General features: G+C 32.3%; 5 protein-coding genes, 1 long non-coding RNA gene, 1 other non-coding gene and 1 pseudogene across 12 annotated transcripts; all 8 read right to left on the bottom strand.

Moving 5' to 3' along the window:
- Positions 1-5,872: 5,872 nt before the first annotated feature.
- Positions 5,873-10,199, bottom strand: LOC144546138 (disease resistance protein RPP13-like). Its single transcript, XM_078294664.1, has 4 exons — positions 9,497-10,199; positions 9,186-9,212; positions 7,693-8,580; positions 5,873-7,251 (listed from the first exon to the last, which is right to left on the bottom strand). The coding sequence occupies exons 1-4, from the start codon at positions 10,153-10,155 to the stop codon at positions 6,048-6,050; spliced, it is 2,778 nt and encodes a 925-aa protein (XP_078150790.1). The 5' UTR covers positions 10,156-10,199; the 3' UTR covers positions 5,873-6,047.
- A 242-nt stretch (positions 10,200-10,441) lies between these two features.
- On the bottom strand, positions 10,442-15,570 carry LOC144546137 (uncharacterized). Its single transcript, XM_078294663.1, has 2 exons — positions 14,765-15,570; positions 10,442-10,487 (listed from the first exon to the last, which is right to left on the bottom strand). The coding sequence occupies exons 1-2, from the start codon at positions 15,568-15,570 to the stop codon at positions 10,442-10,444; spliced, it is 852 nt and encodes a 283-aa protein (XP_078150789.1).
- An 8,405-nt stretch (positions 15,571-23,975) lies between these two features.
- On the bottom strand, positions 23,976-34,049 carry LOC144546291 (uncharacterized). 5 transcript variants are annotated; one of them, XM_078294856.1, is made up of 9 exons: positions 33,908-34,049; positions 28,195-33,044; positions 27,706-27,958; positions 27,201-27,275; positions 26,824-26,921; positions 26,560-26,712; positions 24,511-24,608; positions 24,367-24,429; positions 23,976-24,231 (listed from the first exon to the last, which is right to left on the bottom strand). In XM_078294856.1, the coding sequence occupies exons 2-3, from the start codon at positions 33,036-33,038 to the stop codon at positions 27,925-27,927; spliced, it is 4,878 nt and encodes a 1,625-aa protein (XP_078150982.1). In that variant the 5' UTR covers positions 33,039-33,044; positions 33,908-34,049; the 3' UTR covers positions 23,976-24,231; positions 24,367-24,429; positions 24,511-24,608; positions 26,560-26,712; positions 26,824-26,921; positions 27,201-27,275; positions 27,706-27,924. The 5 variants fall into 5 exon arrangements, with proteins under 5 accessions (XP_078150982.1, XP_078150978.1, XP_078150981.1 ...); XM_078294852.1 differs by having other exon boundaries at positions 24,367-24,413; XM_078294855.1 differs by having other exon boundaries at positions 24,367-24,413; positions 26,560-26,700.
- Positions 34,050-34,214: 165 nt separating this feature from the next.
- TRNAS-UGA (transfer RNA serine (anticodon UGA)) lies at positions 34,215-34,296 on the bottom strand. Its single transcript has one exon. It is a non-coding gene; the product is annotated as a tRNA-Ser (tRNA).
- Positions 34,297-34,696: 400 nt separating this feature from the next.
- Positions 34,697-38,161, bottom strand: LOC144546536 (7-acetyl-epi-neemfruitin B aldo-keto reductase-like; annotated as a pseudogene). The gene is made up of 5 exons (XR_013508823.1): positions 37,719-38,161; positions 37,202-37,609; positions 36,404-36,647; positions 35,856-36,032; positions 34,697-35,150 (listed from the first exon to the last, which is right to left on the bottom strand). The product of XR_013508823.1 is annotated as a 7-acetyl-epi-neemfruitin B aldo-keto reductase-like (transcript).
- A 54-nt stretch (positions 38,162-38,215) lies between these two features.
- LOC144546537 (uncharacterized) lies at positions 38,216-41,652 on the bottom strand. The gene is made up of 6 exons (XM_078295084.1): positions 41,540-41,652; positions 40,936-41,191; positions 40,722-40,806; positions 40,398-40,452; positions 39,941-40,079; positions 38,216-39,312 (listed from the first exon to the last, which is right to left on the bottom strand). The coding sequence occupies exons 2-6, from the start codon at positions 41,116-41,118 to the stop codon at positions 39,202-39,204; spliced, it is 573 nt and encodes a 190-aa protein (XP_078151210.1). The 5' UTR covers positions 41,119-41,191; positions 41,540-41,652; the 3' UTR covers positions 38,216-39,201.
- Positions 41,653-44,804: 3,152 nt separating this feature from the next.
- LOC144546526 (WUSCHEL-related homeobox 4-like) lies at positions 44,805-46,082 on the bottom strand. The gene is made up of 3 exons (XM_078295074.1): positions 45,873-46,082; positions 45,255-45,536; positions 44,805-45,073 (listed from the first exon to the last, which is right to left on the bottom strand). Exons 1-3 carry the CDS (start codon positions 46,059-46,061, stop codon positions 44,927-44,929), a joined length of 618 nt encoding a protein of 205 aa, XP_078151200.1. The 5' UTR covers positions 46,062-46,082; the 3' UTR covers positions 44,805-44,926.
- Positions 46,083-62,468: 16,386 nt separating this feature from the next.
- Positions 62,469-64,270, bottom strand: LOC144546507 (uncharacterized). The gene is made up of 3 exons (XR_013508810.1): positions 64,195-64,270; positions 63,548-63,626; positions 62,469-62,652 (listed from the first exon to the last, which is right to left on the bottom strand). It is a non-coding gene; the product is annotated as an uncharacterized LOC144546507 (long non-coding RNA).
- Positions 64,271-72,089: the final 7,819 nt, after the last annotated feature.

Below are 72,089 nucleotides of genomic sequence, written 5' to 3'. Positions count from 1 at the left end.
ATAAAATATAAATATAAAATTTCTTAAATCAATTACTTTAAAAATAATTATGAATTATTCTAAAACAATAGATTAAAAAATAAAAGTTATCCTCCTCTTTTATTCCGGGCTTGGGACCGGCTATGTAAAATAACATAGGCAGAGTTCTAACTATTTTTTTGTTAGTAATTTTTCTTTAAAATGAATAATTTAAAAACTAATTAAAATGTTTACAAATTTATAATTTAAGAAATAACCATAAAGATTAAAATCTAACATATTTTTAAAACCTATGAAAAATAAATCCGAATTTGAAAAATAAAATCTAACCTATTCAAAACAAATCTAATTACTTCACATATTTTCAAAAATAAATCTAACATATTTTTAAAACCTATGAAAAATAAATCCGAATTTTAAAATAAAATCTAACCTATTAAAAACAAATCTAATTACTTCACATATTCACAAAAATAAATCTAACATCTTTTTTTAACCTATTAAAAATAAATCCGAATTTGAAAAATAAAATCTAACATATTCAAAACAAATCTAATTACTTCACATATTCACAAAAATAAATCTAACATATTTTTAAAACCTATGAAAAATAAATCCGAATTTGAAAAATAAAATCTAACCTATTCAAAACAAATCTAATTACTTCACATATTTTCAAAAATAAATCTAACATATTTTTTAAACCAATGAAAAATAAATCTGAATTTGAAAAAAAAAAAAATCTAACCTATTCAAAACAAATCTAATTACTTCACATATTTTCAAAAATAAATATAACATATTTTTAAAACCTATGAAAAATAAATCCGAATTTGAAAAAAAAAAATCTAACCTATTCAAAACAAATCTAATTACTTCACATATTTTCAAAAATAAATCTAACATATTTTTAAAACCTATGAAAAATAAATCCGAATTTGAAAAAAATAAAATATAACCTATTCAAAACAAATCTAATTAGTTCACATATTCACAAAAATAAATCTACATCTTTTTTTAACCTATTAAAAATAAATCCGATTTCAAAAATAAAATCTAACCTATTCAAAACAAATCTAATTACTTCACATATTCACAAAAATAAATCTAACATCTTTTTTAACCTATTAAAAATAAATCCGATTTCAAAAATAAAATCTAACCTATTAAAAACAAATATAATTACTTCACATATTCACAAAAATAAATCTAACATCTTTTTTTAACCTATTAAAAATAAATCCGAATTTGAAAAATAAAATCTAACCTATTAAAAACAAATCTAATTACTTCACATATTCACAAAAATAAATCTAACATATTTTTTAAACCTATGAAAAATAAATCCGATTTCAAAAATAAAATCTAACATCAAAACAAATCTAATTACTTTACATCTAACAAATCTAATATAAACTAAATAAATCTAAGATATTCAATAAATCTAACAAATCTAATTACTTAACAAATTTAACAAATCTAACATAAAAATATAAAATAAATCTAACAAATCTAAATATCTAATTACTTAACATCCAATAAATCTACATAAACTAAATTTACTCTACAAAAATAAATTAATCTAACATGAAATAAATGTAACATTTAAATCTCGCGGAAAAATCTTGCGGGAGGTGCCGAACTTCGTAATTCCGTTTGCGTATTTGAAGAAGGAATTAAATTTAGAACTATATATTATTTTTGAACAATAAATTTAAAATTTGAGAATAATAGAAATTTAGATTGAGAGAATGAGAATTGAGATGGAGATGTGAAAATGAAGGGAGGAAGAGGGGTATTTAAAGAAATTTTGATTGGAGGGATAAAATTAAAATTAAAATTTTTTAAAGAATAACAGAAAAAAAAAACCTTTACATCCCATCCGGTCGGTCCGGTCCGGTCCGGGTGGGTCCGGCCGGTCGGGTCCGGATGGGATGGAACCGGGTGGGAGGGAATTGTGGGTTTTTTAATTTTGAATTAAAGTATACGGGTACGCGGGTAAGGGTAGTCGGGTAGTCGGGTAGTCGGGTAGTCGGGTACAGGTATGGTCGGGTATTTGTCCAAAAATAGCGGTCCGGTCCGTCCTTTGCCCGTACCCGCCTACCCGCGTACCCGACCTATACCCGGGATCGGGTATCGGGTACCCCGGTATCGGATACTGTCACACCCCGGAACAGGGGGTCGCGCAGTTTTGTTTTAAAATGCGGTTTTGTTCATGCATGCGGAAGACGTATGCGGACGCATATGCGGATTTATATATATATATATTGTTATGTTTATGTGTGTGGGCCTAATTCTAGGAGTATGCGGGGGGTGGTAGGGGGGCGGTAGCCCCCTGCGAGCGTTGTCTGAGGTTACGAAGCACCGCTCAATAGAGCCCGGAAAATTTTATTTCGGAGAAGTCAAATTGCATAAAAATCCTTTAACCGACGGCCCAGATTAGTCAAATTATCATATGATTTGATTTAAAACAAGTTTGGTTCAAATCCGATTTAATTTGGCTAAGTTATACCCAAAACAATATTTTTCAGAACCTATTGCGGCCCGCAATAGGGCTGTTGCGGCCCGCAACCAGTTCCAAAATTTCCAGCCTCTGCAAATCGTCTCTGCCTCCATTCATTGCGGCCCGCAATGAATTTATTGCGGCCCTCAATGACCTGGTTGGTCTCTGCCTCCCTTCATTGCGGCCCGCAATAAATGTATTGCGGCCCGCAATGACCTGGTTGGGTTTTAATCTGCGAAATTCCCTCTGTCTACTCTCATTGCGGCCCGCAATAAGGGTACAGTTTTTTATTCCTTTGCCCATTTTCGTGAAATTTCACCCCGTTTTCAAACCCGATCAAATCCCCGTATAATTAAACAATTGTTCCCCATTTACTAGAAATTTTAATGACATTTAAACATGCAATTTCAACATTTAAGTCATAACAACAATTTAAAACATACCGTTAGGGTTTTATAACATAATACGGTTTGATAATAACCTATACATCAAAATAACCGACTACGGGTTCAACTACACATTCAAAATGGCATAAAGGGTTTGGCATAACCTATTAGCTCGGCCTAAACTCACGCGTCGAGCCCGAGTCCCACTTCACTCGCGTTTACCTGCACATATCAATTCAAAGGGAAAAAGTTTCCCGAGGGGAGGGGGTGAGAAAACCTGTCATCCGTTTTCTCAGTGCGGAATTTAAAGGGCTACTGGATTTGTGAGAAATCCATCACCAGAACTAAATACAATAGCAATAGGGTATCTATTTATTTATTCACCAATAATAATAAATGCACATGTACCGGGAATAGATTCAAACGGATTTCGATTCACATCTCATCAACATCAATCAACGAATTTCCAGAAAGATTTGGTTTCACAGATATAATATATGTAAGTCTGGTTATGAGGTACAGATATCAACTATCAATCACCTCCGGCTTAACAGTTCTATTTTCTGGTTTCAAGTCATACAATCTCATCAATTCATCACTTAAAATATACACGGGCATATTCCGCGAATATGCAACAGAATATCACTTTTCTCAAAAAGAAATCATTGACACTTTCACTGAATCACTGAACCACAGTTCTACCTAAAATTACACTGCACTTTCCTTACCCAACCGGTACTGGGTTCACTAGGGCCATTCTCCAGATGCGCATAAGGGTCCTGGATGAAAGTCTAGTAGCTAGCTAGACTTTCCACTATGATACACTGTTCACTTCACACAATCAATCCAAGTCATACTGTGGTTCCACTCACTTATTCAAAACGACAGATCAACAATCGATAAACCGTACCAACATGAGAATCATAACAGTTATACAATTCAATTACACTAATATCACAATTCATGCAATGCGGCAACAAATGCTTTCAATCAGAGATTCAACATGCTATGCACAGTTTATTTAAATCAAGCAATCAACATAAATATAATAATATGCACCGTTATTTAGTTCTACGAATAAACCCCAAAATAGATCCCGTGAACCCCCGCACCTGGTTACGTAGGGCACATAGAGGGTCCGCGATCTCGCGACTCGGTAAGCTCGTCAATCCCGCTAGCCGTGCTCGTTAGGATCTATACATAGATCAATTTATTAAATTCCGGCACTTTTACAATTTAGACCCTAATCAATTTTTTTGGGAAAATCTATAAATTGGAAATTTGGTTACACTTTGGAACACGAAATCAATCAATTTACACTATAGAAACAACAAAGGCACGGAATAATCAGTTTGGTACGATTCTACGGGTTTTCACCGAAACCCTAAAAACACGGAATCAAGAAATGAGAGAGAAATAGAAAGGGGAATTACCAATGGAACGGATGAATGTGCGAGGTTTGAGCTCCTCTTCCTAAATCTCCGTTTTCGGGCAATACGGTCACCGGGGGAGGTCTCTCTCACTCTCTCGTTGTCTTTCTCTCTTGGCGGAAACAAAAGAAAAGAGAGAAGATGGGGGCGCAGGAAAGGAAAGGAAGGAGGGGAAAGAGGAAGGAATGACAAGGGCCCCCACTTGTAAGTGGTATTTTTGCAAAATAAACCCTTCACTTGTTCGATATTGATTAAATGATTTATATAACACCTATTGCTCCTCTTTCTTAACACCATTAATCGTATAATTATTGTTCACCATCCACGTCACTAATTTTGTATATACGTATATATATATTATTCGATTTAACCACTTATTATTTTAATTAAATCTGAATTTTAAAAGTTCACAGTGTTACAGATACGGGCGGACAGGGTCGGGTATACCCGATTGGGGTTTTTTTAAACCTCTACGTGGGTTAGAGAAATTTCTCTAAAACACTAATTTATAATCTCACAAGTCACAACACCTGTTTAATGATAAGTTGTGACAACAATTATTTGTTTTGTCTTTTTGTTTTTTCGTAGTATTACTTGAAATAAATATTTTGATTATAATACTTATATTATATTATTTAATATAAGTGAATTATTTGAGTGAATTATTAATATGACTCGATTATCCGATTATTATTTGTTTTGTATTTGTATTAGTGAATTTTTTCATTCTGCATGCGTATTAGTTTAAAACATATTTAGTTTTGAATTTTGATATCTGTTTACTATTCATTTCTGCTCATTAAAAGACGGATATAGATATAGTATCAGTATTATGCCCTCCAAATCCGCTCCATTTAAACCCCCTAACTACTTATGACACCAGTACATGTATACGTATTTAACGGAGAGTAAAAACCCAGCCAAAACTACACGATTGGAATTGAGATGATGATTAATTATTTTGTCAATTATTTCAAATTTCAATCAAAACCCAGCACAAATTATTTGTAGTGTATTGTTTCTTTTTTCCAACTCTTAACTTCATATTATAAATACCGAATTGAAATTGCAGAGAGACACACTTCAGAAATTTCAAGAGTTTTTAATTAAAAAGAAATTTGAAGAGTTGTCGGGTCTAAACAGAAAAAATTGAATAGTGCAGACAATAAAAGAAATTAATAGGTGTGATATTAGTATTGAACTATTGATGGAACAGATAATATATTACACAAATGTGAGACATTAAAATGATAAATCCGATTTTAATTGTTTTAAGAAATAACATATGATTGTTCGAAGATTGATCCCGTTAATCAAAGACAGAAGAAAAAAAAAAAAGCCTGAAACCGTGAAACGTGATGCCACCTCCCACCGTTTTAAATCAGAAACAGAAGCGTGCGAAGAATGATTTATCCAGTTAAAATACCAAGATTTTGTTCAACCCGTCATTATTACCTTACCAAAAGAGATGCACATGAGGGCATGCTACTCCTTGAAACGAAAATAACATTACAAAATAATCAAAATTGAGAAAAAATTATTTAATATGAATTCCCATATTGGGCACAAACCTAAATGAAATGATTGATCTTGTAGGCCTTAATTAATTAGATAAACATAATGATTTACTTAATACAAAATGCAGAGAACAAAAGTAATTAAATAAATTCATCTAGAGATGGTGTGACACATAACATTCAATTATCCACACTCTAAATTAGAGAAATTTAATTTAGGACTGAATTCCACTTATTGTGCAAATCCTGCCCTTGAGCCTGAACCTTGAAATTGTGGCATGGCCTCCCACGTTAACTCGCGAAATGCGGTCAGGTGATGTATCTCGGGAAGTGCCAGCAACTTCTGGCAGCCGCATATCTTGAAGTAGTTTAGCTTCACCATAGATTCCTCCCTCATTTCCCAAACCTCAAGCTCAGCTAAATGAGACAGCTCCAAATTTTTCAGGTGGAGGAATTGTCCTGCCAGACATGTCAGCTTTTTCCCAAGATAAGAGAGCTTCAACAGTCGCAGCTTCCTTAGATGTTTCAGCTTCGCCAGTTCCGGCAGCGGGTCTGATGTAAGCATGGAACCGGCAAGTGTGAGTTTTATAAGGTGTGGCGGGAACAAGCTTGCTTTCAGGGAAAGCCTCAACGACCATGTGCCCTCCAAGTACAAGGACTGTAAATTGCGGCAAGTACTCATGTCCACGATCTCCTTTGGGATATTATCACCTTTTATCCCGAGGGAGACCAGGGACGGAAGATTTCTGAGTACGTTGGTCACAATATCCCATTGCATAGATGTGTTCTTGATCCCAAATCTTCGTAGGTTGGTCAATCCTGGCAATTCCATCCCCCATGTTTCTGAAACCAGTATCCACCGAAGGGTTTGGAGTTGTTCAAGTTCTGCCAAGGATGCTGGTCCACTCAATGGTTCGCTAAACTCTACATGCCTCAGTGTATCTATTTTCCATAACAAATTATGCATCTCCATTGAAGTGGTTTGCGATTTCACTGAAGTGCCTCGCAAATCCAAGATTTCAAGGTTCAATAAACAACCAAAGGAACGGGAATCTACGCGGACGTTTTTGCAATTCCTAATCCCTAGGTGTTTCAGGTTGATCAACCCATTGAGTCCACTTAGTTCTATGCCCTGCCCCACATCCTCAATTTGTAATACCTTGAGCAGCCTAAATTTAATAAAATTGGGGAGAAGCTCGCCGAAAAGGAGGAAAGAACGGGTATTGGGATTTATATCTTTTATGAGTTGAGAACTGCAAAACTGAAGTGAAACACGGCGTGTTGCCCTGTTCGGCTGATGTAAAACTCCTTTCGAGAAAACTGTGATAAAGTTGTCTTCTTTAGCTTCATGTACAGCCAAGTCACGAAGAAGATCATGAACTTTTAAGTTCTTCAAGGAACCATCTGTGTATCTGCTTGATACTTGAACCATACACCTACAATAATAACAGTACATAAAGAAATCAATACAAAATTTGTGTCAGTGTTTTTTTTTTTTTGCCCTTAAGATTTACCTCATCATTCATGACAAAGTCTTCTCATATTTTCCTTCTTTATTCTATTTTGTATACTATTATTTGCAACTAATAAGATTTTTTGGATGATTAATATTTGATCCACCTCACCACTTCAATATGAGGAAGAACTAATGATTAACTAAGATTGACAGTTCCTTCGAATGATATAAATAAAATATTGATCCGTAGTACGGACCCATCCATACTATGCATAGTACTATAGACTCACTCATTGTTCTTTACAGTTGAAAATTTTACGATTGAAATATTTTCTTTCTTTCCAATTGATGCCGAAAAGTGAGGAGTGATCAATTGGATGCTTTAAGAACAAATAAAGGTAAGAGAATATAATAGGACAACCTTTGAACAAGCTCATCCAAGCAATCCTCAGCAGTTTCCTCCATTGTTCTGCTCCCCGTGCATGGTATGAAACCTTCTGCAGTCCACAATCGGATCAGGTGTTTTGCAGAGATTTCGTGGCCTTCAGGGAAAGAAGAAAAATATATGAAACACGCTTTGAGATGGTGAGGCATGTCTTCATAGCTCATGGCCAGGACGTCCATGCAGTTCTTTCCTTCGTCTGAGTGCCAATCCATTCTATCCAACACTCTCTTCCATGCATGATAGGAATCATAGGATGGGTCTTTAGTTGAGAGGATACCGCCTACCACTATCAAAGCCAGAGGTAATCCCTTACATTTGTTCAATAGTGGCTTCACAACCTTCTCGAGGATAGAGGAGCAGATTTCATCAGGATTTTGAATTGGGAGAGCCTTTTTGAGGAGAAGAACTTGACTTTCATTCTCCTTTAAGAAGTCAAGTAGATAAGGTTCCATTAAAGGATCAGCCGATTTAGCAACATTGATAAATCGACTGGTCATCAGCACACGACTCCCCTTATTTTCATTAGGTAATGCTGTTTTGAGTTGATCCCACAAATCATTATTCCACACATCATCCATGACAATAAGATATCTTTTGCCGCTTAACAACCTTTTGAGCTTGGCAATGAGATGACATTCGTCTTGCTCCATTGGTTCAATGAGATGATCTTGCATGTTTGGTTCAATGAGATGACCCTCGTCTTGCACATTTGGTTCAGAAGAACTGAGGTTAATCATTTTTCTCAATATGTCAGATAAATTGGGCTTCTGTGAGATTGTCAGCCACATATGATTGCTGAATTCCCCCCTAGCACTGCATATATAAACAAGAAAAGTCATTAAATTTGGTTGCACCTGAGTTCTCCTTCACAGTGCACGGTCTTTTCTGTCCTTCATTCAAAGACTACCTTAATTTGATAGGTCAGCTACACAATTAATTGTTCATAAAATTGATGTAATAATCGAAACCCAATTTTTTCCCCATACAAGATGTAATATGTTTTTCCAGGAATTATAGCTGATATTTATGTTTTTATTTACGTCCGTGGACATTTGACTTATTGGGTAGGGTTTAGGGTTTTATTTGAAAGAAGGAAAAAGTAATCAGCACTTACATAAAAAATAAGTGAAAAATAAATATGAAATAAGGAAAGTACCAAAAGTGTGGCCCATTTTTTTTATTTGAGAAAAGTATCAAAAGTGCGGCCCATTCCTTTGGTCATATAGTTGATAAATTCACCTAATTGTGGTCCCACCTTGTCATACCCTTATTCCTATCTCTCCCCTTTCGTTCTATTTAGGAAACAAATCGATGAACATGGTACATCTCTACTCAGAATCGTACAAAACTCAGCCGATTCCACAATTTAGATCCAATTTCTTCAAGTTTGTGCACAAAAATTGCCAACTGTGAACGGGTAATAATCAGCTCGCTTCCAATTAACTGAGTATCAGGTCGATTTTCCAAACCATGATTTAGATTCGTGCAGATTTAAACTGATTTGCACAAATTGCATTGCAGAATTTAATCCTAAACCCCAATACTTCCTTACTTGTCTAGTACACAAATAAATACAAAATAATCCTTGTTGATATGCGCCAGCTGCAGCTAGTTAATTAAGAATCTATACTATATTGTACACCATAATGTTGTTCCACACAAAAATTAATTAATTTCATATAATCTTGTAAAATCATAATTTTTTCAAAGTTATTCTTATGAGAAAAAATAAATAAATGGAAGCTTCATCATCAGAAATAAATAAATTAAGAGAGGTAGCTAGGAAAACAAAGGTTGAACTTGCCTTTTGTAGATCATTTGTGTAAGAGTAGTCTTTCCGACTCCACCGGGACCCACGATTGATATGACGGCGCGCCTAGAAAGATTTGCGTCGAGAAGCAGATTAAGGATTTTTTTCTTGTTCTTGCCAGCCTGAAGGCCAACAACGACTTCGGTTTCATCAATGTCTTCGAGCACATACCGACGACGCAAGTGTTGTTTAGGCTCCCATTCCTTGCCTTGGTCTAGGCACACTTCATAGCGGTCTTTGCTCTCAGAAATCTCACTAAGCCTCGTTTGAATTTTAGCAATCTTGGAGCCGAGGCTGTGGAGCGCAGGCACTGGTGGCTTAAAATATTTCATTGAGAACATGAATGTCCCACCATTTTGGCGATTGTAATTCATCTCTACAAAATACTCGTCGACGGCATCTTCAATGTTGTAGGCAACATCTCGGACCTCGTTGATCCAGTGCCTCGCCCGCTGGTTTTGCGTGCGCTTGGACTTGGCGTCTGTGAGGAAGCTCTGGATGCGGCCCAACTCACGCTCGACTGACTCCATCTTGTCACGAACCTCGCCCAGGAAATCAGCTTCCTTGGACAGGATATCTGCGATCTTGCCCAACACAATCTCCACAATCGTATCTGCGATCTTGCCCATGCTTCGCCGCCGTGCGTTCTCTCTTAGTTTCGAAGTGTGCGCCCTCTCTTAGTTTCGGAGTCAATGATCTCTCTCTCTTTCCAAGTCAATGATGATAGAGGACATAATTTCATGTATATCCCTCGTTTATCTAAAATTAAGAATGTCATAATAATAAAAAATTGTAAAAAGCCCATAGCATTATAAATATTAAATACCTTAATTTTGGATGGGTTGTGACCGCAGCAATGAACACTATTCCTGCCTCCTGATCAAACATTTACGGATGGGATTATTTTCTCTTCCGTCACCTAGCGAAATCAGAGAAATTCCTCCTCTTCGCTTTGACACGTCTGCCAATTGCCGAAATTTTTATAAAGACAAAATATATTAAATAAATATCGAAATTAGAGAATGCTTTTGCATTTTATTGAGATATAAGAAAAATCGTTATAATTTATCACAGCCTCTGACCATTATGGCTTATTACGGCCAAAATTAACACTTAATTAACAAGATTAACCATTTTAACTGAATTATAAAAAAAACCATGTCCGCGATAGATTGGAATGGCCAGAGGAAAAAAAATTCTATGTCCATAATGAACAATAACAGCTAAGCGCGAAAATAAATAAAAAATCTTTTTTTTTTCACCTCTGGCCGTGATGGGCTATCACGGCCAGCCCTTTTTTTTTTCTTTCTTTCTTTCTGCCTCTGGCCGTGATAGATAGTAACGGCCAAGGTTTTTTTTTAATTTTTTTCTTGCGCAGTTCAGTTAGAATGAATGATGATTAATTAAGTATTAATGCTGGCCGTGATAAACCATAACGGTTCTCTATATCTAGATAAAACGCAAAAGCATTTTCTAATCTCCATATTTAAGAGTGAGTCTATAGTACTATGCATATTACGATTTGGCCTATAATACGGCTCAATATTCGACTTTTCAAAATCCTAATGGTTGATCCGAACCATTCATCTTGTTCTCCATGTTAATATGTATTTGGAGACCAAATTTTTCATTTTTTAAAATTTTTTTACTATTTTTTTAGATTTATTGAAAATCACTGTTTTTGGATGGTCCAGAATTTTCATATCAAGTGATTTTCTAAATATCTAAAAAAATAGTAAATTTTTTTTAAAAAATATAAAATTTGATCTTCAAACACATTAATATGGAGAACACGTGAAAGTTGCTTGTCAGAAAAATACCGATTGTGATTCAATTCCTATCTTCCTGAGAGACATCTTTCATATGCTTCAGTAAGCAGTCGTGGAAAGGAAGTCAGACAGAAAGAATAGTGAATATGATCGCATTTTCATTTTCTTAAAAGACCTCTTTCATATGCTTCAGCAAGCAGTCGTGGAAAGGAAGTCAGAAAGAAAACAATGCCAAATGTGATCCCACATTCGTATTTTTTCTTCAAAGAAAATTTTCTTTCACGGTTCCTTGGAAAGACGGTAAATCTAGTTTTACCCATTTTTCATTTCAAAGCAGTAAATCTAATTTACTATAAGCTGTAAATCTAATTTACTTATATACGGGACCAAATCGGGTATATAATCTATCAGTTACCAATTCTTATTTTGCAGCTATGCTCAGTTCTTATTTATACCATTTAAAGCACATAAACAATTTATATGTTTTAAAATCAGATATTCTTTTCGGTCCATAAAGCAATTTGGTAACGTGACAAAGTTCCTTTTGGGCCAGCCATTAGGACACGTGAAAGGGGCTCCCAGGAAAGATTGGGGTCACGAGGACCGCTTAGACTCAATCTTTCCTAGACAGAACCATCTCTTTCTTGTGTGGAAATGACAGCTCTTACTCAGGTACTTTATTGCTTCATCACATTCTTCGATGAACTTTACTTATCCGAAGGTTTTCGAAAAAGAAAAAACTTACACTAAATTTTGCCATTTCAAAAGCATAGAGTAATTTGGTAACGTGACAAAGTTCCCTTTGGGCCAGCTATCAGGACATGTAAACGAGGGTTAGACGAAAAGTCGAGACTTTTCTTGTCATTAACCTTGTCGTTTACTGGTGGAGATTAGCAGTTCTTACTTGGGTACTTTATTGCTTCATCACATTCTTAGATATACTTAAACGCAGTTGAAATTTTTGAAAACGAAAACATAAAGAAAGCATAAAATCCTATTTTATTTTTTTCGGTCGGAAAACCGATCCAAGAAATGTAAAAGTTTACATTTCATAAGAAAGCATAAAGAAAACTTAAATCTAATTTAACTTTCTTAGTCGGTAGAACTGATCCAAAAAAATCTCATTTCTAATCGGTTTTGGACTTAAGCTGCAAATGTAAGAATTAAAGTGATATGCGGTATATTAATTTGCATAAGTTATAACTTTTAGAAAATCAATCAGCGGGAGAGCCTTGTGCTCTGATACCACTGTTGGGGTTTACGGTGTGCTTTAACCAAAAACCCGTTTAGGCTTAAGTTGCGGAATGACCGTAGAACAAAAATTTCTACGGCCAACTTAAGCTCGGGATTAAACGGGGTATGTCAGGAAACTTTCCAAGGCGGTCCACCTTCAGTATTCCTTTGGCATCAAAATCCAATTTAATCCTTTTACAGATCTACTCCATGATTGATTTCTAAAACTTTAATCTACTTACCAATTAAATAGATTAATATAGCATATTTATACCTTGTTTCCAAATCACAGTTGGAATGCAGACCGATCGAGTAGAGCCTCACCAGGGAAGGAATCGACTCGAAGTATCACACGTGTGATACCTCTATCGGTTATCCACCAGGACTAACCGGAGAGCGGTTTATTTCTTCTGCCAGAAATACCGTGATCCGCGGAATTCTGCAAAAACACTATTCACGGAAAAAAGACAAAAACCCGTAAACATGAATTTTCGGTTGCTCAGTTTCATCAATATGCAAAACTGACATACCGCGAAATTCGGTAAAACACTATTCATCAATCCCGTAAATATACTTCACAACAACCCGCAAGATTATACGTCAACTACGTATAACTTTCTTTTCTCAACCGAAACACTATTTGGGAGAGAAACCGAGAAAGAGAGAAAATACCGATCCGTTTCAACACGAAACGGTACGAAATGAATTAGTATAATAATCCTTTCATGCACCTCTCTATTTATAGCCTCTAAAATGGTGTGAAAAGACCAAAATACCCCTATGACAAGGCATGCCACCTAGGGGGTGAGGTGTCATGTGGATAAGATCGATGACGTGTCATCTGGATAGGATCGATGACGTGTCATGCGGATAAGGACGAATCCGAAAAGACTCGAATGCCCTCGGCCCGAATACAAATAATATTCGTATAATTATTCTGAACAATTATATATATTTTTCTGCGGTTGTTTGTTTCGGTATCGATGACGTGTCATCTGGATAGGATCGATGACATGTCATGCGGATAAGGACGAATCTGAAAAGACCCGAATGCCCTCGGCCCGAATACAAATAATATTCGTATAATTATTCTGAACAATTATATATATTTTTCTTGCGGTTTTTGTTTCAGTAATTTATACAATGTGTCCTGCACATTTATAAATTAACCGGTTAACTTTTATACAACGTGTCACACACGTTTATAAATTAACCAATGTTTTTGCTTGTTATTTTTACATAACATTTATAATTTAATTATAACATGTATAATTAATTATAACCATCTTACTATTGATCATAACTAATTTATAATCAATTACAATAAGATTCTCCGATTAACTCATATATGGTGTGACCCAATAGGATCTGTGTTATGTTGGTAAATAGAGTTAAAACTGTTTTAACTTCTATAATCATGGGTGGCGTCTGGCAACACATCATGACCATCCAATTACACAGATGATGCTGTACTGTACAATATCACGATCCAGTAAACTATTTACTTGTGTCTGTTCTTCTGTCTCATAGCTATCAGATCAGTTTCAAGGTAGATGTGTGTCATCCTTGCTAACTGAATCTTTTCTTGATCTTGAGCAGATTATCAAATATAATTACTCTTGTAATTATACCGCTAGTAGATAATCTTACTCTATCAAGGGGCCCAGTGATGCTATAGCTCGTATAGAGATACGAGGAACAAATAGTATTCTTGGTAAACCATCACTACCTCAGCTAAGCCATGTATACCGAAGAGCTACCGTTATAACTGCATTTTACCGACAACGTTTGATAACAATCACACATATACATTTCTTAGTAGGAAAGATGAATACCTCATACTGTAGAACTTGACACTGAATGAAAAAATAAATGACACGAACACAATTCTATTTAATGTTTCATTCGGGGTCTGTCAAATACCATGTTCCTAGAACATGTATCTATGTGATTAAAATAACATCTCGTGTCAGGTGGTTTGTAAAACTTAACCATATTTTAATCCACATACTAACCTTATCGCGGTAATTAGTGTTCCTGCTAATTACCTTGGTCAGTGACTTTTTAAGAGTATATATCATCTATATTATGGAGTTTCACAATTTCAGTCATGAACTCGAAATGATCCATAAATTCAATAATACTCAAGACAACAAAATGATATTAATCATCCAATTCATGAACAAAGCTTTATGATAAATTATCGTATTATTGACTTCTAGATTATTACACTAACATTTTTTTCATCAAATTCTCGGCAATGTGTTGTGAGCACAATCTGTGAATGCACTCGCCACTATCCTCGTACCAACCACCGTATCTATCGGTGAATACTTTCTTGATTCCCATGTGCCGATCAGAAACAACGCACATGAACTTATTACCAATTACCTCCTGACGCAACCACCTCATGAACCATCCCCATGTTTGGAAACTCTCTTCCCCGACTAATGCAAAAGCCAGAGGAAGCAACTGGTTCTCGGCATCGTAACCGCACGCTATCAGCAATCTCCCTTGATACCTACCAGAAAGGAAGCATGCATCAATACTAATGATTGGTCTGAGATGAGGCACTGCAGCAATGCACGGACCATAAGCCCACGCAGCTGCCTTAAACAACCTTTCTGTTGGATCTCCTGTGGGTTCGTGCGCAACTCCGAATTTTGTTCCTGGATTGTCTTTTTTAATTGCTTCCAACAATGGAGTGAGAAGGTCGTAAGATTTTTCCCAACTACCGAATAGTTGTGCGATTGCCAGCTCTCGACCACGCCACAACGTGTTATATTTGGAAATGATTCCCTTGTATTTTTTACGGACTAGCCCTTTAACGCTTTTAATGGTTAAAGCAACATTCTCCCTAATATCTTCTCGTATAACATCGGCGACAATTTTTGCAGTTAATTGTGCATGATCGGTACGAGAAGCATCGGCATAGCATGTATGTGGTCCTGAAATTGTTCTAATTTCCCACTTAGATGAAAATAATCCAGACTTAGCATACAAACGCCACGCACACCTGGCGTCCTTGCAATTGACTACCATGCTAGTTCTATTGCTCCCCGTAATTTTTACTTCAATATTCTTTTTGATGTGATAACTATTTATTTTCAATTGTAGAACCTCTTTTGAAGAGAACTCATTACCTACAGCAAGTGTATCATGAACATGTTTCGACCTACTGAAGAAGTTGACATCTGCGGGTTGAAATGATGAGGTGTCATTGAAGCTTGCCACAGGGTGACTTACACCGCGGTCACTTATGGGAAAATGTTCAGCCTGAACGCGTGGTGTTTGGTGTGATTGTGTTGAGGTATCATCCCGGACATCCCCTTCTGAATCATCTTCATTATCCCAGTCAGCGTCATCCTCACATGAGTCAGCGTCCTCTTCATCATTACTTTGCGGCACATCATCAAAATCAGTATTAGGATCAGTTGCCTCCGGTGGATCGATCCATGGGCTATTCTTATTAGATATGTGTTCTAAAAGTTATCTTATGTTGATCACTTTTACATGTTATGTTTATGAATTGGATGCTACATGCATTTTGTTCCATGAAATTTATGTTTATCTATAGAAGTGTTCAAGAAAATGCTCTTGGTCTTGAACCATAGAACTCTATATGATGACAAACATAAATCTCTAAAATGTTCACAAACTTGGTTATTAGCATAGAACACTAATATATCATGATAAGTTTGTCATGTTGATTAAAGTACATTGTAGTTCTATAAATGTTGATAAAGGATTATCGTTTAATAACATGAGTATATGAAATGTTTCATATATTGAACAGACCTAACGAATGAAAATATTATATGGGTTATGTTAGTGTCATTAATATTTTCATTGTGTCTCAGAATTCTAAGATATGAGATGTATTTCTTTTTCACATGAGAAATATATAATGTAATTAGTATTAAAAGCTGCTTATAATAAGTGGTGATAAAAATATTAGTTCCTTGTATATAACTTGTCCGGGAGAAAGTTATATGTCAATAGTATCATTGCCCCTCATTTATAATGAGTGATGATATTTTATGGGCCCCTTGGTAAAGTAGAATTATAATGCATGCAATATAACTGAAGTGCAGTTATATATTTATAATTTACTTAAGAGACCAAGAAACAAATATAATACAAAGATGACACAGTCCGACTTTGTATATTATTCATAATATCATGTGGCAAGGAATAGACACAAGTAATGTTATTTGTAACGTTACTTTAAAGGATCATGTATTGTAAAATGGATATTTTACATCTATGTTATTTGGGTAACTATAATGTATAGCTAGAATACCGCTTATAGTTTATGGTAATAAAATGTTTTATGACATTACCAATATAACACAGATCCTCCATATAGGTCACACCAACTGAACAAGAAACAAGAATGATATTTTATTTATATGGTGTATATTGTTTCATATGACATGAAATAATATACATGTGATAAATAAATATCATGACTGCTTAGAACGAAGATAAATTTATGAGAAGTGTGCATGTATATTATTTGGTATAATATGGTGCATATTATATAGTATAATATACATGACACATAATTAATAATGTGCAAAACATTATTATAACATAAGTTTATTAAAACCCAAAAATGAATACGAGTTGAGGCTGGTACTGTAGCGCGCACTGTAGCAGTTACTGTAGCGCGCACTGTAGCAACGCTTGGGTTGCCTCTTTTAATAAAGAGAATTATACTAGGAAGGTTACACAATAGAAACCCTAGTATATTTGTATATAATGAGAGGTAGAGAAGGTATTCAAGTAGTGAGAAGCAAGAAATTTTCTGAAAATTTCTTTCCTTCTCTTCCTCTCCCTCCTAGCCGCCATCCCTCTTCCTCTCATATTATTGGTTTCTCTAGTGAGATATTATTAGAAGAACAAGAAGGGTTATTAACTAGGTTCTAAGCTTAGATTAGATTAAGATCTCTAGCAAGGTCTTTCTAATCCTTGTTTAGTTCAAGGTGAACACTAGGAGGCCGTTTCGACAAACGAATGTATCCAAGAGATCTAGAAGAGAATTCAACTTCTCTCTATTTACCAAATTGACATTTGGTAAAGGTATATCTAAATCACCTTTAGTAAATAGATCTGTGATTAATGAAAGAGTAGATATTCATTTGCATACATTTGAATTGCTTTAATAAAGTAGATCCGTAGATGCTTGTAAGAAGGTTAAAATTTTTGAATTTATTGCCTTGTCGCATCATGAAATCCTTCAATTCTGATTACTGTATTCTGTCTGAACAGACGGTGACAACTCGTTCATATTGGGATAAGGATGCAGATAAAGGTCTCGCCTCGGTGTTTGTTGTGTTGGACAGGGTTCGAAGAAACTGGGACCCGCATAGTTACCACTATATTGGGTCTGTTGAGGGTCTTGCCTCGGTGTTTGTTGTGTCTGATAGGGTTCGAAGAAATTGGGACCCGCATAGTTATCACTATGTTGGGTCTGTCGAGGTTCTGGATTTGGTTATGGTACCATACTATTAACAAATAACTGCGGTTGTATTTCACCGATGATTGGAACCAACTCAATGTATAAATCAAGAAAAGTATACTGGGTTTGGGCACGCATACTTTGGATATAAATACCTCTCCAACTCTGATCGCACACGATTTCAATTTTCTCATAATAACGTCGGGTTGTTGTACCAACATTAACCCGTGCATGTGCTTTTAGGTTATACTCATTCTCGGAATATCCAAGTTGGCGATAAATTTCACCTTTCACATCATACCAACCGTGTTCATCAGTCACACTCAATGAAATTTGAGGACTAATACTATACTCTACTCCTTTACGACCCTGTCGTATTTCACCACCAAAATAAATCCTCAACATCAACATGATTAATTATTTTTATAAATTAACCTGCACAATAATAAATAAATCACAAAAATTACTGAATGACATAGCAGAAAATAACAAAATCATTTAATTGAACAAATATAAAGTTCAATAATTATGTAAAAACAAATTAAGTTTGATAACATTTTACTGATACCATTACAAAATTTACCTATTGAAATATATTCGTAACTAATATTAATTAAATAAAAATTACATATTATTAACCTACACAATAATGAATAAATTATATATTATTGTTATTACATTAATAAAAACTAATATTAATTAAATTATTTTACAAAAAATACTGAATAACACAACATAAAATATAATTTTAATGTTACCTGTTTGAAATTTAATTTCGCTATCAATAAAAATCACCTCTCTGTCTGAACGTTATCTTCGTGTGTTGTTATTTAAGTGAAAGTGAGCGAGACTTCTGTGTGGGGAAGAAACATCTCGTATAAAAAGAATCCCCGGACGGGTTTAAGCATAGCGTCCGGGTATTTTTTTTTTTTTTGCGCCGGGACGGGTTCAAGCAAACCGTCCGGACTTTTTCTTTTTTTTGGCGCCGGGACGGGACGGGATAAAGCAAACCGTCCGGGTTTCTTTTTTTTTTTTTACTGGATGGGACGGGCCCTCTAAACCCGTCCGGCTTTCTTTTGTTTTTTTTTTTTCAGGCCCGGGACGGGATTCTTAAACCCGTCCGGGAATTTTTTTTTTTCCGTGATTAAGGCTAATTAGATTAACCGGGACATGTCAATTGGACCCGTCCGGTGGGACGGGTTTACAGGGCCCGATCTACTTAGTTTTCGCAAAAACTGAAAAGTAGTATTGTTTTTAAATATTTTATTTATTTTATTTCTATTAATAAAAAATTCGGTGTTTTATTACCTCCTGATTTTTGTTGCTACAAAGTTCCACTGACTTTTAGTTTTTTCTTTGTTTTACTTTACTAGGTTTTGATTTTCCTGTTTGCTTAGTTTGACCCTTATGATGTTGAAATGCCGATTTTTTTAATAATAGAAAACAAATAAATAAAATATCGAAATAGGCCGATTTTTTTATTTATATCCAAAAATTAAATTAAATTTCAAAAACTAACCGAACCGGCTGTCAAATTTTAAATCTACCCAAACCAGTTAACCGTTAACCGGACCAAATTTCCGGTTAACGGTTAACCGGACCCTTTGAAATGGTTCGGTTAACCGTTAACCGGACCCAAACCATGGGTCCGGTTAACGGTTAACCGGATTCGTTGGTTCGCTGAACCGTTAACCGAACCCATTTTTTTTTTTTTTTTTAAACTTTTTTTACCTTTTTTTTAAAACAGAAAATTTTAAATTTTTTTTATTTTTCTATTGAAAATATACATGAAAATTCGTATTTAGATTTATCAAATTTACACCAAAATTTTTTGTAAATCAAATATGAAATTTAAAATTATAGAAAAATACACATACACATACACATACACATACACATATACATATACATATACATATACATAAATAATATACGGTTACCAATTTTTTTTTTTTTTTTTTTTACTTTTTTTACTTTTTTTTAAAACAGAAAATTTTAATACTTTTTATTTTTCTATTGAAAATATACATGAAAATTCGTATTTAGATTTATTAAAATTTTCTCTTTTAATTTTTTTTTAAAAAAAGTAAAAAAAAAAAAAAATTGGTAACCGTATATTATTTATGTATATGTATATGTGTATGTGTATGTGTATGTGTATGTGTATGTGTATGTGTATGTGTATGTGTATTTTTCTATAATTTTAAATTTCATATTTGATTTACAAAAAATTTTGGTGTAAATTTGATAAATCTAAATACGAATTTTCATGTATATTTTCAATAGAAAAAAAAAAATTTAAAATTTTCTGTTTTAAAAAAAAGTAAAAAAAAAAAAAAAATTGGTAACCGTATATTATTTATGTATATGTATATGTATATGTTTATGTGTATGTGTATGTGTATGTGTATGTGTATTTTTCTATAATTTTAAATTTCATATTTGATTTACAAAAATTTTTGGTGTAAATTTGATAAATCTAAATACGAATTTTCATGTATATTTTCAATAGAAAAATAAAAAAAATTTAAAATTTTCTGTTTTAAAAAAAAGTAAAAAAAGTAAAAAAAAAAAAAAAAATTTGGGTTCGGTTAACGGTTCAGCGAACCAACGAATCCGGTTAACCGTTAACCGGAAATTTGGTCCGGTTAACGGTTATCCGGTTTGGGTAGATTTAAAATTTGACAGCTGGTTCGGTTAGTTTTTGAAATTTAATTTAATTTTTGGATATAAATAAAAAAATCGGGAAATAGGAGATTGTTTTTGAATTTTTTTGAGATATAGGTAAACCGGAAATAACTATCCCATTCGGTTTATCCAGTTGCTAATTTTACGACAACGTTAATTAATCGGGACGGTAGGAAACATCCCGTCTGACACAAACCAAAAAAAAAAAAAAAAAACACGGAACGGTAAGAATAATCCCGTCAGCGGCTTATAAAAAAATAATAATTAACCAGTCTTCATTTATGGGAGGCAGGCCCCTTTCTTTTGCAATTTCATTAAAAGCATCCATGTGGCAACAGACTGCTTTCATAGATTTAATAAGATTCTCAATATTAACACTTTCCTCGAAACAAAGGATACCTAAGAAGTCAGAATTTTTTCCATGTGATTTTTTTTCTTCTGGAACTGAACGGGATAAGGAACCCGTCCGCAATTTTTTTTTTTTTTGGGACGGATCTGATTGTACTGTCCAACTTTTTTTTTTCACTGCTAAGCTGATTAAGGTTTATTTGGCGGAGGATTAGCAATGGATAAACTGGACGGGATATTTAGTCCCGTCTCTTGGACGAGATAATTGGTCCCGGTCTACCTATATCTCGAAAAATCAAAAAATGATACCCTATTTCAATATTTTATTTATTTATTTTCTATTAATAAGAAAAATCGGTGTCAAAATGCACTAATTATCATATTGCAAAGTGATGATTTTGGTTTATATCGTTGCTGCCACTAAGGCACACTAATAATAATCCTTCTTTGATTTTCAAATGCTGAAAAAATAGAAGGAAAAAATAAATAAATTTTGTACCAGCTTTTCTATTTAGTCATCTGCCAAGGGTTTACCAGTAAAGCGAAATGCATACCATTGGTATCCACTCGATATTTCATGCAATAGGCTCGATCTATGCTATGGGATTGGATTTTACAATTATTTAAAATATATTTTGTAGTATTTGTTTATGAAGAGCAATAATTGATTTCGTTGGTTATGTATGGACATTGTTGCAGGAGTCGTGATTATTCAAGAGGTTGGTGATCTTCTGTTTGATCTATGGGCTTCTCTTTTCCTCTCTATATAACACCATGATTAAAGGAAAAGAAAACAAATTGTATATGCATTCTAATGGTCCCGAGATAGAGAGAAACGCTGAACCGATAAAGATAGCGGCAACATCAAATAGTCATTGAAAGGATGAGTTTTGTCTAGACATTCGCATTAAGTTGTTTGATATATATATATATTTTTTAACTGGATTATCAATATAATGCTAGATAATGTTAGATGCAATAACATTTATATGAAATATTTTTCTAATATTTAAATATACGTGGCGCCACATATAGAAGAAAAAAAAAATTATCTCCCTTATATGCCAACTTACATAAAAGAATAGTTGCAGCGAAGTCGCAACAACGATGCCTATAGTTTTTTTAAAATTTTAAAACTCATAAATTTACCAGATTTATTATATTTTTCAGATATTAATAAAAATGCTTGTACTGCATGTGACCATTGATATTAGAAATAAAAGGAGGGTGCAAGGGAGCAAGATGTGATTGAATTTTTTTTTTTACAGAGGGTTGCAACGGGCAAAATCAAATTTATCTTAGTTTGAGTTTGAATTTGAATAAGATTTGAACCGATCTGGCTTGATTAGTTTTAGAACAAACTTTAATCGAATGAATGAATTATGATCTTTTTTTGAATTGAATTAAACTCAATCAAATCACGAACTACGGACTTTTTTGACAATCATCAGTAGTTTATGCATTACTTTTCTTCACGCGAAACGAAATTATGCAGTTTCATTTTACCTTTTATCTTTGAATTATGGGCCAGTGTAAAATTCTTTTACTTTTTACGCTGTTGGATTTATTAAAATCACGACATAAACCTAGTTAAATGAAACTTATTTCCATTGTTAATTTGTAATGCTGCTGAAGCATTTTTTTTATTATAAGTTATCATTATAATAATAATTTTAAGCTATGATATAATTTTGATTCATTCATTATTAAAGATTTATGGTTGAAGCCATTAATTGCATTATTTAAAGTTCGAATCTAAATAGTTCACGAACCAATTTCGAACAAACTATGCACAGTTTGAGTTTGAGTTTGAATAAGATTCGAACCTAACTGGTTTGATTTATTTCATAATGAATTAATTTCGAATCAAATTAATTACGATTTTTTTTCCAAATCAAACTCAAATTGAATCACGAAATACGAATATTTTGTACAACCCTAGTAACAGATGAACGCCTATAAAGTTTTAAACGGTGTACATTTTTTTTTTTTTATTATGCAATGATACATATATAGTTTAGATGGCATGAATATAATAAGAGCAAAGCTAGGGTGTGATGTACTTACCAAGAAGATTTGTGAAGCCAACTATAATTAAAAAATGTATTGGTACAAGAAGTAAAGCAGCGAGAAAGGAACAGGCGTTTCTTCTTGAACAAAAGAAAACCATTTGCTCATAAATGATACAACAATTGATATTTTCCTGTAGTCGCAATTTGGGTAGAGTTAGAGTCAATCATGGGGCGAATTTTTGCGGCATATTGGCAGCAATTTTTCAAAGTTGCTGGGTTAAATATCAAGAGTAAAGCTAGGGTGTGATCTGTTCACCAAGAGGATTTGGTGAGCACAACTCTTAAAAGTATATTGGATCGACTTTAAGTGTCAAATTGAAACCGTTGAAATTCATGTACTTCATGAGTGATGTATGTATATATAAAATTTTGAAAGTTTCAAGTTTATTTGCTACACAGTCAAGCAGTCAAAGAAATAATAAAAATTGAATATATAAAACAACTTATAAATTAAGTTTTAAAAAGTTTATTTCTTTGACCGCTTGACCTTGTAAAAATAAATACATGCATCACTCATGAAGTACAAGGATTTTAACGGTTTGAATTCAACGTTTGAAGTCGATCCGATATACTTTTGAAGTTGTGCTCACCAAACCCTCTTGGTGAGCACATCACACCCTAGCTTTACTCAAATATTAATATTGTTTGTTTGATTGTTATTGTGTGTTCAGTACTTTTATTTTTAGTTCCAGGGGTCGTTCTAGGATGCTACCTTAACATCCTATTTTGTAATTTAACTTTCTTTTTAATATATTGTTGGGTGTCACACCTTCAACCTTCAACCTTCAAAAAAAAAAAAGAACGTGAAGCAGCTAGAACAACTAGAAAAAATCATTGTTACATCTAGTAAAAACATCCGTATAGAAGAAAACACATTGGTACACTAATAAAAGTATTAAAAACATTAATGCACTAGTAAGTTCACATATAACTAAAAATCCATCAGCATATATCAAAAGAGAGCAATCTAAATTCTATAACAAGAAATGCAGTTCTTTCTATCAAAATGCAAAACTAATTTTATGATGTTTTCCTTGTCATTATCTATCTAAATACAAAAGTTTTATGTTTGGATGCTATGTCAACTTAATTCATTCCAATCTTTCACAGTATTTCTAGATTAATTATGTCCTGCATAAAAAAGTAGAATATAAATATCAGAAGAGACCATATACAAAAAGGACCCATAACAACACATTGCAAATAAACAAAACCGCCTATATAACAAAAAAGGAATATAGTAATATTTTAGAAAAGGCAGCATACCATCTGACTAAAAGCGGTGTTAAAGGCCAGATAGTACTTGAATCATCCTACAACAATAGAAAGCTTTTGAATGTTTAACTTGTATGAAATTAACAAAATCAAGTAAAGGTTACTTGCATAATATGCAACAAAGTGGGCACTCACCATTAAAAGGTCGGTGAAACTAGATTTAATTTCATCGTGTGGTTGTTTTCCAGACATCCTCCAACAGAATTAGAAGTTAAACCTAGTACATCCAATGCCTATATAAAATGTCAAGTGTCAATACAAAAAAATAAGGAGAATAGCTATGAGTTTTTGTTTCCATCAATTTATGAGAACATTAAATGTTATACTGTCGGACCGGCTTTACATGAGACCTAGCTAATGGAATGGTGAAATGCACACAACAAGGGCAATTTGGTCATTTTTTAGAACAATGACCAAATTTCAGCTTCTATTATTAGGGTCAACACTCCCATAATACAATCACATTTAAGTAGATAACAAATTAACATAATCCCTCAAAATCCGAAGTCATCTTGCCACTAGAAATTTATCAAAAGCACCCTCATAATTTTTCAATAAAAGGAAAGAAATGCTTGAAGAAACAAAAATGTATACGTGTGTGATCAATATTAGTGTTTTTTACTGAAATAATTACTGAAATTGACAAATTTAGGGCTATTCCACATAAATAATTTAATGAAATAATAGATAGTGAAATTGACAAATTTGACCTAGAAATGTCATCCTGGTATGATTTTCTATGCTGCTTAACACTATGTTTGGATGGAGAGTAGAGGATGGGAGGGGAGGTGAAGAATGGAATGGAATGTAATAGAAAGGAAAATTAACATGTTTAACCTTTTCGTGTTTGGATGATTAATGAGGAAAAATAAATTTAACTTTCCTTTCCGTCTTGTTTCTTGTTCGGTTAATTAAAATTATAGAAGGTTAATCAAATGATTTAAGTGTATTTGACTATTATACTCTTTAAGATTTCTCCACTCATAACTGCATCTCTGACCTTCATATTCTCCTTTCTAATAATGTCAGATTGCATCGGTACCAAACGATGACTCTCTAAAAACAATTATATCGGTACCAACACTTGATGATCATTCCGATAAATCAATAGTCAAGAACAAATGAAAACAATGATTACCTTGAAGAAAACCATGCGACCAATTCTAAATATATAGTTCAATTTAAATAAGTTGGAAGTCCAGTACCGGTATCAAATTGAAAAAAGAAAAAATACTGACAACATTTAGATGGTGAATGTGTTCAATTGAGCCCTTAAATTTCTAGAAGTATCCATTTTACAAAATCTATAGAAAAAGGAGATAATAATTTATATATAAATGAACAACTAATATAAACAAAATAAATAAACAACCACAATAACTTAATACAGTAAACAAAAAAAAACCATAACCATTGAATAACAATTTAAATATCACTGGGAATGTAAACTGGTAAATAGAGGTACTTGGGCTTCAAATTGTGACTTGGTTTATCAAGGTAAATGGAGGTACTAGTGCTAAATACACATGCTTCAAATTGCAAAAGAAAAAAAAAAACGTAACTTTAGAAGAATAATGTATAAACGGCTATGGAAAAACAATTCTGACTCCAAACTTGATGTATAAAAAATAAAGAAGTTTGATATAAAAAAAAAAACCTAACCTGCTCAATCAACTACAGTGGAGGCTGCTAGGTTTGAGGTAAAAAAAACTTCAATGATAATTATATAGAAATAAGATATATAGGACAGGGCATTTGTGTCATTATTTTTGAAAATATTTACAACAAAATTTCTTTCCATCCGTTACACTCTAAATTGGAAGGGAAATCAATTCTATTAAGTATAGTTATACAAGGTTAATCATTTCCCCTCCTGTACTCCTCACCTCCACTACAATTTTGTCAACCAAACATGATTGGAGGGAAATTTTTCTATCTATTCCATTACCTCCCCTCCTCTACTCTCCATCCAAACAAGGTGTAAGTTTAGTTGGGGTTTCTTACACAAATGGTGCAGAATTTAAGGTCTACTTTGATTTCATTTCCAAGCTCAAATTAGGGGTAAGAAAAAGAGAGACTTGGTAAAACGCAAGGCAAAAACATAAACCAATTAACAATGGGGGGAAACACAGTAAAGAACATCAACCTTTACAGCTTACTAGAACACAATGTGAAATACATTACCTTGGTAGTGAATATTGAATAGTGCTGCCTATGGGCTCTATGCACCCAAAACAAATAAGAGCAGCTTGAAATTATGCTGCAACTGGCACTCGCATTCCCTTAAATAAAACCTTCAGTGCTGTATCAGCGATATTAGCATCCCTATTCATGTGACTATGTGAGTCAATTTTTCCAAAAAAAAAATTCTGAGCTGATCAGCATTGAAAAGTGATGTTAATTATTCAAAGAATAGTCACATCTAAGTAAATAACAAATTTTTATAACCTTTCAATAGAGTCATCTTGCAAAGTGACATGACCAGATGCACTGCTCAATTATACTCTTTTAAGCTCAAGCAATGGAAAGTCCAATTTGGAAATTAACTGTCAAAAATCAAAAGCTGTTAATAAACCAGTTTGTTCCTTAGCTTTGACTTTAGAAAACACTGAAATGATATTATATTTATATCTTCTCTAAATGTGGTTGGCGTCCAGAAAAACATAAGTTGTTGACACAATTTTTTAAATAACAAATTGAAAATTAAAATGGCATAAAAAAATTAACCTTCTTACCAGCTTTAGTATTGAGCAAGATACATCCAAAATACATATTACTAACTGTTTGTACTAAAGACAATAAAATAAGGGGAAAATCTCACATACCAATTGCTTCATAACTCTACAGCTTGCTTACATCTTTTGGCATGACACATTTAGTTGCAATTTCAGTGTTTCCAGCTTCATTGAAAGAAAAAGAATAAAGAATGAAGAAATGAAATTTTCAATACAAGGAAAGAAATGCTTGAACAAACAAAAATGTAAAGGTGTGTGATCAATATTAGTATTTTTTACTGAAATTGACAAATTTAGGGCCGTTCCACATCAATAATTTAATGAAATAATAGATAGTTAAATTGACAAATTTGACCTACAAATGTCATACGGTATGATTTTCTATGCTGCTTAAGTTTAGTTCTGGTTTCTTACACAAATGGTGCTGAATTTAAGGTCTACTTTGATCTCATTTCCAGGCTCAAATTAGGGGTAAGAAAAAGAGACAAACATGGTAAAAAAAAGGCAAAAACATAAACCAATTAACAAAGTGGGGAAACACAGTAAAGAACATCAACCTTTACAGCTTACTAGAACAAAATGTGAAATATATTACCTTGGTAGTGAATATTGAATAGTGCTGCCTATGGGCTTTATGCACCCAAAACAAATAAGAGCAGCTTGAAATTATGCTCCAACTGGCACTCGCATTCCCTTAAATAAAACCTTCAGTGCTGTATCAGCCTGATCATCTGCAATAATTGCTCGAAGTTAAAAGTTGACGGGGGTGAAGCCCAGGAGGAGGCAGGCGAGGGAACGCTCCCAAGAGAGATACTCAACGCCAACGCCAGAGGTTGTTGCTACAACTGCTTTTTTCAATTAGGAAAGGGGTGAGGGTTAGAAGCAAAGATAGTTCGGAAAAGAAACATGATGCTTCAAGCCTTCTATGCAAATTTACTGTGTTAACTTCCAAACGAAATTTCCTTCCAATTTAATGAAGAATATTTTCTGACAATAAGAGATCATTCGATTATTAAAAATGAACAGTCTGTATTTCCTCTTACGACAGTAGAATTTGCCTTTTAATAATAATAAAATCACAAACCTGATTTCATTTCTTGCAGATGTCAAATTTTTTTCCATGTCAGGACAGCCACAACCACGAACACACACATAACAAGGCCCAGGTGGAATCAACCCATCTGGCAGATCATTAAGCAAATAACAATTTTCGATTTCCAACCTTCTAAGTGATGCAATGCTCTGCTGGCCAGTATGTGGCTTTTCATGGGAGGAATCCCCAAAGGTCTCAGTAGATAACGCCAACTGCATTCCACCCATTGTTAGTGATATCAAGGCTTGACATGAATAAATTTCTAATGCAGCCAACATATGTAGATCCCCTAGTCCAGTAATCAACTCAAGGTTGTCACAAGAAACGATCAGCAATTTTTCAAGCTGGGAGGATACCTGCTCCAGCTGCAGAACTTGAATACTAGAACATGCAACAATGGTGAGGTGTTTGAGAGTGTGTAAATTTTCGAATGGAAGAGATTGAATATTAACACAACATTCTAACAAGAGTTCTTGAATTGACCAGAAGGAAGATCGATCACTCATCCAGTTAGGTACTGTGGCAGATGGATACCATCTTACTGAAAGTTTTTTCAGGTTAGGATGTGGTTGGAGGCATTCTAGCAAGGAAAATGATACTACATCATCTGCACAAACTAACCCGCCCATACAATCTTCTGGTATGAGGCTTAACCTCAGCTCTGATTTCACATCATAAGGCCACATGTAATATCCAGGATCCCAGCATAAATCCAAAGTTTCAATTTTGCACTTATTTATCAGGTTAGCATGCTGGGCATCCTCTAAATTACTCATGTTTTTTAATCCTCCAATAGAGAGTTTCCCTTCAAGGTCCTTCATATCCTTTAACCAATTTATAGTTCTTACTCCCAACCATGCTGCCATTGTCTTTATTGCCGGAAAATTAACAAAACCATGTGGGACATAATTGAGCTTGCCATCAGGTAAATCATCATATGAAACACCAAGAGACAACAAGTTAAGCTCCTCTAAAATACTGAGACAGCCTATTGTATTAGGCAATGCTTGAATCCGATTAGAACGAATTGTTAATGCATGAAGGTTACAGAGATTTTTGATATCTAAAGGGATTTCCTCTAAATCATCACTTCTAATAACTAATCTCAGTAAGCTACTAAGTGAACAAAGGGATTTAGGTAGCTTCTTAACTCTTCCAGATTTAATATATAGAAATTGTAAGTTAGCAAGATTACCAATACTTTCAGGTAGATATTCGAGGTAAAAACAATCAAGAATTAAAGTTTGCAAGTTGTAAAGGAAGCCAATGGTAAATGGCAACTTTTTCAGACGTGAAGAGGTAATACAAAGATAGGCAAGATGTCTCAACTTGTAAATGGAGTTAGGAATCTTTGTCAAATTATACCCTTTCAGTTCCAATACAGTAAGTGCTCGAAATTCAATGACGTTACATATGGCTACTTCTCCATAACATTCTTCATAATTTTCTGACTGCTTCAAATTTAGGTCCAACGCCTCTGTATTTTTTATACAGTACTGGTGCTCCAATTCACTGCTGCAACCTCTCAGATCCATAGAAAGAGTTTTTAAACCGATCAGATTTTGTTGGTTTTGTTGGAGCATTTCATTTACATATCCCAAGAAACCTCTTGCATATAAATGGTATACTTCTCTTGGAACATTTCCCTTGTGAATATCAAGTGGCTGATTGATCTCCACTGTATAATGTTCATTCTCAGAATTATGTCGAGCAAGGTCATGGATTATGTCATGTAACTTACAGCATTCTGAAGATTGACTTGAAAAATCATCAAGAATCGACCTCTCTTTTAACTCCTCATAATATTCACCACCAATTTCTGTGATTCTTCTTTTGCCTTTGGACTTGATGTAGCCATGAGAGATCCATAATTCTATCAATTTCATCTTTTCTAATAAGTAATCTTTTGGGTACAATGAGCAAAACAAGAAACATGGTTTAAGGTGGTCAGGTAGACGAGCATAGCTAATCTGAAGTGCTGGGAATATATCATTCGATGGATTTGATTCCCAAATATCACTTTTTAGAATCTCTCTCCAACCCTCTACATCTGTTTCATGGCTAAGGAGGCTTGCAATCAACTTCACAGCCAATGGTAACCCACCACACTTTCTCATAATCTCCTTTCCAATATATACCAAGTGTGTTGGCACAATGTCACTTGTACCACTAGATGCGTAATACTCGAACAACTGCCAACATGAACTTTCAGGCAAGTTAGTTGGGCTAAAACAAGCCGTTGATTGCATGACATCAGCAACATTTTTATTTCTTGTTGTCACGAGAATTCTGACCATCCTTGCTTCCATAAAAGAAACCCGAAACAACTCCCAAAGACTTTGATTCTCATTCCACACGTCATCTAAAACAAGCAGTATTGTTTTTCCCTTCATAGTTTCTGCAAGCTCTTCTTGCAATAGGCTCAACGCTCTAACACCATAGTTGATTTTGGAGATCGATTCAACTGTTGCTTTAATGAGTCTCCTGACATCAAATACTTTAGAGACACAGACCCACCCAAATAAATCAAAGCACCGAGAATCCCTTAAATCTTTGTAGACAAGTTCGGCAATGGTGGTTTTTCCGATGCCACCTTTGCCAATAATTGAAATAACCGAAAATGATTTTTCTTTTTCAGATAGTAAGAAATCAATAATCTCCATTTTTTCAACATCTCTGCCAAAAATGCTCACCTCATCCACCATGTGACCTGTTGGGAGTCGTAAAATGTTGTTTTTCAGACGCCTTCTTATTTTATTAATCTTCTGGTGATCAAGCTTGATTGCTTTGACAATATTTTCAAAGCGTTCTACCAAGGAGACCATTTCAAAAGCCAAATAGAAAAGTTGTAAATTAACCAATTTGTTAAATCCCTCGGGAAAGCATTTAATCTGTGAGCAACCAGTCATGTTTAGATACTGGAGGTTGTAAAGGTTACAAAAGGACTCCGGCAATGTTTCAACATATGTGCCAGAAATATCCAAAAACTGAAGATGCTTTAGGTTTCCAATGTTTTCAGGTAGCTTCTTAATTTTGCATCTTGCAAGAGATAATGACCGAATATTTTTAAGCACATTGCACCAGGTTTCTATTCCAGTAATGCGACAACTGTTAGGACCTACCTTTAGAGAGAGCAATTTCTTATATTTGCACAACTCCTTTTGCTCCTCCAGCTTTAATTTCTTGTGAAATACTGATACATGCCGAATATCCAGAGAGACTTTCTCTTCAGAATGCCCATTTTCTAGGCAAAAACACTCATCTCTTGTTATAGATAGGCACACATCATGCATCAGATCATGAATCACATATTCATTGCCTGTGCCATGTGCAAGTGTTTGGAAAAATCCTCTCCTTACAAGGTCAACAAAGTAACCATTCGCCAATGTTCTCAATTCATTGTCATTATCTAGAGGTTGGATAAAACCTTGCATGATCCAAAACTCTGTTAACTCAGATTGAGTGAATTTAAAATCCTTCGGATAGAGTGAGCAAAAGGAGAAACATTTTTTCAGATGAGTGGGTAAATACTGATAGCTCAATTGAAGTACGGGAAGTATATCATGTTCCCTTTTTTGTAATTCCCACATTTTACTATCTTTGATATGCAACCAGTGTTTAACATTTAAATTTGTTCTCAAAATATCTCCGATTGTTTTGGCAGCAAGCAGAGATCCTTTTAGCCTTTTACAAATTTCCTTACCAATAACCTCCAATTCTGGATTAATATAGTTTGAGTCAGCAACCGAATCAAATGCACAGCTCTTAAAGAACTCCCAGTAAATATGCTCTTCTAAACCCTCCAAATTTATAACACCTCTGGAGGCTATACTTGTGCCTGAAATTTCCACACATTCAGGAGACCTAGTTGTCACCAGCACTACACTTCCCTTAGATGCTTTCTTCATTGGTGCCAAAACACTTTGCCAGTCCTTGCTCCAAACATCATCAAGAACTAGCAAAAATTTCTTTGATTTTAATATCTCTACTAAAGCCAATTGCATGGCGTTGAAATCAGTAAGATTGCACTCTTTTCTAGTGGCCCACTCAATCATTTCTTTAGTTAACCTTACCAAATGAAAATTATCAGAGACACACACCCACATAATTAGATCAAAGTACGACTTTACACTTTTATCATTGCAAACCATTTGCGCAAGGGTAGTTTTCCCGACGCCTCCCATGCCTACTATAGATAATACTGACATATTCCCTTTCTTATCCGTTCTGCTGCTACTCTCCCCAATATCTGAATTATGCATGCTCACTATTTTCACTCTCTTCCTTTTACGGGATCCATAACTGGGAACTCCCATTAAACGGATCACTTCGTTGAACTCTTTATCACGCCCCCACACATTAGATATTTCAAGAAATGTGCTTGTAATAGGTCTAGCAGTTGGGCTAAATTGGTTGGGATTTTCTGGTATACCATGACGGTCACAAACTACTTTCATTTCATTATAGACTTTCTTAAGCCTATCATGAACCACTTTTACTTTGGTCGGGAAATCTCTCATCCAGTTAGTCAAAATTTTACTAATACCTGGGAAGCTCTTTTCAACTTTATTTTTTAATCTTTCGTACTCCAATTCATCTACTATGCTTTCGGCTTCATACACGGAATCTTTAAGCTGGTAAAGGAGCCTGTCTATGGGGTCATATATAGGCAATCGCCAGCATTCCGATCTCTCGATTAGGCGCCGTGCCTCAGGCAGTGCCTCACGAAGGTCTGAGAAGTAACTATCGACATTGTTGCTACTACGCCAAGAATCAACAATAGGTTGGCCAATGGTTGACACCAAAAATTCGACTAACTTTTCCCACAAGATCATTCTCCCCTGTTACAGTTGTCAACCAAAAGGGAAGGATTAGATAATTAAGTAGTGCAATAAGAAGCAAAAGTTTGTCTTTTTGTTTTTGTTCTCTCCACCTTTGCTCATAATTTTTTTTTGCAATCCATGATGTATTTGCTAAGGTTAATTTAATTAGCAAGTTTTCTAAGACCATTGTTATTAATCCAATGACCCAGTTTACATTAAAAGGGTAAATAACATATGTTTAAATTAACAGGTCACACTGTTAGAAGTTCCTTCTTCCCTTTCCCTTTTTCTCTTTCATACTACCAATTTGTGCTTCCTTTGATATCTAGACTAAAATTGAGATTGCTCTAACCATAATATGGGCAAACTCAGTCAAATATGTGATAAATCGGTCAAAACAGTTACAGAATTTGGCCAATTGTTCCAATTCAGCCCCGATTATACCAGTTTTTGTACATAACTCGCCCAGCCGAGTCAACTAGGGAAAAATTAGCTCGCCTCCGGCCGACTTAGCTGATCAATTTTCCAAGATAGGGTTAAGATACTATGATTTATGTGATCAAAACCTACAGATCTAATCTCCCAACAGCCAATTAATCGATAATTAGAACTATTTAAGATAATTTACAACGATCCACAATCAAAATAGATCGGAGCCCCAAAACGGATCCAAGTTCCTTCTGACTCAATCAGCAAGTACTATAGAAACTAATTAAGCAAAGACAGAACTATAAATAGATATAATTTGTTAAGTAAATATAAACCCACAAATTAGTTACCAAGTTATGATTAGCAACACTGCACTTTGCTAAGGATGATTGATGCTAAAACTGGATCAAAATTGACGCTTAACCACACAAAAAGAGGCGCAATTTGCTTACCGTTCTCCTGAATGGAAGATCGGACTGAGAGTCTGAGAGAGAGACGGCGAAGAAACGCAGAGCGGCGGACAGAGAGGTGGACCAGTTCTATGCAAAAGAAAAAATAATGGGGAATCACTTTTTCAAAGTCAATCCGTATTATTACGAATATTAAAAAGTTGTGCTTATCCCTCGAAAACGTTGAAATTACGTATCTCCACCTCTAAAATTCATAATATCATATTTACACTTCTAAAATTTTTTCTGCACGAATATCAAAGCATAATAATAGTATCTCTCGGAGGATTATATGGTAAAGAAAAAAAAGCGTCGACAGCAGGGTTCGAACCTGCGCGGGCGAAGCCCAACAGATTTCAAGTCTGTCTCCTTAACCACTCGGACATATCGACAATTTTGTTGTTTTATTTGTTGTAATTTTAATATTCGTTTTTAATTAGCAAACAGTTTTATTACCGTTCATAACTTTTTATCAGTCTTGAGGTCGGATGTAATTGAGTTTTTTTTTTTCGATTGATTTTTTATTTCAACAATTAATTTCCTTTTAATTTATTGGAGTTTTGCTGATAGCACAATGCTAATGGTTAGATCACATATTTTATGTTTTAAACAGTAGATCTAAGTCATTTAATTTAATCTATATACGAAGATGTTATAAGAAATTAACAGTCACTATTTTTATTTTTATTTCAACTATTTTTGGCGATTTACAAATATTGACCAACAATATTTGTTTGCTATGAAAAGAACCATCTTTAAAAAAATAAAAAAAAAGCATAACTTATTTAGAGATGACTTAATATAAAGTAATTATATATTTTATAAATAAATTACACTACAATAACTTATTCAGCATCTCCAATCACAAAATTTTAGTTTCGCCCTATCTGTGTAAACAGTTAATATTTAGATTATTAACAAACTTAAGGCGAATTAATCACACAAAATTATAGTTTTGCCCCTGTCTGTGTAAACAGGAAGTATTTAGATTATAAACAAACTTAAGGCGAATTAATCACACTTCGATGATCTCTAAATCGGAAATGTCAATTGAATTTAAAGATCCTTCTTTGGTGACCATGAGTTCTACATTGCCTCTCTTTTGCTGAGGAATTGTGCTGATCTTCTGTCGTTCTTCTCCGGTCAATTCCCAATCGAAGATTTCCAAGTTTTGCCGGAGTCTTTCCTTTTTGAAGCTCTTTACCAGAATGCTCACTCCTTGCTCCAGCAGCCATCTCAGTGCAATCTGCAAAATTTAACATATTAGTACATACAAAAATGTTGAAGGTTCTTGAGAGAGATTACATTTGTTTGATGAATTTTGTCAATAGCATCTGATAATTTGGATCAAGATCATATGATACTGAGTGTTTACCATCAATCATTTTTATAAGAATAGGGTTAAAATGTCTTATTGTTTCGCTCCAATTATGTCTCATATTTTTATCTCCGTTTACAAAGTCAAAATAATCTGAACTGCTCAACATGATATTCATATTAATATGTGTTTGGAAACCAAATTTTATATTTTTGCAAATAAATTTACTATTTTGTAGATAGGTACAAAATCACCGTTATTAAGAAGATCATGGACAAGACAAAAAAAAAATGATTTTGTACATATCTAGAAAATAGTTAAAAAAAAAAAATTCAAAAATATAACATTTGATCTCCGAGCATATTTTAATATAAATATCATGTTGAGCGGTTTGGATCGACTGTTTGCACTTTAAAAATGGCGATAAGAATGTGATACATGATGTGACACAAAAATAACCCTACTCATTTTACAATTAAGCAAAAAATCAGCACATTTGTGGCAGAATTCTGTAACAAAGGCTTCTAATCATGCACGCACAACTTACACTGTGCAATTAGCAACAAGATAAACTGAAGGCAAGCTTGTGCTTTTACAGTAATCTATAAATTAATACAAAGAACAGAAAAGTACCTGTGCAACAGATTTGCCTTTAGCATCAGCTATTTCTTTGAGCACATCAGATGTCAATACTGGATTAATACCAACATTCAATTGGCCTCCCAATGGAGAGTATGCTGTTATACATATCCCCTTCTTTGAACAATACTCTCTTAATTTTTGTTGCTGCCATGCTGGGTTCATCTCAACCTGTATTAATTCATATAATTAACTTTGGTTACTATAATTCAGGCAGAAAAGTACTGTAAACATACAACTGTAACATTTCTGAGGTATTTGTGACTCTACATTTGCATTGTGTTGATGATTATTATGAGGCTATGGTAACTATGGTAATATGCATATTATGGATCGACCTGTACTATGGATTCATATCTTTTGAGCCTTGTAATATTACACCCAATTCCAAAAAATGCCAAAAAAAAAAAAACAACAACAACAACAGCTATTTCGAGCCTTGTATCTTATAAATAGGTTTTAATTAGAAGTATTGTAAATATATGACAAAATAATCAGTGAAATTATCCAATGTATCTCAAATTCTAATACATTGCATTTACCTGGTTAACAGCTGGAGGTACCTTAGCAAATGAAAGTAGCTCTTCAAGCTTTTTTGTTATGAAATTGCTCACTCAAATGGCCTTTGTTAAACCCAACCTTTGGCATTCTTCCATTGCTCCCCATACACCCTTTAGGTCTAGTGGGACAACATCTTCTCGTTTGAAAGGGAATGAACCCGGTTCGGACTTCACACTCAACGGCCAGTGGATCTGATACAAATCGAGGTAATCGATTTTCAGATTCCTATGAAGCAAGATAAGTAAATGAAGAACCAACAAATTCAGATTTTTAGAAAATGTTTATACCAGTTAAGAGTTGTGCAAAATATAAACGGTACAGGAATGAGGCTACAGTACTATGCATAGCGCATATAAACCTGTACTATGAATCAATATCTCTACTTTTGAAATTAAAATAATCAATCCGAATCGTTCAAATCAACATGAATTCCATATAAATATGTACTTGTATATCAAATTTTACATTTTTTACATTGATAAAAAATCACTTGATCCAAAGAAAATAGATCATTCAAAGTAGTGATTTTTTATCTATTTAAAAAAAAATAGTAATTTTTTTTAAAAAATATTTATAGAAGTTAGTCTGCAAGTCCATTTTCATATGTAAATCATGTTGAACAGTTCAGATCCATCGACTATTTTGGACTTTAAAAATGAAATTATTGATTCATAGTATGGATCAATATGCGCCATGCATATTACCATAGTCTCACTCAACAGTACTGAAAAAAATAATTCCAAGTAAAATATAAACAGCAGGTATATATATAAACTCACCTGAGACTGGATTTAATGGAAGAAAGAACGAGCTCCGGGTGGTTCTCAGTGCACCAGAGCTTGGAAGTGATGAACAGCTCTTCCCGTGATCCTATGAGGCCGAGCTTTACGGCCTCCTGTATGGCCTCCCCTAGCGGCTGCTCTGTCTGGCACACGGAATCAGTGTCAAAGTGGCGGTATCCAACTGCAATCGCATCCAGATACACTGATTTTGTTTTCTCTGGTACGGTCGGGAACTCAGCAGCCCCCATGCCGACTACCGGCATCACATGGCCGCTGTTGAGTGTGAGTTTCGGAATCTCTTCACTGGTTGTCATCTCTCTGTTTCTCTTTCTGCTTGTGTATACTACTGTATAGTTGTTGTTTTTTTTGTCATCTCTGTTTTTCACTGGTTCTTCATTCTACTAGCTAGTGGGAGATATTTATATATATTATTAGAAATTGATAATTTAAAGTTTTGAAAAAGGAATTGATAGTTTTTTTCTTTGAAAAATAGATGGAAGCACAATAATGGTACCGTTCCAGTAGGTGCAGGTTTTTGAGATCACAATTCACACCAATTGTCCGGTTCTAGTATTTTTCAGACGGTAAATTACCCGAAAACTACTGGAACCACACTATTGGTATGGTTGTAGAATTTGTTTTTGGAATATATTTTTCAAAGAAAAAAATAATCAATTTCTTTATTGAAGATTTGAATTTCTTAAAGGAAAAAATCCATGTGGGTGATAGCAAGGAGATGGATTAGTGGTACAATGGCATTCCAGCAGCACAAGAGGTTCTATGTCACATGATTAGTCAAACCAAGAATAAAAGAAGTATTTTATTACCACTGATCCTGATTGAAGTGTTTGGCTTTTCCAACAAAAATCAGGTTTTCTCCTCTCCAGTTCAACAGCATTATTTTATTGGTCCTATGCTAATATGGACTGTAGAGATCACAAAGTATTTATTTATTAATTTGTTAAAAAGAAATTGTTTTTTTTTTTTCACAATTTAGTTTGCTTATCTTTTTAGATAAAATGAGGTATAAGTCTTTTAACTTTAAATATTCATAAGAATCTCTCAATATCAAATTTTAAAACTGCAGCCTTTCATACCAAAGATATTATCTTAGCTCTAAATCATACTACTTATGATTTGATAGAAGTGCTATTCAAAGAATGTGCAAGGTATCCAAATTGGTTGATTTACACAATGATCTACTAATTAAAGTTCTCAATTGCAGCTTCCAATTAGATAATTTATTACTGGTTCCAACAAAAAATCTCACTCTTCTGAGAAAAAACTATAACTACAACATATTTGAAAAAAAAGAGGAACAAATTACTGATCTACTTAATTCTACTAATTTTATGTGATTTGGTAGATTTATATTAAAAGAATGTCAAAGCTCTTCCAAATGTTGCTTTACACAGTGCCCTATTAATTAACTGTCCCAATTCCAGCTTCTTGGGAGATCATTTATGAGTGATGCAATGGTACTATGCATAGCATAGATTGGTCTGTACTACAGATCGATATTTTCATTTTCAAAGTCTAAATAGTCGATCTGAACCGTTCAACATAATCTTCATATGAAAATGTGCTTTCAAACTGAATTTGACATTTTTTAGAATTTGTTTATTATTTTTTAGATAGGTAGAAAATCACTACTTTTGAATGGTCTAGAGTTTCTAGATCAAATGATTTTCTAACTATCTAAAAAAATAGTAAAAAAATTAAAAAATGTAAAATTTAATCTACAAGTACACTTTTATATGGAGATCAAATTGAACGGCTCAGATCGATTATTTGGACTTTGAAAATGGAGATATTGATAGATAGTATGGACCATTATGCACAATTCATAATACCATAGCTTCACTCATAATTTATAACCAGTTCCAGCAAAACCCTAAAAAGATAATCTTTTTGGTAAAATTAAAAGTATAAATTGCAACAGATTTGAAAAAAGAGGCAACAAATTACTGATCTGCTCAGTAGTCAGTTCTACTAATTTAATGTGATTTGGTAGAACTATTCAAAGAATATGAAATGTCTTCCAAATTTGTTGCTTTACACAGTGCCCTCCATACAGGTACCAAAATTTTGAGAGGCGGCCGCGATTTCTGCAAATCCAAAACTCAAAATAAGATTTTTCAGAATAAATATCTACTACACAAACATTTAATATTTTTTTTAAATTAAAAGATACAGCCTAAAGAAATGCTTCATTCAAGGGGTATATTGAAATAAGACTACAGAAATACCCAGTACTCACTATCCTATATCATTACTGTGCCAGTAGTAAACTTGCGAAAATCTACTATTTCGAGTTATCTTTTCCCCTATTATTTCAAAAATCTACTATTACTTTTACCAGTAGGCTACATATTTTTTATTTTGTTAATAAAGGGTAAAATGGGTATTTTATAAATTTAAAATGAGTTTTAATTGAAAAGTCAATAAATTTGATAAATTTGTGAGTTTCTCAAATTTAGAAGGGTAACTATGATACTATAAATTTTAGAAGGGAAAATAAGTAATTGCAAAGTTTTTGAGGGGTATACGAAATTCCTCCATAATTTCAAACACAATGTACTGTACTGTGGGCAGCATTGAAATGAACTATAAATACTAAGCAATTCAAAATTTCCAAGACGAAATTTCTTCAGAAAATAACAAACAGGATAAATTATATACAACATTCAAGGGACTAATAACAAAATGAAATCAAAAGATTCATCGACTTATTACCTGAAAAATCAATGTGAGTTGATCTTCGTCATGTAATATCAATGCGAGGCTCCAATAACATGTGATTGGAGTTACGCATTCATTCAATACTGGCTTTATAATCTTGCCCATTGGTATAAACTTGCGATCAATTCTCCCACTAAATAAATTTGAATAATTTAAAACAAAAGCACTGTAACAACTTCCACTGAATAATAAACTCTTATTTTATTGGTGTTATCAATCATATTTTAAGAATACTACTGCTTAATTTTAATTTTTAACAAATACAAAATAACATCCCGATATCAGTACTGGCATAACAAATTGACAGATTATAGCTTTACTTTGATAATAATAAATGCAGAAAACAATTAAAAAATAAAATAAATTAAACATGAATTTAAACCATTAAACAATTACTGCAAAGAAAATGGAAGAAGTTTTTTATGTTAAAATACAGAAATCAATATATTACCTCCAAAAATGAGTTTCCAGTTGGACCCCAAATGATGGCATAATCACAACTGATTCTATAAAATAGAAAACAATAATAAATACAGAGGCATACTAACAAAATAATACAATGATCAACTGATTCTTAAAAAAGTGTATTTGTGCATTTATGTGTCATTCTATATTCACCATATGTAAACTTAATTTTTTTAGGTCATATAGTTATAAAATATTTTCGGAGGGCATAAAAAAGAAAACAAAAGTTTATTTTACATTCCAGAAAAAAAAAAAAAATTGGTTTTCCTGATGATTTTCCAAATAAACTTTGATATAAAAACCTCGTTACCTTTCTTGATAGCCTTATATCGAAAAATCATAGCAAAAACAACACCAAGAAATAATCTCCAAAAGGAACCAATACTTAACTTTTCCTGAAATTTCAAATATAAATTCATAATTAAAACAATCTTAATTAACTTATATTGATGTTATAAAAATTTGCCTACAGTTGAAATTTAACTAGAAGTAATTTTACATGGGATATATGAATTGATTATTACCTTCCCAAATGGCAACAATAAAATATTTGCCAGAAGAAAAGTTTGGCCAATATAAGAGAAGAAAACCCTGATTTTGCTCCTCTCAACAAAAACATCATGTAAGTCTACCTCTTTATTAGGGGCATTCGCGTCATTTCGCACATAGTTGCATGTATCAAAAGACCAAGCCTGTTTATTTTTCATCTTGTACTAGACAGCATCAAAGAACAATTATTTTTTAAACACTGACTGATGGAATTTGGCCCAGAAAGGTAACCTGTTTACATTAAGTCATATCAGTAAAATTCAGTAGAATTTTATTTTCTGTTAACTGACAGTTTCAGTTCAAATCAACTTATACCAGTACAAACCCTCTGTTACCAGCAGGGACCAGGCAGTGGTTTTCTTGTTCTCCAAATCAAGTCAAATTGTATCAATAAACACTGAATATTTTTCAAATTTGTACTCATTTGCGACAGTTCATGCGAATTTTACCAGTATGTCATAAATTCTGAAAAATATTTGATTTTGGATAAAACCCAACATCTTCTTTTTGGATAAAATCCAGCAAACCACAGACTTTTGTAGGAAAAAATTAAGAACTAATAGAAGAGGAAAATCTTACAGCCTAAAGAGGGGAGAGAGATGGCGCACAGATGGTGAAGAGGTGCGAGAGAGAGGCGCTCCATTCCAAGCATTCCTGGTCGGAAGGGGTTAAATATTCTAACAGAGCATTTTTCACTATGTACAGCGCACAGACTATTGAATCATAATAGCACTGCATGTGGTCCGTGCACTGCATGAAGCTAAAACTACTCTGTTAAAATCTGGAGCCCTAGAAAAGCTTCTCCACTGCCGTCCGATCTGCTTCAAGATCCGTGTTCTGTTGATTCACACGAATATTTAAGCGGACACACGGATCATAAAGTTATCGGACGCACTCTCCTTCTACTCGGTTCTAAAGAAGCTTAGATTCGGGCCGAGCTTTAAGCCCGGCCCATTAATGATTGGTTTCTTCTCGGCCCGTTTGTTACACTGGGTGCTCTGCCATATAGCAAACGGATCCGTATCCTCCCAGGTACCCGACTCAACACAATTGAAACGAACGGCTCAGATTTACTCCTAGACGGTCGGAATTCGGGATGACAGAGAGAGCAGGATGATTTGTGCTTTGAGATGCGTGCCAATCCATTTTCGGACCGTCCGATTCAATTCTACTCAGTCAGTTCACCTGAGGCTGAGGGGATACGAATTCATAGCAGACTTACCCTTGAATTACTAAGCGTTGACACAACAAGTCAACATGAGTTTCTTAGAGGAGATCAATTTATAAGTTCTCTTCTCTCAACCTTTATCTTAATAGTTGAGATCAAGATATATAGTCAGGATCATTTTGTGTGCAAAAAATATTTCCCCATGGAATATATAATTGAAAAATATCTCCCAATTAATGGGATATTTGAATTGAGTTTGGTTAACTCACTTAAGTTTTAATTTGTTTAATTTCTTCTTCCCATGATGTTTTATTTTTTTTACTATTTTGCTTGACTTATTTTTTGGTTGCAAAAAAGTATACATACCCACTAACTTTTCAAATAATTAGATTTTTTTTTTAAAATAGAGAGAAAATTTATTAATTTTAAAAATTCTTGCCGACAATGCAATAACTATTTTCTATCAAAAATATGTCAAATTCAACAAAGTTTTCGCATCTTAAGCAAGTCAAATCAACCTTCCCGATTTTAAATATTGAAATTTGAATTTTGAATCAAATTTACTTTGCGTTATACTAGAAATGAAATCAATGTCAGCATAAACACCCCCCCCCCCCCCCCCCCCCCCCCCCTCTACGGATCTGTAGTATTGATCAATGGAGCTCACTATGCGGTTTAATTTGAGATTTAGCCTCAGATGCTTTGAGGTTCAGGCTAGCGTAGAGGGCAGCATTATTCATTATTTGGCTTTGAGATTCGTGCAATGTTAAAAGAACGGTCTGGATGAACCCCTAATACTCAGTTTTGAGTTTGGATATGGACCGGCTGATCAGAATCAGTACGAATATTATAAAAAATTCCATAAATTCTACATCGGATCAGATTGATCCGGATTAAGATCCGACGGTCAGGACCCAAAACAAAATCTTGAGTTACTTTAGGGGATCCAAAACACACACACAGAGACACAACACAGAATATTTGACTAGCAAGTATGAACCATTAAATTAATTACTTGAATTTGCATGTGTTTCAACGCAGTTTAAAGGCGTTGAAAGGAGATGAGGGGGGGTCAGATCAATGAAAGGTGGGGCTGTCTATTTATGTCTTTCCAACAGTACAAGTGTTGAAAAAAAGCCACACAACAGTACAACATGCATTGCACCTCCTCTTAAAAGTTTAAAAAAGGTTCCAAGCTTAAAGCATGCTTGCATGCTCCATTTAGAAATTCAGACCATCTGTTTCTCATCTCTTCTCTCTAATTCTCTCCTGTGATATGGACAGCTGATTGAATGTTTAAATGAATAAAAAAAAGGAGGCGTGAGATGTCTGGACCCCACTTCTTGTTGCTATTCAACTCAACACTCAATTCTCTGTTACTCTTTGTCTAATTGTCTATTTGTTATATATATATATCTTATAATGTATAATTAGGTTCCCATTGTATATGTAAATACTAATCAAGCTGAAATATGCCCAATTTTTTATATAACATTTAACATGAAAGGGGTTTCTTTTAATTGTTTTAAAGACCTCATTTGTACTTAAAGAAGACTCAACATCTGTATATATCAAATCCAATTTGATTTAGAGGATTCTCTTGATACAATATATTTTTTTAGTGAAGTTAGAGTCAAGCCACAAACTAATTAGAGAGCATTGTCTTTTACCAGGAGACCGAGAAATGCTAGTTTCTTTTATATGCTACAATATTTTAAAATGTGCAATTCAAATATTGAATTTCAACCGTTGCTCATGTTCTTATTAATCCTTCTCCAGGAAAACTTAATTTGAGGTAAAACTTCAAATATATTTGAGTTCCTTTATACAAAACCATTGCTGCGTTCAAGGGCGGATGCATGATTTTTGTCGGGAGGTGGGTGGTGGCAATAGCAAAGCGGGTTCAAATTCATTAGCTAATCAAATACTAGATGAAAAAAACAATGCTCCGACCTATAATTTCTAACGCTCCGAGTTATAATTTTTACTACTCTAACTTCTATTCCTAATTATCAATCAGAACTAAAATTTTTTATTATAATTATAATTCAAAATTTAACTCAAATTACAAATCAAGATTCCAAAGGGAGGGACAAACTCGGTCCAATCCTATATATTTCTATAACAATTGAAAATCCAGGGGGACAGTTGTCCAGACATATGTGGGTCTTCCCTGACTGTGTTCATTACTAGAGCTCTTGTTCTTGACCGAAATAAACTTCAAAAATTATATATTTTTTTTCTCTTTATCAAGATGTTTATTCACCAAGCATGTAGTTTTCATTTGGGTTATTGGTATAATTATAGCTTGCGTTTTTAAGCCAACATCAAGTTTTGTGTTCATGTTTACATGAAGTCCAGACGATGAATGATAGAAAATGACAATTGGTTTTAGATTTACTTGATATATATAAGAAACAGAAATAGACAATTATATTGCGAAGACTTGAGATGCATATGTATCAAGTAACAACAAACACACACGCTGCATTCAGCATAAATCAACAGTATCTCAAAATACTCAACTAGAAGCAAAACCATGAAACAAATGACAATTTGCAGTTACTCAACTAGAACCAAAAATAGTACATACAAACCCAAACACAGCTTATCTTGAGTATATTACTCAAAAGGAAACAAAAAGAAAATAAAATAACTAGAAAGAAGAAGAAGAAGAAGAAGAAAAGAACTAACCTCAGATCCAAAAAACTATACTAGCTAGAGAACAATTACTTCAAATGAAGACAAGATAAATATGTATTATAGAAGCCTCTAATGAGGTAATTAATTAACTAATCTTAAATGGTATCTTTCCGCTCCGGACGCAACGGGAAGAGCTCCAAAGTACCGTCGCATCTCTCTTTCTCATCTTCGTCCAAAGTAGCAGCATTCCAACTCCTACACCTTTTCTTGTTTCCTGCCATACTACACTCCTTCTCCATCTCCTACAACACATCAATCAAATTAGGTTTTTCTTAATTTGATAAATTGTTGCAGTTAGCATGCAATTCTTTTTGACATGAAATGTAGCATTCATCATATTAGGTTTCTTTTAGGAAGAATATATATGTTAGCAGATTTCATGTATAATTATGCACATGCAATTGGATGTTTAGTATGAGATACCATGTTGTTGAAAGATGGAGAAGGTGACACAATATCGGTTGTATTTGCGCAAAGTGCGAGAAGTGCCGAGCGTTTCTGCTTTTGCCGCTCTCTGGCTTTGTGGTTTTGGAACCAGTAAAAGACATTCTTGCCCTCGATTCTTCCATATCGACTGAGCTCGGCTGTGATTCGCTCTATCTGGTGTGCACTCGGAGTACGCATACCGCCTCGATACAGTGCTTCTAGTATTCTTATTTGCTCCGGTGACGGATTCCATCTCGTCCCTCCTGACTGTGTCTCAACCTACAAAATATTATGCATGGTACAAGTTCAAGCATCATTAATTTGTTACTATACAATATATATACAAGTTGATATACAGTGAGCATGTTGTTGTTTTTTTTTTTGGAAATAGGCATAAAGCCCATTTCATTAATATGAAAACATTAATTACATTACAATAAACTACTTAAACCTAGAAGATTAACCCTTTATCCTAAAAAGCCCTTGTAAATGAGATCTCTGAGCATGTTGTATATATAGGTTATTTATAATTTCTAATTCAACATGCCTACATAATTGAGGTGACTGTACAAAATACAAGAGAGACCATGAAAAAATTAAGTGTAGTCATACTACCAGTGTAGCCGTGAGCTTGCCGGATCTCTGAAGGGATCGGCCGGAATTCTTGAAGCACCATAAATCAGAATTGAACTTTGAAGGAAGAGATAGGTGCCATTGGTTGTTACTTATACTAGATGGGCGTGGAGAAGAGTCAGTAGCGTGTACTAAGCTTGAAGCATTTATGAATAAATGGTGAAGCTTCATCTCTCTTCTGAGTGTTTGTGTGCTGTGTTGCATGGGAACAGAGATAGTGATGGAGAGAAATTTCATATTTATATGGCATTGAAGTCAAGTGATTAGTTTGAAGGCAATTGAGAGGCATTGCATGTGCTTATGCTTAAAAAGTTTACTTTTATGTCGGTTTGGATAATTAATAGTTGTTAGTTGATAAATATATACATCACTGTTTTGAATTAGGTTAAACCGATAAGGCTAAGGGGCGCCTGATTTTTATGAAATAATAATTATTAATTATTAAATTGCAAAAAAAAAATAATAGTATAAACTTAATATTTTTAATATAATCATAATTTTAATTTTCACATCCGTATATTTAATGCAAATTATCTTTTTCTCATCTACTTATTATTAAGTAAACTGGCAATAAATATTATTAAAAAATATTAAATTTATTAAGTTTCCCAAGTTTAATTAAATTGTACTAATAAGATGAATATTAAGACAATAATACATGATATATATATATATATAAATTTGAATACTAATTAAAATAAGGGGTTATAAATAAAAGAAAAGGCCAGATGTGGCTAATAGTAGGTTAGGTATCCTAGTTCAATTAAAGAGGATATCAGGAGCAAAATTAAAAGGAGCACATGTGACATCGATTTGGCCCTCAATCATTATGTATATTGAGGTAGGCATTAACAATTAATAATTAAACATCATTTCATGCCAAAATTTGCTGCTCATCAATAGCAAGGTTTTTGTAATAAAACTCAAAGTTTCTAAATAGCGATTATCGTGTTATAGCGGAAAGGCTAAAAAAAAAAACTATTGAGTATAACGTAGCTATAACAAAAGCTATCTTACATGACATTTTTTGTTTAAAAAAATATATTTTATATTTCTACTAATTATCAACATTATCTAAAGTCTCATAGAGTAACAAGTAACACAAAATTGATTAAGGAATTAGAATATTCATATTGAATAAGTACAAAGTCCAAATTGTTATTCAAAATATTCCTAATCATATCATAAACTATCTATATTTTTCCATTCAAAATAACCTAAGTATCATAGCATAAATTATATTTTTTTTTCTATTAAAAAAAACCTAAGTATCATGGAATAAACTATATATTTTTTTCTATTAAAAAAACCTAAGTATCATAGCATAAATTGATCTTTAAAATAAATTTTCAGTTTGGGCCTTTAAATAAAAGTCTATGTAGCATATCGTACGCTATAACACATAGTATGTAGCGCAGATAGCGGATCACTATTACAACTATAGCGGTCATAGCTGAAAATAGCACACTTTTATCTGATAGTTTAACGTTCAATGTCCGAAAATACTATAGCACTGCAAATCAAAGGTTGTGATTGGAATAACAACAGATTTTTTTCCCCTCAAACTTACTGATCAGAAGCAATTATAACTACTGACCTCATGACTCATCTAAAAAATAAATTTATTAGAGAATTAATTTTGATGTTAGCAAAAGGAACGAGACTGAGACAGACTTTCCAAAAAAGCCATATTGGGCCATACAGGCATAAATGATGCATGTTTTCTTGGTCAAATAAAAGGATTTATACATTTTTTTTCTTTTGCTAACCTTTTCAACATGTCACATCTGGTCAACTATAGTAAATAAAACATTATATATTGATATTATATTGGTTCAATGTTGATGATTTTGGATATTATTCCCTTTGTCACAGTCTTAATGTTGTAAAAAGTTATATATATCTCGGAGTATTCAAAAGATCATTTTTTTTTCCAAGGGAAATGATTTGGCCTTGAAAAGAAAACATCAAAAGGCACCTGCTACAAATTTTCATTGTGCTTGTATAGTTGTATATGCTTTTTAGTAATGTATATGTTTTTCATTGTACTTTACTTTTTTTTTCAATACTTATTGGCTGATGATAGAGATACTACATGATCATATATATTTGAAAAAAAAAAAATCATGCAGTGATTGCTTGACAATTAATTAGAATGATAATTTTGAGAAATCTTTTATGGCAAAAATATATAATTAATGATGATTTTGACAATATGCATTGTAAATATGCACGTTAATTAATGGAACTGTAGATATATAGAAGAGCTAGGCATTAGGCAGAGAGATTTGAGGTGGAGATAAAGGAACGGTAATTTAGGAAAGTTAATTAATTATTGGTGCATGCATGGTAGATACTACATACTAGCTAGCTAGTTATGGATATATAGCGTATGTGGAGTTTAATTTAATTCCTTATACATACATGTGTTAATTAGTATTTGAGAAATGAGTAAAATGTAAGGTTCTAAATAGCTATTATTACGTCATGGCTTTTAAGATCCGAAAAAAAAAAATATAATGTAACTATTACATAGCTATCATCTATTTAATTAATTAGAACCCTGTTAAAAAGAATGTAGTTGATAGCGTAAAGATTTTTAAAGTCTGAATAAAATTATAGCACGACTATTGCACTGCTATAGCTAGCTATTTAGAACTCTGGTAAAATTATGATGAGTTCGTTAAAATTATAAGCTAGTTGGACTAAAAAAATATTATCTCGATTTCACATAAAGAATTTGAATCGTTGATTTCAATTTATTTTTTAATTTTATGTTTTCATGTTGATTGTGTATGAGACGAAAATATTGAAATACATAGACCAATGGTAGTACTGGAGAAAAAGAGGCTAAGCTTCTCCTATAAATTAAAATTTGTAATTTTGTCCATTAAATTTTATATTTTTTTATACGTATCATTACTTTTTAATTTCTATTATAAAATAAAATTATACTACACTAAATTTTTCAACCCTTAAATAGTCAAATATTCTAATAAAATATCTATATATGTATGGTTCTTCAATTTCACAAAATTAATCACAAAATTTGGTTTGAAGGCATCTATAGCCTATATGCAAAGAAAGACTTGATTTTGAAGTCATGATGGGCCTACAATCTACACATGTTAGCTGAAAGGTGCTAAAACCTAGGAGATATAGAAATTGTGGGGTTGTTATGTGGGAATGAGCATGCAAAGGAGGAGAAGACCATATGATTCTGTGATGTTGACTTGGTATAAAGAATTAATCCTTTTATCACTAATTTGGGATCTCTTGTTGCCTTCACTTATATATACATACATGTGTAATATCTCATTGATACATGCATAGTTGCCAACATAGTGATAAACAAATAGTTTTGCTTCAGTTCAACGGGGTCAAAAAATTGTGATTCGGGTATAATCCGGGAATGATTCGGTATAATATAGAAGCAAAAAAAAAAAAAACCCAAAGAAAACCCCCTAAAAAAAATTCTAAAAAAATAAAAATAATTTGTTTTTCCATTTTCCTCACGAATAATTTGTGACTCGCATTTTATTCGCGAATAAAACATATTATACATTTTTTTGTGTTTTATTCGGAGTTTGGTTCGGAAACATCAAAAAAACAAATAAAACACGAATTATTCACGAGTTATTCGTGTATATTGTTACTATGGTTGCCAAATAACTCTTAAGGAGTTAGTGTCAAGGTAGAAATAGATAGAGGGAAAGGTTCTATTTTTTATTAAAAAATTTCAAATTTGTCATTTTAAGGTTCTATTTTTAATTAAAAAAATACATACAATTAAGCCTCCTCATTAAATTAAATTACATAACACTTATTTATCCAGCCCTCCTTTCTCAATTTTTTGATTTCGCTCCCGATTAGTGTTATATGTGCCTAGCGTGCAATTTATAATTATCAAAACTTGAGAATTAATTAATTTGCATACATGGTTTTGTTTTAATTAATATATAATATTGTCAAAATTATATCACCAATGCTCACATATATAAACACACAAAAGATCCTACTGATATTTAGAAAACAAATTCCATTTTTCTTGCTGGATAGGAAGTGAATAGAATGAGAATAAGATGAGACTGCAGATATTCTGTTTGAGGCACATGCTTTGTCGTCTCTGACCAATTAAGGTCAGTTTTTCTTGGCAGAAATGATGAAAATTCTTTCTGCTTTTGGATGAATGAAAGAAAAAAGAGATTCCACCAATCCCTATAAAGCAAAATCTAAAGCTGTCACTGTGAGAATACAGAAAAGAAAGCAGCAAAACCAACAACTGATCAAACTAAAAGAAGTATGACATATTGACATCAGTTTGAATCGCTGACTTTATCAAATATATTTCTATATATTAAAATATATACCAGTTATAAAATACATTGGTATATATTATATTAAAATATATAACTGGTATGTTTTTAAGTTGATTAAGACTTTGAATAAGTTTAATTTTAAAATTTATTGGACTAACATCAAACGATAAATTTAAATTATTGAAATCAGTCTACATTTACATGTCAACTTTATAAATTTTTAAATTGATTTAGTGTAAAGTCGGATGAAAAATAAATGTTTTAAAACTAATTTGTTAACATTTTTTACCTTCAGTTCTACTCAAAATTTGATACTGACATACATTCTTGCTCAAAATTTTGTGTGTTTTCAATTACTAAAAAAATAGATAATAAAAATGATCTACTCAAAGTCAACAATATTATTGACGATGTTGTTGTTATGTGATAAAATTGGATGATGCTCCTTAATTTGATCTCAAAAAGCATTTCACAGAAAATTTTGGTTAGCATAGTATGATAGAAAATGTCACCTTTAGTATCATTTATAAAATAATAAATTGTAAAAAGAGGAGGGTTCAAATGCCTCTATGATGTCTCTATTTTTAAAAACTTTAATAACTCAAAATTTAAATCTTAAAATTCAAAATAAAACCGTTAAATACGAACTATATCATTTTATCTATACACATGTAAAAAATTATGGCATTTCAACTTTGTTTCGGTTGTCATCTTGAGCTTGTAAAAATGTATACTAATGTGGATAAATTCTAGACGTTGATTTTTCAACTTATTGATTCATATAAAAGAAAAATCAAAATGTGATAATTTTTTATGGTCACATAGAGAAAATAACATAGATCACATCTAACAGTTTTATTTTGACGTTTAAGTTTTAAACTTTGAGTTATTTAAGTTTTTAAAAATGGAGGCATGATAGAGGCACAAAAAATGGAGGCATTTGAATCCTCCTCTTGTAAAAATATACTTGTAGTTAAAAAAAAAATTGTAAGATCATTTTTCATATTAAAATTTTATTTCATCCTAATGACATATTCAAACCCCATCTCTCAATATTGAGTTCTTAATATCTGTTTAATTTGAATTTTTATATCAGAATTCATTCAACGCAATGTGAACATAATATGGTTTTTAGTACTATGTGCTCTATATGTTTTTGATTGTCATCCTTACTAAATATGTTACCATATATGGTATGGATTTGGATTCAAATTAGCTCTCATTTCTGTTCTAATCTTTATGGATAATATTATTAACTTAGGTCATGACCATGGGCCATGGCTAATTATGGAATATTCTCAACTTAGGCCCATGATTAGAATTAATATTCTAAAACAAGGCCAGGCCCAAATTCATGTTGTGATTACTAAAAAAACATAATAAAAGAAAAAGAGAATTATCAAGAGAAGAAAAGGGATAGGAGAATGAAGTCAAAATTTATGCGTATGCAAAACATGCCTATTGAATAATTTGATAATTCGATGAACTGAATAATACTCAAAAGAGTTGTTGCGCAGAAAAGTTATGAACTTTTCTAGTACAAGGTTCTCACTATTGGACCCCATAGAATTAATAAAGTGTGAGTACACAACTATTTGTTTGTGTGGCATGTATTTGTAATGATATATGTCAAATGCGTAACTATTAATATTTTTTCATCACTGTTTCTTTGTTTTTTATTCATGTTGTTTTAAAAGCACAAATGTACTCTTTCAAGTTTTAAATAAAATAAAAAATTTAAATAGCAAAAAAAAAAAAAAAACATTACCGTTCAGTTAATTGATGGAGAAGTTTTGATGCTAAGTTATTAGAGAAAATCAAGTATCTATTTTCTATATTTCATACAATTAACTTAACAATATTCTTCTTTTATCATCTGATAATCATTTTGTTTTGGTAAATGTATTATATAAATTTATAAAATAATTTTGTAAAATAAGTGATAATATATAGTTTGCAATTAGGATCGATTGTTATTAAGTCTATTTCGTTTGCACGTACTGTGAGACACGTATAAAAATTGGATAATTTGATACCATACATATTCATTAATTACGAGTTTTCAACCATTATATATTTTTTTTAACAACTTGGGTTCTCTTATTATGTTTATAAAGAAAATAAAAAAATAGCTTAATCATGTTTTTGGCAACTTGAAAAATGTGTCACGAAACCATTGTCAATTGTTGGGCTAGCTTATTTCGGTTTTTTAGATTAGTAACTTCAAAAGATCCTTAATATTAATAAAAAATTTCTAAACGATTGTTGGTAATCTTAATTAATAAAATATTTAATTTCATATATGTCATTTATTTTTCTGTATATACAATTTTGAAGGATGAGGATGGTTTTTTTTTTATAATATTATAAGTTTAATTTTTTGTGATGGCCGACCCAATTATTTATTTTAGAAAAAAAAAAATTTATCGTCTTCTATTTGGACCTTATGTAGCAAGCCACTGCATTTAGTGGTGTTCATCGTTTGATTTAGTTCGAACTGAATTAAAATAAGCAAATTAAAATTTTATTTGGTTTTTACTTTTTAGAAATCAAATTGAATCGAACCGATCCGAAATAGAATAAGAATTAAAGCGAACAAACTGAAGTAAATTTAGATTTGTTTAGTTGAACTGAAATAGGGTATTAATAATAAAAATAAACAATTTTTGTATTAAGTTTTTGAATTTTTTAAAAGATGGATTTAAACAATTTGTTTGGTTCGGTTTAACCGGTTTTAAACGAGCCAAATAGTATAAATTTTGTCATAATTTTTAAAATGTTTGGTTCGGACGGATGATGGGTGTGAAAATTTCGATCAGTTTGATCTAACCGGTTTTAAAGTTTCTAAACCAATCTATTAAATCGGTTTTAAAAAATAAATCAAACCATTACAATTAAACTGTTTTGAAAAATTAACTGTTAAATTAAACTCTTTCATTTTAGTATAAAACTAATTAAACAAGACCCGATAAACACCACTATACCTCCATTATAAGATCTCCAACCTCTTATCAGCTTTTACATATATAGGATGAACTCGCAGAAATTATAATGGATGCCAGATCGCTACCATAACAAAACCAATCGTAAAATAATGATCTGCACGAATCTTGAAGCAGATCGAAAAACTTAGACCGTTATCGAACCAAATTTGGTTTGAGTGACGCTACAAGTTCCGCTTTCGAGTCCCGACAAACAAAACCCTCGGCCTCCTGAATTTGGATATCCAAAGTAACTCAAATTTTGATTTCAGATCCAGACCGTTAGATCATAATCAGTACGAATATTAAAGGTATCTGACGGTCCTGATTTAATCTGACCTCTGTCCCCAGCAAGGGTATGGTGAGAGAGAGAGAGGGGACAGAGGAGGAATCTTGGCAATGGTGAAAATGAGGTCATTAGGGTATGGTAAGAGGAGGAATCTCGGCTCTGGCGTAAGCATTTCCTACTGGTATGACACATGATCGGATTTGGCCTTGGCACGACTAGGGCCAGGCTAGGAAAGGCCGGTGCAGCCAACTATCTCTCTGGCCGATGCTTTCTCTATCTCACATGTTCTGGCACCTGACAATGAAGATTTACAATTGCTAACACTCAACAGCAATGATGAGACAAGCTGCTTACTCATGAGGTTATGGAAAGGAGAAGCATGCATGCTGAGTTACATTGTCGCATGTGTAATAACTGTCCAACTGAATCAGCAGCGCATCTGATTTATTTATGCCCGTATGCAACTCATGTTTGGTTTTTGATGTCATCCATGCTCATGCAGCCGCGCGGATCAGTTACTGAAATTTGGGAAGCCTTGAGAGGAATGCGCGGCCATAGGAAGAAAGGGGAATGAATGGGTGGTGCATTTTGTGGCCACTTTATGGGCACTGTGGAAGCAAAGAAACAACGTGGTATTTGGAGGAACGCGTTTAGACCCGAGAATTTTGGCGAATAGAGTGTATGAAGAGTGTCAGTTGTGGTTAAAACATGGCTGAGCGGTTTTTGGGAGCTATGAATCACAGAGGAGGCAGTCTCTGTATTTAAATGATGTCTTTTTAATTCTTGTTGTATATTTTCATTTGTCATTTCTATCTTTTTGTTTGCTGCTGGTGGATGTAGTAGTTGATATAGAGGGTGGGATGTGTGTGGTATGCCGTAGGTTTCTGAGGTGTTATGTGGTGTAGCAGCAACAAAAATTTTGTACTGTTTAATTTTTTGTTAATGCAATTAAACTTGGTAGCCTCTACCAAATCATTTCAAAAAAAGAAAATGAGGTAACATTACCTTAACCTTATCTCATCCCATTATATAAAAAATTAGACATTGTTTACTTAAACTAATCTGTTACCTCCTCCTTTTTTTTTTTTTTTTTTTGGTTTCTATTTCACATATACCCTCTAAACTATGAAATTATGTATTCCCTCCTCTAAATATCAAAAACTCTCAAAGTTACCCCAACGCCTCTAAATATGCTTGTAGTTTAAAAATAATTATAAGATCATTTTTCATATTAAAATTTAATTCCATCCTAATGACATATTCTAACTCTAAATTTAATTTTTTATATCTATTTAATTTTTATTTATATCAGACTTCATTAAACACAATGTGAACATATATATGGATTTTAGTATTATGTGCTCTACGTGTGTTTGATTGTCATCCTTACTAAATATGTTACTAAATATTTTAGTCTATTTAACTCTCATTTCTATTCTACTCTTTATGGATAATGTTATTAACTTAGGTCATACCCATGGCTAATCATGAAAATGATATTCTCAACTTAGGCCCATGAACCAGAATTAATTTTTCAAAACAAGGCCAGGCCCAAATTGATGTTTTGGTTACTAAGAAAACATATAAAAAAAATTATAAAGGAGAAGAGAGAGGGAAATTAAGTCAAAATTTATGTGTATGCTAAACATGCCTATTGAATACTTTCATAATTTTATGAACTGAAATAATATTTAAAAAGTTGTTGCATAAAAAATTATGAATTTTTCTAGTACAACTCATCAGTATTGGACCCCATATAATTAATAAAGTGTGAGTAAACAACCATTTGTTTATGTAGCATGCATTTCTAATGATATATGTCAAATGTGTAACTATTAATATTTTTGCATCGCTGTTTCTCGAATTAAGAGCTTTATTTGTTAAATAAAAATAAATATTTTAGATAACAAAAAAAAAAACATCACTGTTCAGTTTAGTGTTTTTGGAAATTAAGTTTTGATACTAAGTTATTAGAGAGAATCAAATATCTAATTACTACATTTAATATTATTAATTTAATATTATTTTTAAAAATTTAATTACCGTGTTATTTTATTTTAATTTATCTAATACAACACTTAAATTATACCAACAAATTATTGTCATTGTCGTAGTAGGTATCAAAATTGATAACCAAAAGTTCCTGCGAGTTTCGAATCTCGTTTCTAGTAAAATAAATAATTTTGGAAATCGGTGTTGAAGTTCTTATATGAAAATAATTTTATTTTTAGTTGAAGGCGTAACAATTTTGTATTTTTTATATTTTTTTAGGAATATTAAAAATAAATTGTAAAAGTGTGTTAAGCACTGTTAATGTCGGTTGTGCACTTGTACATATATTATAACATCTATAATCTTTGGCAGTATTAAATTTTTTTATTTGGGTTTTTAAATTAGTATAAAAAAGAATTGTACACCTAAATTAAAAAAAGAAAAAAAGAGAAAATTTCTCAACATTTCCATTTAAAATATTCAAGACAATCTTTTATAACTATAATTAATGAAATTGTTAATATCAAATACATTATTTAATTCTTTTTATATATATAATTTTGAAGGATTAGAAATGTTTTTTCTTATAATATTATCAGTGTAATTTTTTTTTTGTGATGGGCGACCTAATTATTTAATTAAGAAAAACAATACCGGTTCTATTTGGGAACGCGTATCTTTTCAGGCATGTTAGAATTTTAGATTAACTCAAAAACTTTGCATATTCGAAATAGCACAGTGGACTAGTATTATTGTGCTTTGAGATTCGTGCAAAATTAAAAAAAAGGAACCGAATTCTCTATTTGAGACCTCTGCAATGGTCTTTATTGGGCCACTGCGTTATATGATTTCCTACCTCGTCGTCAGCTACAACACAGAGAACGCAGAAGAATTCCAACGGATGCTTGATCGTACCGTTCAATTCGCATCAAGATTCTTAAAATTAATTTCAAAATAATTCATCTGCACATATCTTAAAGCAAAATTTGAGTTACTTTAGAGTCCCGAGAACCAGAAGCCTGCTCCCTGAGCTCGAATTCATCTCTAAAGTAACTCAAATTTTGAGTGTATATCGGGTCTGTCCGATCAGAACCAACACAAATATTAAAGGTTTCTGACGGTACTGATCTAACCTCAAAATTTGAGTTACTTTAGGGTTAGAATAAAACTAACCTAATCTCTTTCCATTATTTAATTAATTAACATTGTTTACTTAATTAACATATAATTCCCTCCTCTAATTTTCTCTCCTCCTCCTATTACGAGCAAAATTTTAACAGAGTAGTTTTGACTTCATGCAGGCCATATACTCTATAATCAAAACAGTGCTGTATATGGTTGTGCGCTGCATGAAGCCAAAACAGCTCTGTTCAAATGTTTCCTTCAGGTGCTAATGGTGAGGGTTTAGGGTATTGCAACTTGCAAGGTTCTCTTTTCTTTTATACTATTTTTATTGAAAAGAATCACATCAAAAGAATAGAGAATATGCTAGCTTAGTCTGTTTTTGCAACTTGGTACATAAACTTTTAGTTTTCTAATTTGCAATTGTATTTGATTCTCCAAAATTTTAATTGGAATAGGCTTATTTAGAAACGCTATTACTGATTATTCCTAAAACCAAATAAATTTACTAAATCATTCAATTTTGATTTGGTTCTAAACCTACGCTTACATTTTGTACCAGATATAACTAGTCTTGTAAATTGCAATGCCCAATCAAACATAATTCCACAGGAGCAGGACTGTAATTGTCACATTTACCTGTTTATACAAATCCTTCACTGTAAATATTTTTATCAATTTATTTCACAACAACATCAAAGGATAGTTCTGATTTGCATGTAAAAAAGGTGGACAAGACAGGACCCACAGTTGATGAACGCGTGCCAGGAAACACAGGGGAAGATAAAGAGGAAAATAATTGCTTGGAAGAGACATCTTGCAAAAATGCAGATACTGGTAAATCTGCTATATGGCAGCATAGGTTTGGAACCAGAGTTTATTGATATATACCTGTACCAGATCAAAATTGAATGCTTTGGCACCAAGACAGTACTGTAGCACAATTCAATTGTAAATGAAAATATTGAGCCCCAATAAAACCTATTCGGTTTTAGGAATAATCTGTAATAGTGTTTCTAAATAAGCCTGTTCCAACTAAAGAAGAACTTATTTTAGATAATCACATACAATTGCAGAGTAGAAAACTAAAACTTTCTGTACCAAATTGCAAAAAAACAGAGGGGAACTGGAAAATGATTAAGTCATACTAACAAATATTAAATTATTCTTTCAATTGACTCAGCTGGATTGCTTTATAATATGTCAATATAGTTTTGGACAAATTTTAAATCCAACTGGTTATACTTTTAGTTCAATTGAATTTTCAGGAGGTAGGGAGAGAAAAGTGCTTTTGGATACACATTATTTGCAAAATTTATGAATTTTTTGGGTGTAAGTTGCAAATATGAGTTTGTTTCCAACAAGTGAAGATCAGTATCCTGATACACCTGTCTGCTTTAGATTGCCAAAGTACCTTCAGTACCCTTATAAAATATATAGATGCTATGAAACATTCTTCAGAGAAACACACACACACACACACACACACACACTTTTTTCCTAATTTTTTCACAAATTCTTTTATTCAAGAAGCCATGAAATGAGGATGGGTTGCATTGGTAGCTTAACTATGGTATTCCAGTCCTGTAATTATATTAACATCAGTTTTTTTTTAATTTTTTTTTTATTGAAACATGCAGATTCTGACAAGACTGGAAAATTAAGGTTGTTTGATATTTGTTCCGCTAACAAGTGGAACAGCCCTATGTATGAATTATGGAAATAAATCTGCTGCGATTCCAAAGAATCACAGGGTCTCTGCAATTTCAGATTTCACCATTCATTTTTAGAACGCGCGACAATTGTTTTATCTGCACGAATGTAAAAAAAAAAATGAACGGTGAGATCTAAAATTGCAGGACCCTAAAGAAAATGTATTAATTAGTGTTTTTACTACGTGACTTTACTTACCAAAGATGATGTGCAAAATTAGCTACTAATTATTTAAGTAGATTTTTATAATATAGCTAACATGACATATATTTGTTAGTGTCATAATTTTCCTAAAGATCAATATAATCATGTTCTAATTTAAAATGTCTAATTGACATAAAGGTTTAATTAAGCCATAAATTTGTATGGTCCTGTATTAATTAATGCACAATTTTAAAACTTCACTAATTATAAATTTTTGTTATATATTAATCAATTATACAAACTGTTTAATTTTAATTTTTCTTTTCAAAAGTATAATTACTTATTTTAAGTAACATGTTTAGCATCTATCTTATAAAAAAAAAATTACCATCACCGTGAGATATGCACAAATAATATTTTTAATAAATTTGTGATGGCATGCAGGATCATGTCAGTTCGATTTGGTAAACGAGTTTAAACCCTAAGTTATTGTTTTATAACAAATTAAACAAATTACCTTGAATTTTTTGCACTGAAGATCTAGGAATGGAGGCTGGGTTTAAACCCTAAACCCTCTTTCTTTCTTTCCAACGGAGTTTGAATTTTGGGCAAGTTGAGTGTGTGCAGGATTAGTGTGGAGGTCTATCCTTGGATTACACTAATCAGGATAAAAATTATGGAATTGGTATTTGCACTTTTACTGGTAGATTGATTCCAGTAGCAGTGCTGTCAAGCAATATAGTTAACATTGTGCATAATTTTACGATTTTGGACGTTCACTGTGTCTGACTTTTTTTCTACTATATACTGAACTGGTTCACTAGTCTGATTTTAGATTTTGGATTGTCAGGCTACTTTGTATAATTATACTTCTACTATGTAATAAATAAAAAGGTGCATTAATAAATGTGTTTAGTAAATCAACTAAAAGCACAAACATATGGTGTTGGCCTAATTTAAGAAAACTTTTAAGCTTTGTAATACTTCTTTCATATTTCATATGTTTCTGCCTTTTCTTTTATTCAGTTTTTGTTCTGATGAAACAAAAATCTATATATTTTTCCAACACTTGAAGTTTACAGAGCATTTCATAATTGGCTGAGTTTGATTGTGGCTTCGAAACTTTGAATGTCATGGTTTTTTTATTGTTAAAAAAGTTCAGTTACATTCAATTTCAATTTCACTTAATTTTAGGGCTTTAAAAAGTTCAGTTACATTAACTTTCACTTTTTCTTCATGTTAGGCCGGAGTTAATATGCATACGGCTTGGAATAGAATCGACTTAATAGGTCTTATTCTTTAATTTGTTTCTAGATTCTAGAATTGTTTCAATAAATCTTGAATTCTTGATTTACCTAAAAAATGACAGTCTAGCCTGCCATTTATCAAATATATATAAAATTCAGATTCAAATATTTAGATTAAGAATTCTTCAATTTAAAACCTAGATCAATATAAATGCTACAAATTTGAATACATATAACTAATTCAGAATCTTTCAACGACAAACATATTTACCAAAATTTATATTAAAATTATTATTAAATATTATGATTAGATATTTGATTTTCTCCAACAACTTAGTATCAGAACTTTTGAAAACCACTAAAATGATATATATGTAATTTTCTTTATTTATATTTGGGATCCTACTTTTTGTGTAACAAGTGATATATCTTCTTAATTGGGACTCAATAACTTGATAGAGTTCATTTGTGCTTTCAAAATAAAGAGAAATAGTGATGCATAAATATTAATACCTACGGATTTGACATGTACCATTAAAAATGCATGCCAAGTAAACAAATAGTCATGTACTCACACTTTGTCCATTATATGAGGTTCAACGGTGATGAGTTGTACAAACAAAGTCATATAATTAGTAGATATAGGCTATAATTATGAGAAATTGTTTTGCAACAACTTTTTTCAAGTATCAATTCATTTCTTGAATTATGAAAAAGTTACAAAGCACACGTTTTGAATACATAAATTTTGATTTAATTTCCCGACCCTATACATTTTATTCAACCGAAATGAGCAATTAACTAAGCAGTGTTTATTTTCTTTTACCTTCCTCTTTATAATTTTATTTTTCCTTGTTTTATTTGTAACCACAACAACTTGGCCCTGGCCTTGTTTTGGAAAATTAATTCTGCCACAGGCCTAAGTTAAGAATATCAAATTCATGAATCAAATTTAAAGATTAACCACATGACCAAATATCAGAACCTTATACTTAAAATTTAGAATATGAAGGAGATACTATGGTAACAAATGGAATGTCTAAATATAGTAATATGGTAACAAATTCATCAAGAATGATAATTAAACACATTTAGAGCAGACAATATTAAAACCAAAACTATATCAGGTGCGTTTGAATGAAACAAAGAATAGCTTGGAATAACATGCTAATCCCAAATTCGGAATAGCCGCTAACCCAACATTTCAATGGAATAGCGGAATAGCAGCTAACCCGAGCTATTCCTTGTATTGAGAATAGCGTTTTTTTTTATCCAAACGCACCCATCATGTTTACAGTCATACATGTATAGGCAATAAACAAACATCGATAGTATGAAGATTTTACAAAAGTTGTTACAAAAGCTAAATGAAATAAAGAAAATTGAACTGTATTTACAAATTGTGTTATCTCCCTATTATGATTTGAATCAATTTTACATGTACAAGAACCTAGTTGAACTGTATGTTGACTTTTAATTATACAAAATTATTTAAAAATTTAAAATAGTTTTCTATTTACCTGAGCAAATTAACAATCGTATAAAGAAAATAGTTCCAACTAATGACATATATATCAACGTTTAATAAGTATTTATCTGACCCCAATTATTATTTTTCTACGAAGACTAAACAAGAAATTTGAAAAAAAAGAATTCTGAGCAAAAAATGTTCACTAAACGTTTTAAAGAAGATATGGAAATAATTTAATAAAAATACGTTAAGGACTGGATGCTTTAGTGAATTGTGGTAATAATTGTTGTAGTTTCAAACAAACACGAGGAATTGGGGTAATTCATATCACTAAAGTGACTCCAATTTTGAGTTTTGATCCAGACCATCAGATCTGTTTTGGCGAAATAAATAATGCTGGTAGATTCTAATCGAACGGTCGAGATGTAAACCGAAATATTATGTTACCTGAGATGATTCGACTCAGAGGTGCATGGGGACTAGTAAATTGGGGAAATTTTTCTGAGTTACGGGGATTTTTTATGGCACTTAACAAATAAACGGGTTATATCAGGATAGTTCATAACCCTGATCAGTTCCGTAAAACATATTCGCTGCAGGTTTAGATGAGAAATATCAAATATTAGAACTAAACAAGTGAAATTTTATGTCGAAATGGATGCATGTGTTTTTTTTTATTTTTTATTTTTATTTTTATGAAGGTAGTAGTGACTTGTGATCAGGGGCGGACCCAGGATTTTCGTCGGAGGGATAAAAAAATATTGAATCGGATTTAGATCCATTAACTAATTAGATATTTGATTAAAAAACATTGCTTTAACTTGTACTTTCCAATACTCTGACTTGTAATTTCTGATTCTCTGACCTATAATTCTAATTATCAATTATAATTTAAGAAATTAATTTTAATTTTAACTTTAAATTTAGCCCGAATTATAATTCAAACATTCAGAGGGAGGCAAAAAAAATTTCAGAGGGGGCAAAGTCGATCGGAACATCCCAAAAACCACTAAAACTCAAAATCCAAGAAAGACAGCTGTCACACCCCGTAGCCACCAACTACGGAATGCGACCGGTACCCTGCCGTAAACATACGGTTTCCCGTATGCCTACTAGGCAATTACGATTAATTTTTTTTTTTTTTTACATCTAAAATAATCCCAAAATACCCCACATGCACACATCATACATAACCCCAAAAATATCCAACATCACAACATGTCCCCAAAATATTCCCAAATAATAACCCCAACATCGAACACACATCACATGTTCTAATAAAATACCATATCATACAAGTCAGACACAATACAGATAAGTATGTCATACCGAACAGTATTCCATACAGGTACAAAAGTGGTTCATGACATAGAGAATATATAACATCAAAAGCATGTGTACATCTCTAGTCAAATACCATACCAAACTAAGTAGCAAGGTGACCTACGGCTGTCGTGCCTCTCCCGGATCAGCCGCACCAGATCCTGAAAAAGAATAACCCAACGGGCGTGAGAATAAATTCTCAGTGCGATAATTTCCACAAATGAATCCCTGGACTTGCAATCAAACTTTATTTTCAAAATGAAATCATTAACAACACATTGCACATATATAACACTATATAAACATAAATGCATACCTGACATCAGATAATCGAATGAATTACAACACAAGAGTTATTAAATCGAATTTCAAATCAAAGAACAATCAGGCTTAATTATTTTAATCAGTCTGGTAGCAACTACCGATGTACCACCCAGCTGTACCACAAACCCGTCGACAACGGTAGGGTTCCAGACACCTACCGAAGGCCACCCTACTGAACTGTATATGACACCCATCGGTAGTGCTTGGCTTAACCATTTCCTAAATTTCTAGTTACAAGTCATATTCAGAAAATTCTTTAAGAATCATAATCTCAACCGACCATTCAAACGCATATCACATCGGATCATGCATACGACATTTCACACTAGTCACCCATATTCCTACAATTCACAATTCGTTTCATACTGCCCTTACCCCAACCGGTTTGGGGACTTACGCGAGCCTCGGTAGACTAAAGTTTTAGAATCCTCTCAAAACCCGTGCACCAGGTTTTGCAAATTGGTCACACATTGGTGATCCATAACATACCATTTTTCTCATTTCCAATTCCGGTGACTTTTCATCTAAGATCAGATCATAATAGATCGACACAAACGTAATCAATACCAATATGCAAGTCAATCAGATTACCGAAATTCGAGTTCGACAATATTAGGGTATGCAATGCAATGCACAATTCATATAATGCAACAACAAGAATATTCAACATGTCAATTGAATTACAATTTAATTCTGAAAATAAAACATCAGACAAGTCCAGAAATCCCGCACCTTAGCGTATAGCGTACACCTGCCTAAGGTTCAGACGTCTCGAAGGATCCCGAAAGACCTCGCCTTACCGATTCAACACCTACTATTAATATTAATTAGGTTTAGATCAAGAATTTCAAAAATTAGGGTTTAAAACACTCAATTAGGGCTAAACAGGGTGTTCCTTGCGGCCCGCAGAAACCCCAGACCGAGAGCAGCGTTTTTTTTTTTTCAGAATTTCCATTGCGGCCCGCAACATGCTCTGTTTTTCATCCAGAGGCTCTGGAAATTTTCAAGTTTTGCTTGCGGCCCGTAACAGAAGTCTTGCGGCCCGCAACCAATACACAGATTTTTTTGACTACTTAGGTTTTAACTCGATTCGATCGGTGTCGATTGCAATAATTTCCAAAGGGTTCAGTATAACAGTTCTAAATGGATTAATTGAGCTACACAATACTCAATTCAATTTAATTTCCCATTATCCAAAATCCCAAAACCCTAGTTCCAAGTTTCAAAGTCCAAATGATAAAATTCAATCAACATAATCGCAATCGATACGATAATCGAATTAAACTCAATCAATTCAACACAAATTCTGAAATTTCAAACCAAAATTCAAAGAAAGGAAATTCAAGGGTTTACAAGAAATCAAAGGATAGAATTTATACCAATTTAGAGATTAGAATCGAGTAGAGAACGTCGTTCTGATTTCGAAACTACGATCGGCTCGATCTATCGCTCAAACTTCACTCTCTTTCTCTCTTTCTCTATGGTTTCGGCCACACACACCTCTCCACCGAACACACACACAGAAATTCGGTATGCCCAAGGAAAGAAGAAAGGTTTGGGTGATATGTACTTGGAATTTTTCTAATAGGCCCCTCTATTTTGTTGAAATTACAAGGGATGGCTATTTTGCACATGAAACCTCTTATTAAATTTTTAATACATCTCAATCCTTTCTAAAATTAATTCTAATATATATATATACCATTTTAATTATATATATAAAATTTTTAGTAATATATATATATTTATGTTTTATTACATAAATTCCTTTATATCCATTTTAATGCATATTAGCTTCTAAATATAATTTGTATTATATAACTAAATAATCAAACAATATAGTATATATATTTATTTTTATAAGAAATTTAGGAGAATGTTACAACAGCTGCCCTCCCTGGTGTACTGTAGATCTGTCCCTACTTGTGACCATTTCATTTCAACATGAAACTGTGATTTAGAAAGTACAAAATGTTTGCTATATTAATGTACTTTCTAGATAATATTATTAACTTAGGTCATGCCCATGGCTAATCATGAAAATGATATTCTCAACTTAGGCCCATAAACAAGAATTAATTTTCAAAAACAAGACCAGGCCCAATTTGATGTTGTGGTTACTAAGAAAACATAGGAAAAGAAAATTATAAAGTGAAAGAAAAGGAAAAAAGAAGAAGAAAAGAGATAGGAAAATTAAGTTGAAATTTGTGTGTATACAAAACATGTCTATTGAATAATTTCATAATTAAATAAATTGAAATAATACTTAAAAAAGTTGTTGCACACAAAATCTATGAACTTTTCTAGTACAAATCACTATTGGACTCCATATAATTAATAAAGTGTGAGTACACAACCATTTGTTTATTATTTGTCATGCATTTCTAATGAGATACGTCAAAGCATAATTATTAATATTTTTGCATCATTGTTTCTCTTTTTTCTCATGTTATTTTTAAAGCACAAATCTACTCCTAATTTTTGAGTCCTAATTAAGAGTTTCACTTAATAAATAAAAAGTAAGATTTTAAATAGCAAAAAAATAAAAAAATAAAATTCAGTTTAGTGGGTTTTGAAACTTTTAATAATAAGTTATTGGAGAGAATCAAATATCTAATTAGAAAATTATTACTATTTACTTAATAATTTTCTTTTAAATATAATTACCGTGATATTATTATTTAACTTTATCAACTTTATCTAATTGAACACTTATATTATTCCAATAATTATATATTCTAACAAGAAAATAATAGTTAGTGTAGTCATAGATAGTAAAGTTGATAATCAAGTATTGCCGGCTTCAAGTCTCGCTTCTAGGAGAAATTTTGAGTATTGGCGTTGGAATCTCATTTTAAAAAAAAAAAATTGTCTTAATTCGGAGTCACTAAATTACCCAAAATTAGTTGTTTATTTCGCAGGTTTATAGAATAATAAAATATTTTAAATTATCCAGACCGACATAAATTTTTCTAGTCTGGACATTTTAAAAAATATTCAAAAATTATAAACAATTTTGTATTTTATTATATTTTTTTAGAAATATTACAAAAACAAAATTCCGAGAAATATGTCCTTGTTCACATTAAACTTATATTATAACATTTATAATCTTGGGTCGTGCATAATCTTTTTTTTTTTATTTGGGTTACTTATATTAGTATCCAAAAGAATTGTAATCTTAGATTAAAAAATAAAAGAAAGGGGATCCCTCAACAACATTTCATGTAAAATATTCCAGACGATTTTCTATAATCTTAATTATTAAAATAGTTAATATCATATATGTTATTTAATTCTCTTTTTATATAATTTTGAAGGATGAGAAAAGTTTTTTCTTATAATATTATCAGTGTAATTTTTTGTGATAAGCGGCCTAATTATTTGGCAAAAAAAAAAAAAATTCGGGTCCTTCTATTTGAAAGCAAATATCCTTTCCGGTATGTGTTAGGTGAAACCCACTACATTATGACTTCAGATTAATTTGAAAAACCGATATATATTCAGAATAACACAGGGCTAATATTATTTGTGCTTTGAGATTCGTGCAAACTTAAAATAACAGTCTGTATCCACTAATCGTAAAGGATTCCTTTTTACGGTACCAGGAACTATTTGGTACCTCCGCAATGCTCTGTACCTCTGCAATGACAACAAAGAAAGAACACACAAGAATTCCAACGGATGCCTGATCGTATTCGTTCAATTGGCATCAAGATTCAAAAAACAATCTCTCCTTCTTATTAAGGAGCTTAATGTCTAGATCCTGCAAGGGTCCTGATTTACTGTTTTTTTTTTTCGGAATGATGCTCAGCCGTTGAATTTTCAGATCGCACATAGATGAATTTTTCAAATTATGAGCTTCAACACTTAAGTATGCACTGGTCGCGCCGCATATGATTCCAGTGCCCGTAGACCGTGCGCCGCACCCGTGGAATGTGCCTCTGAACCACGCACGGCACCTGCGGACCGAGCTTGTGCATTGCGCACCCTTTTTCTTTTTCTTTTTCTGCTGAAGGCAGAATTCGAACCCAGTTGGGTTTTGTTGGTGCCAAAATTCTTATCATTACATTAGAGTTCACATGTGTTATCTTGTAGATAAATATAGTATTTAACTATTTTTCTCTACAAATTTAATTTAAATTATGTATCCTCCTTATTAAGAAGCTTAATGATTTTTACTACATAATTTGCTCCCGTTGCTGTGTATGGGCATGATTACTAGTTTAAAATAATGCATCTGCACATATCTTAAAGCAAAATTTGAGTTACTTTGGAGTCTCGACGAAACAAAAACAAGATCTCCAAAAGTAAATCAAATTTTAAGCTTAGATCTGGACTGTCCGATCAGTACAAGCACGAATATTAAAGATATCTGACGGTACTTCAGGCTTAAATGCATAACTAATTAAGATCAATACAAGTTGTGTCCGATAATCGAGTGTTACGAGTATGACTAGGTTTTATATATTCATTTATACACTCTTGATTACTTATTTTTAGTTATTGTTGGTTAATTTGTCTATAAAGAATAATAAAATTGGTATTTATATCACTTTTTTTGCTCAAACAAATTTTAAGTACAAGGTGCATGCAGTACTTGACTGCTACAGTGCACCTAATTGTCAAAGAGAAATCGCACAAGAACAAGCTGTAGAGAGCGCAATGCGGTACCTCAATCACCTGGCCTACTGTTCTTTAATCAATCTGATTTCCCTTATATATGTTTATATAATAAGCTTAGAACCTTTCAATGGCGTCTATTAATTGTGCATATAAAATTATTACTTATTAGTTACCTTTAGACTAAAGGTAACTAATAAGTAATAATTTTATATGCACAATTAATAGACCCCATTGAAAGGCTTTAGTCCCTGTTATTTAAAGAATATATATTAGACATGTTTTTTATGGGATTCACTTCTGGACAATTTTTTATTTATGGAAATTATTATTAAATAATAGGGAGAAACATAAAGGGTAGCTGAAATTATTACTTTTTGGAGAATCTCAACCATTCAAATACATTCCGCACGAATCTCAAAGCTCAAATAATACTGACCTCCCGCGCTATCCCGAATAGGCACCGGACACGTCGGTCAAGCAAAATATGAGATATCTCAGGGGATACACACTCAAAGCTTTTCTAACAACATAATTGAGTTCCTGTTACAAACCAGATTGTATGTGGCCAAATCATTGTGAAGTTGTTGCCATAAAAAAAAAAAAATGGCTCTAAAGTTTGAATCCGAAACATTTTTTCTCATTCATCTATGGCATCGAAAATCCCAACTATTTTTTTTATTTTCCTATATTGTTTAATAATATTTTCTCTAAATAAAAAATTCTTTCGCTTCTGGCTCATTTTGCAATGTGTTATTTGGTTGCTCGTTGATAAGTTGTTAAGAGCAATCTTGAAATTTTGTGTATCAAGTAATTTCTCTTTAAGGTGTTACAAAATTATAAGCATAAAAACAATATAGTTGATAAAGATATTTTAACACAGTTGGATCTTGAATTGTAAACAAAATTTATTTTAATATTTTCCTTTTTTTACTATTTTTTTTAATTGTAAGCATAAAAATATACAGTTGGTCAAAATATTAATTTTATTAAACTCTAACTTAGATGATATTAATAAATATTAATATATTACATTATTTAATCTGAGAAATTTACATTAAATTGTTAAATGATGAAATCAAAATGAATCCACAAAATCTACTTCATTTGTTGTAAAAAGAAAAAAATCTTATTCTTTTTTTTCTATTTTGAATTATTGTATTGATTATAACCTCGAAATTTCTTTGTTATGATATTTTAATTTTGTATAATAATTTTTTTGGATTAATTTCATGTACTTAAGTAAAAATTAATATATAATTTTTTCATTAGCCAAAATTTGAGAACTTTACAATATGCTATTTTGATAATTCATGAAATACATGTATGATTCAATATAATGAATTTGGTTTATTTATTTTTGTTTGTGGCACTAGACCAATTCATGAAATTAATGTATGATTTAATTTCATTATTTTTGTTTAGATTTGGAAATTTTATGAAACTTGAATTGTGAGAGCTTTTATTAAGTAATTTACAAGTTTATATATTTTAACATTTATATGGAATTTGTGCTAAATAAGAGTCATAAATAAGATAAAATTTGTTTGTTACTCCATTATATCTTATGAGTAGGTATTTGGTTTTCTTCAATAACTTAGTTTGAAAATTTTAAAAATCCATAAAATTAATGTTAATATTTTTTATATTTAGAATATTCATTTTTATTTAACAAGTGAAGTTCTTAATTAGGATTTAGGACTAAAAAATTTGATCAAGTACAATTGTGCTTTTAAACAACATAAAAAAAATTCAGAGAAACCATGATGCATATATATAATGATAGTTACGCATGCAATTTGACCTATATCATTAAAAATGCATGCCTAATAACAGATGGTTGTATATAGTCACACTTTATCTATTATATTGGATCCAAACTAATGAGTTGTACCAGAAAAGTTCATAATTTTTTCATGCAACAACTTTTTTAAGTATTAATTATGTTCAAAGTATTATATATGAAAACTATTCCTTTTTATCAAAAGACCAGGCAGAGGCTGTCAGGTGTTGCCATATTTTATGTTTAGATGTGCTTGAATTAGTAAAAAAATAGATTATTCTTTGTTTGTCTTTTGTGAATTGACATTCTATTTTACTATCTTAAATTTAAATTACTAACTCAAATCTTCATTCAAACACATAAATAAATGTTGCCTTAATTTCTTGGCGCTTTCACATTTTATTAAATCGTATTGATAAACTAAGAAGATTTCTTGTTCTTTTATTTCGTTTTCTTTCTCTTTGTATTTATTTTTTAGAATGAAGTATAATTTTTTTAATTATTTTTTAAACTAATAGCATGTTTTTATAAATAAAAAAATTATACTATAAGAAGATAGTTTTGATTTTTTTTTTTTTTTTTTAACTGCAAGCGGCAAGATTATCTTTTTACCATAGTTGACTCAGCTTCTGCTGTCAAATAGTCATACATATATGGGTACCAATAAAATAGCAAATAAATACTAGTTTGTAAATTCATAACAAATTATATGTGATATGTTTACGCTGACACAACATTTCATATTGACTTGCATTTAAAATTTGCATGTGATATGACTTGTCATAACATTGACATATATACATTAATTGGTGGCATTATATTTGACAAGCTGCATTCATTAGTTTATTCATTAGTTTATGATCCCTGACACTCCTGCCAAATAAAGTTAATGTTAATTTTTTCTGCAAAAGATATTTCTAATTCTAGTTATTTTAATTTTTCAAAATTTTGATAGTGTAAAAGTAACCGAAAGAAGTTAAAGAGTTAGACTGATTCATTAAGAAAAAAAATAATCTCTCAATAACACTTCCATGCAAGAAGTTAATTTATAGATGATTTTTTCTAATCTAACTGTTTATTCATAATTAACTTATCGATCAAAATTTTGTTCTAATTGTCAAAATCTGAACAGGTAGTCGGTTAGATTTGACATGAATTGTTGAATTTGAAATGAATTGAAAATGACTTTCTGAAGCTTATATTTAATTAGACGAACCCTCAAATTAATTGGGAGATGGTTAAATTTTGTATCCTAGTAAATTAAAAGAAAATAAAATTTTGAAGAAATATATAGAGAGATTCTCTTCCTTCACCCTGCAAATCGATGCTCGTTCTTAAATTTTCGAAGTTTCATGGGCCACGCCAACAATTTGGGCCTGGCCTTATTTTGGAAATTAAAATCAATTCCGGTTCAAGGGCCTAAGTTCATTATATAATTTTCATGAATTGGTTTCATGATTAACCATGAGATCCCTATCCATAAAGATTAGAAGTGCACATGGGTAGTTGAAAAAAATGTTGGTTTGTAATTACTCATTTGGTAGTCACTATTTTGTTTCTCAAAATAAAAATAAAAATAAGATTAGAATAGAAAGGAGATTACTTTAAATCCAAACCAATACATAATGTTTGAGGTGTATTCTTGTTAACAAAATGAAATAATAAAGGGAAAATTGGTTATTTGCCACTCCAAAACTTTTAAATTTGAAAAATGTCATCCCGAAATTTGAAATTGTAATAATGCCACTCTAAACTTCGTTAATTTTTAATTTTGCCACTCCAAATAATTAATGACTACGATACCCTCCCTTCTTCGATCTCTTCTTCTTCTTCTTCTTCTCTTGTCCCCTCTTCTTCTTTATATTCTCCTCCCATAACCACGGTCATGTCAAAAATGGAAAAAAAAAATCTCAAATTATAAAGCCGAATCATTACTCTAATAGCGACAAATTAAAACTTTGCATTCCAGTAAGTAATATTTGACTAGCCTAGCTAATTATTCGAATACACAATTTTTCCATCCTAAAAAGGATCCTTTTCCATTGTTAACACATTTTTGAAAATAGAGTTCACCCATAGACAGACTTTACAATTGCGGGTGCAGTATGAAAAGGTTACAAACATGAAACCAATCTTATGTCGTCTTCAATGGGACGCATGACACATCATACCAGATTGCACATTAAATTTTGGTGCAGAATATTGTTTCCTTTCATAGAGTAAGAATCATACTCAACCATGACAAAGAAGACAGTGCTCTAAAATTATTCAAAAAAACAGATGAAAACAGTACATGATTCGGCTTTATAATTTGAGAGCTTTTTCTCATTTTTGACATGGCCATGGTTATGGGAGGAAAATATAAAGAAGAACATGAGGCATGAGAAGAAGAAGAGGAGAAGAAGGGAGAGTATTTTAGTTATTAATTATTTAGAGTGGCAAAATTAAAAATTAATGAAGTTTAGAGTGACATTATTACAATTTCAAATTTCAGGATGACATTTTTCAAATTTGAAAGTTTTCAAGTGGCAAATAACCAATTTTCCCAATAATAAAAGGTTGTATTACACAATTATTTTTTATAAATTACCAACTGCAAATTATTAATATAACATAAACAATACATTTTTTCTTTATCTTTCACTGCTTCATATTTAATCGATGAGCATATTTATATATTCATAATTTTGCTGAGCAAAAACCACATTCCTTCTAACTATTTTTTGAAATCTGCAATTAACCATGGAATTAATTCAAACTAATAAATTTTCTTGTAAGAATGTTATAATCTAATTATATATAATTTTTGAAAAGTTGTGAAATGGAAACTTAAAACACTAAAAATGCACTTCTTAAATTTTAACATAG

This window comes from Carex rostrata, chromosome 29 (assembly GCF_964058835.1).
Source record: "Carex rostrata chromosome 29, lpCarRost1.2, whole genome shotgun sequence".
NCBI classification, from domain to species: Eukaryota; Viridiplantae; Streptophyta; class Magnoliopsida; order Poales; family Cyperaceae; genus Carex; species Carex rostrata.
The sequence above is the reverse complement of the archived record's forward strand: the minus strand, read 5'-3'. Positions and strand labels throughout refer to the sequence as shown.

Bases quoted from the DNA above. Each gene is read 5' to 3' on its own strand.
- LOC144546138 (XM_078294664.1), bottom strand. From the start codon at position 10,155: ATGGGCAAGATCGCAGATACGATTGTGGAGATTGTGTTGGGCAAGATC. The intron at 9,213-9,496 runs GCTACCTCTCTT...TGTGCAAATCAG, and splicing joins GTTCAACCTTTGTTTTCCTA to TTTAAATCTGCACGAATCTA. The intron at 7,252-7,692 runs GTTGTCCTATTA...TTATTATTGTAG, and splicing joins TTGGATGAGCTTGTTCAAAG to GTGTATGGTTCAAGTATCAA.
- LOC144546137 (XM_078294663.1), bottom strand. From the start codon at position 15,570: ATGGTAGTCAATTGCAAGGACGCCAGGTGTGCGTGGCGTTTGTATGCT. The intron at 10,488-14,764 runs GTTAGTGTAATA...GGCAATTGGCAG, and splicing joins GAGAATTTGATGAAAAAAAT to ACGTGTCAAAGCGAAGAGGA.
- LOC144546291 (XM_078294856.1), bottom strand. From the start codon at position 33,038: ATGATCTTGTGGGAAAAGTTAGTCGAATTTTTGGTGTCAACCATTGGC. The intron at 27,959-28,194 runs GTTTGTGATTTT...AATTGAAAAAAG, and splicing joins TCTGCAAGAAATGAAATCAG to CAGTTGTAGCAACAACCTCT.
- LOC144546537 (XM_078295084.1), bottom strand. From the start codon at position 41,118: ATGAAAAATAAACAGGCTTGGTCTTTTGATACATGCAACTATGTGCGA. The intron at 40,453-40,721 runs GTAACGAGGTTT...TCTATTTTATAG, and splicing joins ATATAAGGCTATCAAGAAAG to AATCAGTTGTGATTATGCCA. The intron at 39,313-39,940 runs GTAATAAGTCGA...TTGGATTTGCAG, and splicing joins AACTCACATTGATTTTTCAG to AAATCGCGGCCGCCTCTCAA.
- LOC144546526 (XM_078295074.1), bottom strand. From the start codon at position 46,061: ATGAAGCTTCACCATTTATTCATAAATGCTTCAAGCTTAGTACACGCT. The intron at 45,537-45,872 runs GTAGTATGACTA...AATATTTTGTAG, and splicing joins GCAAGCTCACGGCTACACTG to GTTGAGACACAGTCAGGAGG. The intron at 45,074-45,254 runs GTATCTCATACT...GATGTGTTGTAG, and splicing joins CTCCATCTTTCAACAACATG to GAGATGGAGAAGGAGTGTAG.